The sequence below is a fragment of the Schistocerca serialis genome, chromosome 12 (genome assembly GCF_023864345.2).
Source record: "Schistocerca serialis cubense isolate TAMUIC-IGC-003099 chromosome 12, iqSchSeri2.2, whole genome shotgun sequence".
In the NCBI taxonomy this organism is placed as follows: domain Eukaryota; kingdom Metazoa; phylum Arthropoda; class Insecta; order Orthoptera; family Acrididae; genus Schistocerca; species Schistocerca serialis.
In genome coordinates, this window is record NC_064649.1 from 113,348,081 (window position 1) to 113,420,169 (window position 72,089).

Genomic DNA, 72,089 nt, shown 5'->3' on the forward strand with positions numbered 1-72,089 from the left:
GGAAGGCGTTCGATACAGTTCCGCACTGTCGCCTGATAAACAAAGTAAGAGCCTACGGAATATCAGACCAGCTGTGTGGCTGGATTGAAGAGTTTTTAGCAAACAGAACACAGCATGTTGTTATTAATGGAGAGACGTCTACAGACGTTAAAGTAACCTCTGGCGTGCCACAGGGGAGTGTTATGGGACCAATGCTTTTCACAATATATATAAATGACCTAGTAGAGAGCGTCGGAAGTCCCATGCGGCTTTTCGCGGATGATGCTGTAGTATACAGAGAACTTGCAGCATTAGAAAATTGTAGCGAAACGCAGGAAGATCTGCAGCGGATAGGCACTTGGTGCAGGGAGTGGCAACTGACCCTTAACATAGACAAATGTAATGTATTTCGAATACATAGAACGAAGAATTCTTTATTGTATGAGTATATGATAGCGGAACAAACACTGGTAGCAGTAACTTCTGTAAAATATCTGGGAGTATGCGTGCGGAACGATTTGAAGTGGAATGGTCACGTAAAATTAATTGTTGGTAAGGCGGGTACCAGGTTGAGATTCATTGGGAGAGTCCTTAGAAAATATAGTCCATCAACAAAGGAGATGGCTTACAAAACACTCGTTCGACCTATACTTCAGTATTGCTCATCAGTGTGGGATCCGTACCAGGTCGGGTTGACGGAGGAGATAGACAAGATCCAAAGAAGAGCGGCGCGTTTCGTCACAGGGTTATTTGGTAACCGTGATAGCGTTACGGAGATGTTTAATAAACTCAACTGGCAGACTATGCAAGAGAGGCGCTCTGCATCGCGGTGTAGCTTGCTCTCCAGGTTTCGAGAGGGTGCGTTTTTGGATGAGGTATCGAATATATTGCTTCCCCCTACTTATACCTCCCGAGGAGATCACGAATGTAAAATTTAGAGAGATTCGAGCGCGCACGGAGGCTTTCAGACAGTCGTTCTTCCCGCGAACCATACGCGACTGGAACAGGAAAGGGAGGTAATGACAGTGGCACGTAAAGTGCCCTCCGCCACACACCGTTGGCTGGCTTGCGGAGAATAAATGTAGATGTAGATGCTCATTCTCCCGATCTTTCTTGTATGGCGAGTGCAACTGCCTTTGCTTCCTGAGCATTCTCCGAATTGCGCTGTTAAACCACGGTGGGTCTTTTCCGCCCGTAACCCACTTTTTCGGCACATACTTCTCCAATACGTGATTTACAATGTGATTAAAATTTGCCCATAATTCTTCCACGTCCATCGTACCGGAAGTAAATGAAGTCGATTCATTTACTAAGTGGGATGCTAACAACTGCTTATCTGCTCTTTCTAGTAAGAATACTCTCCTAGCCTTCTTGACCGACTTTTTAACTTTCGTAACCATAGTCGAAATGACAACATCATGATCACTAATCCCTGTCTCAACTCTGACACCGTCGATGAGGCCTGGTCTGTTCGTGGCTACCAGATCTAAAATATTTCCGTTCGATCGACGTAATTACGATATATTACGCCCAGCGAGGCATAGAACATCTAAATAATTCAGTAAATAGCTAACTGGAGAGGCAAGAATCTTTTGTGAGCCGGAAGACGCAACACAGCGAAAGAGATACATCGTCCCCCACATCTTGAGATTTGCGATACATTAGCGATATCATCTGCTGATACGCTGCATTCCAAGTAATCGAGAGACTGAAAAGCAAGCGGGGAAACTACGCAGCAGTAGTGCCAACCTCTGCTCGTGGAGCCTGTGATTAAAAATCACTTCGTCTGACAATCCTTATACAATGCTGGCAACATCAGTGCTGCTATTTATGTGTTAGACAAATGTGCCGCACAATATCAGCACTCACTCGAACGCTAGAACAGCTGCGACGAGAAGACATTCTTAATACAAAGTATGTTGGATACGCAGCGTAGTGGCAGGCATGAGACAAGTGGAATCGCGCGATTCCTTGCACCCGCCGACATTAGATATCCTGACGAATCATTATGGCATACCAGATAGTGCAGAAGTCCACTATATAAGCCGCTGCTGTAGTGTATTGCCGTAACGTATTGCGTTGTACACGTATGGCTGTACTTGCACGTACAAGAGGACAACAAAGCTACTTCTAGTGAAAGTAAGTTGGTACTTCGTAGCACATCACACTAATAATAGATTCGGTAGGTCCTGCGTTCTGTATTTTTCTTGCTGAAATGCTGAAAACGTATGTTTGTTAAATATGTTTGGTAATGTAACTATAAGTGTAGTGCCAGCGGGAGTAGCCGAGTGGTTCTAGGCGCTACAGTCTGGAACCACGCGACCGCTACGGTCGCAGGTTCGAATCGTGCCTCTGGCATGGATGTGTGTGACGTCCTTAGGTTAGTTAGGTTTAAGTAGTTCTAAGTTCGAGGGGACTAATGACTTCAGCAGTTAAGTCCCATAGTGCTCAGAGCCATTTGAACCATGTAGGTGTAGCAGGATTTACGTTAGTCGTTTAAGATTCTTTGTCAGTTGAATGTTCGTAATTCCTACAATTATGTACTAATCTGGTGATAATTGGTTTCGAAACTTTACCTTTCACAATCACTATTAACTTATTATTCTTTCATCTACATCTACCTTTGCATATACGTGACTACTTTTTTTAAATTAAATGTTCTAAGAGGCGATTGCCGACAGCAGTTCAGCCTTTTTACGGAATACAGGACACGCATCTGTTGTATGCTCTTTATTGTCACTACAATCATCTGCTCTTACTTGCCAATTCACATTATTTTACATTTTTACACTGTTGGCCTTGATATGTTACCTGTCTTTTTGCTTCACTGTACTCTGATACATGTTGTTGCGGTCTTCAGACCTGAGACTGGTTTGATGCAGCTCTCCATGCTACTCTATCCTATGCTAGTTTCTTCATCTCCCAGTACCTACTGCAACCTACATCCTTCTGAATCTGCTTAGTGTATTCATCTCTTGGTCTCCCTCTACGATTTTTACCCTCCACGCTGCCCTCCAATGCTAAATTTGTGATCCCTTGATGCCTCGGAACATGTCATACCAACCGGTCCCTTCTTCTTGTCAAGTTGTGCCACAAACTCCTCTTCTCCCCAATTCTATTCAATACCTCCTCATTAGTTATGTGATCTACCCATCTAATTTTCAGCATTCTTCTGTAGCACCACATTTCGAAAGCTTCTATTCTCTTCTTGTCTAAACTATTTGTCCTCCATGTTTCACTTCCATACATGGCTTCACTCTATACAAATACTTTCAAAAACGACTTCCTGACACTTAAATCTATACTCGATGTTTACAAATTTCTCTTCGTCAGGAACGCTTTCCTTGCCATTGCCAGTCTACCTTTTATATCCTCTCTACTTCGACCGTCATCAGTTATTTTGCTCCCCAAATAGCAAAACTTCTTTACCATTTTAAGTGTCTCATTACCTAATCTAATTCCCTCAGCGTCACCAGACTTAATTCAACTAATTCCATTATTCTCGTTTTTATTTTGTTGATGTTCATCTTATATCCTCCTTTCAAGACACTGTCCATTCCCTTCAACTGCTCTTCCAAGTCCTTTGCTGTCTCTAACAGAATTACAATTTCATCGGCGAACCTCAAAGTTTTTATTTCTTCTCCATGGATTTTAATGCCTACTCCGAACTTTTCTTTTGTTTCCTTTACTGCTTACTCAATATACAGATTGAATAACATCGGGGAGAGGCTACAACCCTGTCTCACTCCCTTCCCAACCACTGCTTCCCTTTCATGCCCCTCGACTCTTATAACTGTCATCTGGTTTCTATACATATTGTAAATAGCCTTTCGCTCCCTGTATTTTACCCCAGCCACCTTCAGAATTTGAAAGAGAGTATTTCAGTCAACATTGTCAAAAGCTTTTCTAAGTCTACAAATGCTAAAAACGTAGGTTTGCCTTTCCTTAATCTTTCTTCTGAGGTAAGTCGTAAGGTCAGTATTGCCTCACGTGTTCCAACAAGTGTCGTGTAATATTATAAAGGGGTCTAGTGTTGCACCTGGACGCTACTGTATCTAGGAACACGAGATGTGTCGTGGTCGGTGCTACAATCTAGAGGCTGGTTTTAATATCATATGAAGGAACGCGCTGTACAAACATCTACAAGTAGTTCACCGGGTTTTCTGCTGTAGCTCGTGTTTCGTACAGCGTTAGTTAATAATACGTATTCAACTTATTTTAGTGGTGTGTAATACACTGACGGAGTAAAATCGTAACACCAATAAATATTTAATGCAGAGCAATGAAACTTCGCGAATACATTTCTCTAGATAACATATTTAAGCTGAAATGGCTCTGAGCACTATGAGACTTAGCATCTGAAGTCATCAGTCCTCTAGAACTTAGAACTACTTAAACATAACTAACCTAAGGACATCACACACATCCATGCCCGAGGCAGGATTCGAAGCTGCGACCGTAGCAGCCGCGTGGTTCCGGACTGAAGCGCCTAGAACCGCTCGGCCACCGCGGCTGGCGCTCTTTGGAGCCTTTCTGAAAGCGGAACTAATCGCCAGGTAACAGATACACACTTTTCTTTTCCTTTTTTCTGTATGTTATTCTTTTCAGAAATTTGGGTGCGTGGGATCATAGTATGATAATTTTAGTACCCGTCCGTTTTCCTATCTTCGGAACTGTGTGGCTCATATATTTCCGAAAGTCTGACGTTAGGTCTCCACACACACACATGTTATACCAACCAACTAAAAAAGTCGTTTGAATGCATCGTTACCTAACGACTTTAGGAATTCCGAAGACATCTTATCTGTGCCCTCTGTCTCATTTGGTGAGAAGCCACCGAAAGTTCTTTTACACTCTGAATCTAACACTGGACGTCCTATGTCTTCCATATGGACTCGCACGTGTTCTTCTATTACTCACTGCACAGACAAGTCTGTCAGGCGACGAAAAACACTTATTTTTAAATACAGTTAGGCGTCAAAAGCTTTTGTGGACTCTGAAATTAGACTGTAAGCACTGCTTTTGTCAGTTGCTGTTTGCTACAACCTGAACGTAATCTGCAAAACAATTGGGATTATTGAAGTCTGGTGCAATAAGCTATGTGGTTTCGTTCCATTCAAGCTTACCGGAAGCCCTTTCATCTCACAAGGAAACCTCCCCATCGCACCCCCGTCAGATTTAGTTAAAAGTTGGCAAAGTGGATAGGCCTTGAAAAACTGAACACAGATCAATCGAGAAAACAGGAAAAAGTTGTGTGGAACTATGAAAAAAATAAGCAAAATATACAAACTGAGTAGTCTATGCCCAAGATAGGCAACATTAAAGATAGTGTGAGCTCAGGAGCGCCGTGGTCCCGTGGTTAGCGTGAGCAGCTGCGGAACGAGAGGTCCTTGGTTCAAGTTTTCCCTCGAGTGAAAAGTTTACGTTCTTTATTTTTGCAAAGTTATGATCTACCCGTTCGTTCATTGACGTCTCTGTTCACTGTAATAAGTGTCTGTGTTTTGGACCGCACCGCAAAACCGTGCGATTAGTAGACGAAAGGACGTGCCTCTCCAATGGGAACCGAAAACATTTGATCGCAAGGTCATAGGTCAACCGATTCCTCCACAGGAAAACACATCTGATATATTCTATACGACACTGGTGACGGCATGTGCGTCACATGACAGGAATATGTTGTCGACCCACCTAACTTGTTAGATTCTTCTACCTCGCCCGATTTAGGTCTTTCTTGTGGATGTGATAATCACTCCCAAGAAAGTGATGAAAACATAAGAGTTTGTCACGTAAAAAAACTGCAACAAATGAATGCAACAGTTTCACAGTCGAACAGTTTTCCCTGTGCTCTGTCAAAACATATGTTTTTAACGTTCTCATATACACCGTCAAATCCTGCATATGTCCAAGCAAATCTGAACATGTCCTGGAATTCGAAGTTGGTTATGTGTGAGTGCCTGAACTTTGATAATTGACACACGATCACGTAAACAATACTGCTCTGTGTACCTGTGCAGTTTCGCAAAATAATTATCTGAAAATTAAACTTCTCACTCGAGGGAAGACTGAACCAATGACCTCTTGTTCCACAGCCGCTCACGCTAACCACGGGACCACGGCGCTCCTGGGCTAAGACTGTTCCTCGATGTTGCTTATGTTGCGCATGGACTGCTCAGTTTGTATATTTTGCTTACTTTTTCATAGTTGCACACAATTTCTTCCTGTTTTCTCGATTGATCTGTGTTCAGTTTTTCAAGGCCTATGCACTGTGTCATGACTAAATCTGAGGGGGGTGCGATGGGGAGGTTCCCTTGTCAGAGTCTCTTCGTGACCGATATTACTGCGCAGAATGTTAGTCACATATTCTCCCAACAGTACTCGAAAAATAAGTACTCTTCCGTTTTTTTTTTTTTTTTTGGAATCCTTTCTTCCTTGCATGGTGAGCAATGTATACCAATTGTTCTGGGACTGAAGGTCACTCATACTGTAGTTGCATCATTTGTGTTGAAACAATCCAGGCGCTTCACCGTAATTTTGTGAGGTTTCTTTGGCTTTTTTGATTTGTTTGTTTGTTACCACTTATTCTCAGGATTACACAACACACCAACTGATTCTGGAACTGTACAAAGCATAAACAAAAGGACAAGTACTGAAATCTGCTTTAAAATAATGATTTACAAACGAAAATCCGGGAATGTTGCTCCAGTTTCGTTCGCGCGCTGCTGTAAAGCTCAGTGGTGTTGAGAAACTACTGAACTTGCTGAAATTAAGCACAGCTCCAGGGCCCAATGGCCCACATATTGTATTGTATACTCTGTGTAGTGTTGGCAGAAGAGCCAACTCCGTGTTACGAATGGAGGCCGAAATGCACGCGTTTTAGCTCAAGCAGGCTGGCGTGAGGAGGGAAGGACTATACTGACGTGAGGTCTGGAACATGACAGGGAATTAGAATTCAGAAAGTGGACGTAATTAGTTTGATACTTAACTTTAATCCATTAATGATGAACGTCGCTCTTGACGATACATGATTCACAATATCAATAGTAACTGAGTATGGCGCCTTGCTAGGTCGTTTCAAATGACGTATATGAAGGCTATGCTAAACTGTCGTCTCGGCAAATGAGAGCGTATGTAGACAGTGAACCATCGCTAGCAAAGACGGTGTACAACTGAGGCGACTGCTAGGGAGTCTCTCTAGACTAGACCTGTCGTGTGGCGGCGCTCGGTCTGCAATCACCGATAGTTGCGTCACGCGGGTCCGACGTATACTAACGGACCGCGGCCGATTTAAAGGCTACCACCCAGCAAGTGTGGTGTCTGGCGGTGACACCACACTGTGCTCGTCATAGCAATAAACCTGATGTAAACATTATGCCATGTATTCTTCCGCGTTTGCTTGAATATCATTGGATTTCGTTTCGCAGGAAGCGGAAGCCCAGCTGTGATAAGTACAGTCAAGTACTATCATAAGGATACGTTTTATGCTGTCCTAGACGCACATAGACAACAGCTCTATCGACGTATTAAACTTGGGACATCACTGGTCAGCCAACGGTTCAACTAGCCTGCAATGATGTGAGCAGCTGCAGTTCAGACGTAAAAAGAGACGAGCAGAGGAACAATATACCGTACCTTCGAATGTCATTTCATTTTTAAAGAGAATGAAGTAATATTCGCAAAACTCCACTACAGCTGCGCGCTTCTTAGGTGACCAGACGGAAAGCATAAAATGCTCTCGTCCTCACCTAACACAGTATTCCAATCACATGCCGGCCGGAGTGGCCGATCGGTTCTAGGCGCTTCAGTTTGGAACTGAGCGACCGCTACTGTCGCAGGTTCGAATCCTGCCTCGGGCATGGATGTGTGTGATGTCTTTAGGTTAGTTAGGTTTATGTAGTTCTAAGTTCTAGGGGACTAACGACCTCCGATGTTAAGTCCCATAGAGCTCAGAGCCATTTGAACCATTTTGAACCAATTACATAACAAGAGTGATGAAAACACAGGGTAATGTCTCTGACCGGGCTATGTGTGATGATCGTAATACAGGAATTTCATCGTATGGTTGAATACTGGAGACACTGAAGGTGTTAATTGCAGTCAGTCATCTGGTAATCTCTTAACTTCTTCCTTACCAGAATCCGAGAAAAACATTTCAGTTCTGGAACTGTCATCTGCTACGTCCACCAGTTGATCAACAACAGAATCCACGCCGCATTTTCTCCTCTTCTTTTCTGACGTTCCGTTGTACATCATGCCAGAGACACGTGAAAAAGCTACGTCCGTTAGTTCCAATACGTCTGGCAGGTTAACAGTCTTGTAAATTCTCGCTACAGATCCCGTAACTTGGCTGCAGATCCGCTCTGTTTGGTTCATATTGTAATGGCACAGTCGTAAACGCAAAAATGCAGCATTTGTATGGTGTGCTCGATGCTGTCAAAATGATTGTTCTTCCTGTTTCTACGACACTTACCAGTCTGGTTCGTGCGAGACTCCATCTGTGGTATAAGACAATGGACATAGTCCAAAAAGAGTATTTACTTTTCGTTTCTGGCCTAAAGAATTAATTTGTTGTGTTTTCTTAATGTAAGCGAACTTTACCAACAATCGTTCATAAAATATCGATAATTAAGAATTTATTATTGAACTACACTACTGGCCATTAAAATTGCTACACCAAGAAAAAATACAGATGATAAACGGGTATTCATTGAACAAATATATTATACTGAAACTGACATGTGATTAATTTTCACACAATTTGAGTACATAGATCCTGAGAAATCAGTACCCAGAACAACCACCTCTGGCCGTAGTAATGGCCTTGATACGCCAGGGCATTGACTCAAACAGAGCTTGAATGGCGTGTACAAGTACAGCTGCCCATGCAGCTTCAACACGATACCACAGTTCATCAAGAGTAGTGACTGGCGTATTGTGACGAGCCAGTTGCTCCGCCACCATTGACCAGACGTTTCCAATTGGTGAGAGATGTGGAGAATCTGCTGGCCAGGGCAGCAGTCGAACATTTTCTGTATCCAGAAAGGCTGGTACAGGATCTGCAACATGCGGTCGTGCATTATCCTGCTGAAATGTAGGGTTTCGCCGGAATCGAATGAACGGTAGAGCCACGGGTCGTAACACATCTGAAATGTAACGTCCACTGTTCAAAGGGCCGTCAATGCGAACAAGAGGTGACCGAGACGTGTAACTAATGGTACCCCATACCATCACTCCGGGTGATACGCCAGTATGGCGATGACGAATACAGACTTCCAATGTGCGTTCACCGCGATGTCAGCATACACGGATGCGAGCATGATGATGCTCTAAACAGAACCTGGATTCGTCCGAAAAAATGACGTTTTGCCATTCGTACACCCAGGTTCGTCGTCGAGTACACCATCGCAGGCGCTCCTGACTGTGATACAGCGCCAAGGGTAACCGCAGCCACGGTCTCCGAGCTGATAGTCCATGCTGCTGCAAACGTCGTCGAACTGTTCATGTAGATGGTTGTTGTCTTGCAAACGTCCCCATCTGTTGACTCAGGGATCGGGACGTGGCTGCACGATCCGTTACAGCCATGCGGATAAGATGCCTGTCATCTCGACTGCTAGTGATACGAGGTCGTTGGGATCCAGCTCGGCGTTCCGTATTACGCACCTGAACCCACCGATTCCATATTCTGCTAACAGTCATTGGATCTCGACCAACGCGAGCAGCAATGTCGCGATACGGTAAACAGCAAACGCGATAGGCTACAATCCGACCTTTATCAAAGTCGGAAACGTGATGGTACGCATTTCTCCCCCTTACACGAGGCATCACAACAACGTTTCACCAGGCAACGCCGATCAACTGCTGTTTGTGTATGAGAAATCTGTTGGAAACTTTCCTCATGTCAGCACGTTGAAGGTGTCGCCACCGGCGCCATCCTTGTGTGAATGCTCTGAAAAACTAATCATTTGCATATCACAGCATCTTCTTCTTGTCGGTTAAATTTCGCGTCTGTAGCACGTCATCTTCGTGGTGTAGCAATTTTAATGGCCAGTAGTGTAAAACAGAAATTTTGCGTGCAATATGTAGTTAGAAGCAAGAAGACGTGCATTATTCATAAAAAACGATGATGACTTTTACAATTATGAGATACAGATATTTCAAATTGAACAAGAAAAATGACCATGGCGACACTTGAACGAGCGATTCATGAACTGGACTAGGTTTTAATCTGCTACGCAACCGGTTGCGCTGTACATCCAGTCAGCACTTTTATGTTATATACAGAGTGAGTCACCTAACGTTATCGCTGGATATATTTCGTAAACCACATCAAATACTGACGAACCGATTCCACAGACCGAACATGAGGAGAGGGGCTAGTATAATTGTTTAATACAAACCATACAAAAATGCACGGAAGTATGTTTTTTAACACAAACCTACGTTTTTTTAATGGAACCACGTTAGTTTTGTTAGCACATCTGAACATATAAACAAATACGTAATCAGTGCCGTTTGTTGCGTAGTAAAATGTTAATTACATCCTGAGATATTGTAACCTAAAGTTGACGCTTGAAACCTCCGAAGTTCAGTTGCGTGTTGTAACAAACACGGGCCACGGTCGGCGAGCAGCATCTTCAGGGACATGTTTACGATGACGTCCGTGTTTACGAGTGTGGCTGTAGTGCACTGTTGTGGTTTGGTCTAGCTGTCGCAGTGTCCGCATGTAGCGCTTGCTGTTATTGTTATTCTGCATTCGTCTCCGCACGCAGACCAACTGTAGTACACCGTGTTACCAGACGTCTGTGGTAGTGTAGTGTTGTAGGAACTGTGACCATGGTGTATTCGAACTCTGAAAAGGCGGAGATGATACTCATCTATGGCGAGTGTCGACGAAATGCAGCTGAAGCCTGCAGGGTGTATGCAGAACGGTACCCGGACAGAGAGCATCCAACGTGCCGCACATTGCAAAACATCTACCGCCAACTGTATGCAACAGGTATGGTCGTAGCACACAAACGGGTCCGTAACAGGCCCGTCACAGGAGAAGCGGGTGCAGTTGGTGTGTTAGCTGCTGTTGCCACGAACCCGCACATGAGTACACGGGACATTGCGAGAGCCGGTGGACTGAGTCAAAGTAGTGTCATGCGCATACTGCTTCGTCACCGCTTTCACCCGTTTCATGTGTCGCTACATCAGCAATTACATGGTGATGACTTTAATCATCGAGTGCAATTCTGTCAATGGACATTAACAGAGAATGCGTTGCAGTTCTACCTGTTTACCGATGAAGCGGGTTTCACAAACCACGGGGCAGTGAATCTACGGAACATGCATTACTGGTCCGTGGACAATTCTCGCTGGCTCAGACAGGTAGAGCGACAGCGACCGTGGACTGTAAATGTATGGTGCGGAATCATTGTCGACCACCTCATTGGTCCTCACTTCATTGCAGGGGCCCAAACAGCTGCAACATACATCGCGTTTCTACAGAATGATCTGCCAACGTTGCTCGAAAATGTCCCACTGGAAACGCGTCGACGTATGTGGTATCAGCATGATGGTGCACCTGCACATTCCGCAATTAACACTAGGCTGACCCTTAACAGGATGTTCAACGGGCGTTTCATAGGACGTGGAGGACGCATAAATTAGCCAGCCCGTTCTCCTGATCTTACACCTCTGGACTTCTTTCTGTGGGGTACGTTAAAGGAGAATGTGTACCGTGATGTGCCTACAGCCCCAGAGGATATGAAACAACGTATTGTGGCAGCCTGCGGCGACATTACACCAGATGTACTGCGGCGTGTACGACATTCACTACGCCAGAGACTGCAGTTGTGTGCAGCAAATGATGGCCACCACATTGAACATCTATTGGCCTGACATGTCGGGACACACTCTATTCCACTCCGTAATTGAAAACGGAAACCACGTGTGTACGTGTACCTCACCCCTCATGGTAATGTACATGTGCGTCAGTGAAAAAGACCAATAAAAAGTATTAGCATGTGGACGTAATATGCTGTTCCAGTCTCTTCTGTACCTAAGGTCCATCACCGTTCCCTTTGGATCCCTACGTAATTCGGTGCTCTCCGATACACACGATCGAACAGCGGAGGAGTGGTACACAAGCGTCAACTTTAGGTTACAATATCTCCGGATGTAATTAACATTTTACAATGCAAGAAACGGCACTGATTACGTATTTGTTTACATGTATATATAAAACAAAAAATGGCATATTTCAGAACGATGCTACATCTAATCAAAAAAGTACCAATGAGTGACACAGACTAACAAAATGAAATCAATATAATTAAAACAGTTGCTCATAATAATGGATATAAACCCACAATAATAGAAAAACTCCACAACAAAATGCAGACAAAAACCACAGATCCACTTCACGGCAATCACTTCAAGCCAAATCAATGTGCCACAGAATCCAAACCTAAATATGCTACTCTCCCACACATAGGCCCACTTTCATACCAAATAGCAAACTTGTTTAAAAAGAAAAATATCATCAGCTTTTCCACAAATAATAAATTACAACAAAAAGTAATCCATGATGTCAATACCTCCAAGAGTCCCTACCGTAAATCAGGAATATACAAACTCAAATGCGATACATGCCCAAAATTCCACATGACAGACAGTCAGAAGTTTTGAAATTAGATATGAAGAATACATTTATGCTTTAAGACTTGGTAACTTAAACAAATCCGCATTTGTAGCCCATATTGCTGAAGAAAACTATTCAGTGAGAAACATTGAGGACAACTTAAAAATCTTACATCTAGCAGAAAAAGAAGCCACTATGAATATATTAGAAGAAATAGAAATACACACACACAAAAACAGCACCCGAGACTATATCCTTAACGAACAAACGGAGTTAGCTAACACCCCTTTCCTGAAAAATTTCCAAAAATTATTTTCCAACCTCCAAAGCAAATAATATTAGTACGCTTATCTGCAGATCAAGTAGCAAATTTATATGTTACTATAATTCTCATGATGCTAAATGTAATTAAATACTGTTTTATTTTACCTATACAGTACTATATATTTAAAAAAGCTTTATAAGTAATCTAACAATGTCAACTCAAAAAATCAATGTCTCTGTACTACAGTTGCGTAAATGAATATATGATCCTTTCCAAACATAGGCCATCATCGTCAAATGTTACGATATATCATAGCATCTTTGATACTCATATGTTTATAAGCTCTTTGTATGTATGAAAACATGTGGTGCGTGATAGAAATCTCCTCAGCGACAAACTAAAGTGTTCAGTGAGAAAAATTTACGTGTGCAATAATAAGAATGCAGTGGGAATGTGTCCACATCTGTTGGACGAATGTTATGAAGACAAACACTCCAAATCGACATTTCACGTAAGTCACATGCAACGAAAATCTGTAACGCAACCATCTGTGTGTGGCATGTTTATAACTATGTATTATTTGTATTTTAGGACAATTAATCTGTAAAAAAAAACACACCACGTGTCATAAAGAAAGCGTGTAATCCGTCTGAGGATGAATCACAACGATTCGATAACCGGTAACGGTACCCTTTGAATAAAGGAACTGAAAGTAAATTTGTGGCTGGTTGCTGTCCTAACACCATCAACATTTGTCTTCAAACAACAGCCACGGTCTCCATCATGTCATCACTGTTCGAATCTCGATTTTTTCCATCTTCGCAAATCGCTACGCGAGAACTACAACAGAACCACGTCACCGCTACAGCTCTCTTCCAAGAGCACTGACGGGTCACGTGTTTGCAGGCAACAGTCCAATGAATATCACGTGAACAGCTCGTTGCGCTAGCACTGACCTTTCGTAGTGATTCCGACAACTTTTCAAACCACCTTGTATCTTGGATGAAGCTTTGTTGCCGGTTGTAGAAGTAATTTTGAGTGTGAGTCAGGGAACTGTGTTCAGACCTTTACTGTTCATAATGTATATTAACGAACTGCAGACAATATTAATAATAACATAAGGCTATTCGTAAGTGAGCTGGTTATCTGCAATAAAATATTTTCCAAAAGAAGTTACACAGATTGAAAATAGCCTTTAAATATTCTAAAATGTAAAATTGTGCACTCTGCAAAACAAAACAAAAAAATGTAGTACGCTAGGATTAAAACCTCAATGAGACACGTTTGGAAACGGCTAAATCATACAAATATCTGGGTTCAAAGGTTTTTGGGGATTTGAAATGGAACGATTACATAAGCTCAGTGGTTGGATGAAGCGGGTGGCGGACATCAAGGCTTTTGTGGAGTACTAGGGAAATTCAAGTAATCCACAAAGGTGGGTAACGAAGGACAAGTGTAGCACATTCGCCAATAGTTGTCAAGTGTCTGCCGTCCGTACGAAATAACACTATTAGAGGGCATTGAACATGTAGAAAGGAGGTGAGCACACGTGGTCAGAGGTTTGTTGACGGGAAAAAAATTGCAAGGATAGAAAATATCTAAGGTAGAATAACGAAAGTCACGGCTGGAAAATACTAACACGAATTCTTTACAGACGAATGAAAAAACAGACAGAAGCCGACCCCAGGGAAGACGAGTTTGGATTCCGTAGGAATGTTGGAACACGTGAGGCAGTCTTGATAGATTAAGGAAAGACAAAACTACGTTTCTAGCATTTGTAGACTTAAAGAAAGCTTTTGATTGATTGGAATACTCTCTTTCAAATTTTGAAGGTAGCAGGGGTCACTTATAGGGAGCGAAGGGGTATTTACAACCTGTACAGAAACCAGATTGATGGCAGTTATAAGAGTAGACGGGCAGGAAAAGGAAGCAGTGGTTGAACGAGAGTGAGACAGGGTTGTAACCTATCTCCGATGTTAGTGAATCTGTATATTGAGCAAGCAGGAAAGAAAACCAAAGAAAAAATTGGAGTAGGAATTAAAATTCATGGAGAAGAAATAAAAACTTTGAGGTTTGACGACGACAATGTAATTCTGTCAGACATAGGAAAGGACCTGGAAGAGCAGCTGAACGGAATTGACAGTGTCTTGAGAGGGGGATATAAGATGAACACCAACAAAGCAAAACTAGGATAATGGAATGGAGTCGGATTAAATGAGGTGATGTTGAGCGAATTAGGTGAGGAAATGAGATATTTAAAGTCGTAGATGAATTTTGCTATTTGGCGAGCAAATGATGATGATGATTTTTACATGTAAAAATATGATGGTTGAAGTAGAAAGGATAATAAAATGTAGACTGACTATGGCAAGAAAAGCGTTTTTGTAGAAGAGAAATTTTTTAACGTTCAGTATAGATTTAAGTGTCAGGAAGTCCTCTCTGAAAATATTTCTATGAGTGTAGCCATGAATGGAGGTGAAACATGGACGATAACTAGTTTAGACAAGAAGAGAATAGAAACTTTCTAAATGTGGTGCCACAGGGAATGCTTAGCCGATCTACATTTTACATTCTCCCTACTTCGACAGCCATTAGTTTTTTTCTTCCCAAATAGTAAGAGTCATTTACTACTTTTAGTGTCTCATTTCCTAACCTAATTCCCAGAGCATAACCTCATTTAATCCGACTACATTCCTTTATCCTCGTTATGCTTTTGTTGATGTTCACCTTTTATCCCCCTTTCAAGATACTGTCCATTCCGTTCAGCTGCTCTTCCAAGTCCTTTGCTACCTCTGACAGAATTACACTGTCGTCGGCAAATCTCCAAATTTTTATTACTATATGTATATAGGAAAGTTCATAATATTCGTTTGCTATTGGCTGCAGTTGATGCTATAGCTAGACTTTTCTTCATAAGTAAGAGAGATTCTTCGATGAATTTCGCACAGCAGACAAACCATAGCTCCTGGTGTATGAAAATTTATTTAATTTATGAAAAAATGAATGAGCTGTTACATTTTAAACTTCATGTTCAGAAAGAACTCAAATTTTATAGTTAAATATCTGAAACTTTACCACAGTTTTTAATAGGATTTGGAAAATGATTTTCTCTGCCTCGTGATGATTGGGTGTTGTGTGCTGTCCTTAGGTTAGTTAGGTTTAAGTAGTTCTAAGTTCTAGGGGACTGATGACCGTAGATGTTAAGTCCCATAGTGCTCAGAGCCATTTGAACCATTTGGAAAATGATGAAATTTTACATGTAAAAAAGAATTTGTTCCGTTTTTGAACTTCCACTGCTATGGGTGTTGAACTGTGGATTTACTTTCAAAATCTTTTCTTAAAGAATTTACTTCATTTACTAGAGATTCATCAAGAACATTAACACATTTAATCACACTATGTCAGTGTGGAAGTAGTTGCCAGTGGGTAACCGATAAAAACTAATTTCTTTCAACAAATGGAAATCTTATACCTAAAAACCTTTTTTTATTTAAAAAAAAATTAAAAGTTTTAATCAGAAAGCACCCTCTAAATATCAAGTTACAATTTATTCAGAGGCAGAAATAACAATTTCTTTTGTTGACAGTATGAGCTTTCGGGCTGAGAACCTTGCCGCTCCCTTTCAACACGGCCGTAGCCACGACCGCTCACAACCACCTCTGAAAGACTACACTGGTGCAAATCTGCAACACACACCAGATTTCTTTAAACTAAAATTTTACCAGCTCACACAAGCACATAAACTATGCACCCCATAGGCGGGATGGAAAAGGTACAAAACACTCACATTAAAAAAAAAAATAGTTGCCACCGAAAGTGCAACTTGCTTTTAAAAGAAAACTCTTACAGTGGAAGCGTGGCAACTTTACATACTAAAATTACCATTTAAATAAAAACCCATGAAATGCAGTCTTACATAAAATGTACAAACATGCTCTACATTACACATATACCGCCTCGCAAGATGAAAGGCAAGATAAAAACTGTGGTGTCACCGCCAGACACCACACTTGCTAGGTGGTAGCTTTAAATCGGCCGCGGTCCATTAGTACACGTCGGACCCGCATGTCGCCACTGTTAGTGATCGCAGACCGAGCGCCACCACACGGCAGGTCTCGAGAGACGGACTGGCACTCGCCCCAGTTGTACGGACGAAGTAGCTAGCGATGCACACTGACGAAGCCTCGCTCATTTGCAGAGCAGATAGTTAGAATAGCCTTCAGCAAAGTCAATGGCTACGACCTAGCAAGGCGCCATTAGTAGTTTATTGCCTGAATCTACAGAGTCTCAATTGTGTCGTCAATAGCGATGTACAACAAGGATGGATTAAAGTTAAGTATTCCAGCAGCTACGTACTTTTCTTTATAGCATTCATTACGTATCCTGTTTCAGACCTATCTCTAGCCTGCGTGAGTTAACGCGTGCCTTTCGGCTACTTCCGAGTGGCGTGGCTGTTAACCTACACCACAACAAAAACATATTTCAGAAATTCGGCCTTTGCACCTTAAGCTATAAATTCATTAACACCGAAACCGACAAACATGACAGAGGCAGTTATTAACGTATGACAGATTGACAGAGGGATTACTGAACAACCCGAACCGCAGATTGCTCTAACCCACGCCAACTCCACAAGGGAAAAACGGACCACCCAATTCATAAATAACCACCTTCCCGCGCGTGGGCAAACGGATAAGAATGGTGGGACGACCCCAAAACAAAGCGGCTGGTGACCTCACCAAGAAAACAAATAGAATTTAACAAGTAAATGAAAAAACATATCTCCAATCACTAAACTTCTAATAAACTGCGATTTCTGGCGAAGACCTGGCGCAGCACCCCCAAAACGCTCTCCCGAACCGTCCGCTGCCAGCCGCTTCAACGGACGCAGGAAGGCGCGCCGATCTCCCGTCTCACGGCGTCGCAGCTCGCCCCGGCCAGACCGACGTCGTGGGTTGACTCCTGTTGCTCTCGTGTCGGCCGCGAAGCCGCTACCCCTCGCTATACGACGCGGCCCACTGGACTCACGTGGGGACCTCACATGCGCCGACGCTCAAGGCGGACAAGTCATCTTGTGTCTCAGCGCGCGACCGACCAACCGACCGATCCAGCCGCCAATGACCATTGCTTGAGCAGACTCGAGCAGACTGGCGGCCTAACGCGCAGACTCAGATGCAGGAACAAAGCCCCGACTGGGCGACCACTAGCTGAGTTCTGTTACTGGCGGAGTGATAAAACTCTCACTTCTGGCTTTAAAGTTTGATCCAAACGACAGACATACTAGCACTCCGAACGACAGACACTAACTGCCGCACAAATGCGAACGAGAGATAGACCAGCAACTGGTGACGCGGGACTAAGCCAGCCTCACTTCGGCTGACCAACTGCCGGGCTCATAGCGCCCCTTAAATGCACATAAACAGGAAACGTTTCCCCCTTCCCCACCAGAGGGAGACACCAAAGCTGCGATTGCCAAAGCGGCGCCACCGCCAGAAACGGAGGGCGACTGCTTCACACAAAGCGCTGCAGCGCCCTCTTCAAAACAGCAATTTTTATCACGGCTCAAGTGTGAACCCCGAATCCTTCCTGGTCATGCTGACAAAGTTTTATGAATTTATTTGTAAAAGTATAGACAGTGGAAATTAAAATGTCCTGTGGTGCCTCTCCTGCTCCAAGTCGGCCCCTTTGATGTCCTAACCCCCTTAACGCTCGTTGTGTATGGTGCTGGAGTTGTCACCCTATGATATCCCGTATGTGCTCGACTGGAGGACAGATTTGGTGATCCAGCAGGCCAAGGCAACATGTCGGTATTCCGTAGAGCATGTTGGACTACGACAGCAGTTTGTGGGCGAGCGTTATCCTGGAATGCTGTTGATGAACGGCAGCACAACAGATCGAATTCTTGTGCAACGCAGCTAGCTCTTCATTCGCACGAAGTAATGGCCGCTATCGACAGGGGATCTCAACTTGATTCCGTATTTCTAGATTTCCGGAAAGCTTTTGATGCAGTTCCTCACAAGCGACTTCTAATCAAGCTGCGGGCCTATGGGGTATCGTCTCAATTGTGCGACTGGATTCGTGATTTCCTGTCAGGAAGGTCGCAGTTCGTAGTAATAGACGGCATATCATCGAGTAAAACTGAAGTGATATCAGGTGTTCCCCAGGCAAGCGTCCTGGGACCACTGCTGTTCCTGATCCATATAAATGACCTGGGTGACAATCTGAGCAGTTCTCTTAGGTTGTTCGCAGACGATGCTGTAATTTACCGTCTAGTAACGTCATCCGAAGACCATTATCAGTTGAAAAGCGATTTAGAAAAGATTACTGTATGGTGTGGCAGGTGGCAGTTGACGCTAAGTAACGAAAAGTGTGAGGTGATCCACATGACTTCCAAAAGAAATCCAGTGGAATTCGATTACTCGATAAATAGTACAATTCTCAAGGCTGTCAATTCAACTAAGTACCTGGGTGTTAAAATTACGAACAACTTCAGTTGGAAAGACCACATAGATATTATTGTGGGGAAGGTGAGCCAAAGGTTGCGTTTCATTGGCAGGACACTTAGGAGATGCAACAAGTCCACTAAAGAGACGGCTCACACTAGACTCGTTCGTCCTCTGTTAGAATATTGCTGCACAGTGTAGGATCCTTACCAGGTGGAATTGACGGAGGACATCGAAAGGGTGCAAAAAAGGGCAGCTCGTTTTGTATTATCACGTAATAGGCGAGAGAATGTGGCAGATATGATACGCGAGATGGAATGGAAGTCATTAAAGCAAAGACGGTTTTCATCGCGACGAGATCTACTTATGAACTTTCTCTTCCGAATGCGAAATTATTTTGTTGAGCCCAGCGTACATAGGTAGGAATGATCTTCAAAATAAAATAAGAGAAATCAGAGCTCGAACAGAAAGGTTTAGGTGTTCGTTTTTCCCGCGCGCTGTTCGGGAGTGGAATGGTAGAGAGATAGTATGATTGTGGTTCGATGAACCCTCTGCCAAGCACTTAAACGTGAATTGCAGAGTAATCATGTAGATGTAGAATTACAAGACTGAAGCACGAATTTGTAGTCAGGATGCATGGGGTAACAACAAGAGAGCTCCTGCTGTCAAACGAATTCGCAGCCCAGGCAGCAACTCTTGGTGTAGGTTCAGTGTGTGTAGCATGCAGACAGATTGGTTGCAGGGACTCAGCTGGCCTCCTTCTAACCAACACACAGCCATCACTGGCAACGCGGCAGAACCAGCTTTCGTCAGAAAACACATCAGACCCCCTCCTTCCTTTCCAATGAGCTCTAGCTTCACACTAGAGATGGGTAGTTAGCGAACGAACGGGTGGAAAGGAACGGTTCACCAAGATGAACGAAAGGACTGAGGAACGAATTCCAAGGAACGATCGGTTCATAGTTCACTTCAGTCACGGCGGTCTACTTATAGTTCCCGGGAACGAGTAACGATCGGTTCATAGTTCACTTCGGTTGTGGCAGTCTACTTACAGTTCCCAGGAACGAGGAACGATAGGTTCATAGTTCACTTCGGTTGCAGCAGTCTATTTTTAGTTCCCGGTAATGAGGAACGATCGGTTCATAGTTCACTTTGGTCGTGGCGGTCTACTCACAGTTACCGGGAACGAGGAATGATCGGTTCATAGTTAACTTCGGTCGAGGCGGTCTACTTATAGTTCGCAGGAACAAGGAACGATCGCTTCATAGTTCACTTCGGTCACGGCGGTCTACTTATAGTTCCCAGGAACGAGGAACGATGGGTTCATAGTTCATTTCGGTCACGGCGGCTACTTATAGTTCCCGGGAACAAGGAGCGATCGGTTCATAGTTCACTTCGGTCAGGGCGGTCTACTTATAGTTCGCAGGAACAAGGAACGATCGCTTCATAGTTCACTTCGCTCACGGCGGTCTACTTATAGTTCCCTGGAGCGAGGAACAATTGGTTCATAGTTCACTTCGGTCATGCCGGTCTACTTATAGTTCCTTGGAATGAGGAACGATAGGTTCATATTACACTTCGGTCGCGCCGATCTACTTATAGTTCCCGGCAATGAGGAACGTTCAGTTCATAGTTCACTTCGGTCGCAGCGGTCTACTTATAGTTCCTGGGAACGAGGAACAATCGGTTCATAGTTCACTTCGGTTGCGGTGGTCTGCTTATAGTTCCCGGGAACGAGGAACAATCGGTTGATAGTTCACTTCGGTCATGGCGGTCTACTTATATTTCCCAGGAACGAGGAATGATTGGTTCATAGTTCACTTCAGTCACGGCGGTCTACTTATAGTTCTCGGCAATGAGGAACATTCAGTTCATAGTTCACTTCGGTTGCAGCGGTCTACTTATAGTTCCTGGGAACGAGGAACAATCGGTTCATAGTTCACTTCGGTTGCGGTGGTCTGCTTATAGTTCCCGGGAACGAGGAACAATCGGTTGATAGTTCACTTCGGTCATGGCGGTCTACTTATATTTCCCAGGAACGAGGAATGATTGGTTCATAGTTCACTTCAGTCACGGCGGTCTACTTATAGTTCTCGGCAATGAGGAACATTCAGTTCATAGTTCACTTCGGTTGCAGCGGTCTACTTATAGTTCCTGGGAACGAGGAATGATCGGTTCATAGTTCACTTCGGTCACGGCGGTCTACTTATAGTTCCCGGGAACGAGGAACGATCGGTTCATAGTTCACTTCGGTCGCAGCAGTCTGCTTATAGTTCCTGGGAACGAGGAATGATCGATTCATAGTTCACTTCGGTCGCGGCGGTCTACTTATAGTTCCTGGGAACGAGGAACGATCGGTTCATAGTTCACTTCGGTCACAGTGGTCTGCTTATAGTTCTCGGGTAACGAGGAACGATCAGTTGATAGTTCACTTCGGTCACAGCGGTCTACTTATATTTCCCAGGAACGAGGAATGATCGGTTCATAGTTCACTAGTTCACTTCGTTTGCAGCGGTCACTTCGGCAGTTCTCGTTCCAGCCTCAGTCGCGTGCTCGTCTCAGTCTTGGTCTCCCCTGGCCGCACTCGTCGTTCTTCGCATGACCACCTGTCTGTTCCAGTGCCGACTGCTCCTAGTTAGTTCAGTATCCAGTTGTTCGTTTCGTTCACTGCACTCGCCTGTTTCACATGTGTTCCAAATTGTTCTTGCACTTGTTTCTGACTTATCTGCGTCCACGACCAGTAATCAAAAAGTATTTTATAGTTACGTAAATTACATAAAAATTACGTTGTATGTAATAGGTATGTCTTTTCAGGTAACAAAAGGCCATATCAGCAAACTTCATTATATTGATGAACAGCACAAGACATACTTATAACAAGGCAAGTTTTTTTGTTATTCGTATATTTTTTGGTTTCATCGATTTGATTTAGCAGCTAACTTTCAATAATATGCTTAATTTTTAGTGTAAGAAAATTCATATAAAACGATTTTCGTGTATCTTTCACATACAAAACATTACATTTTGTAAGGCTCTAATTATTTTTAAGTTTGGTTGTTTCCAATTTGCATTACCTGCTAGTTTGGTTTCTTTGAAAAAGAAAAGTGGTTTGTGGGTTATTTTGGCTCAGTAGGAAAAGCGGTGCCTCTCCATTTGAAAAGACATAGATTGCCATAAAATCGTATTTACTTATTATCTCAAAAACGTTTTTTTCAGAAGGAGCTTTCACAGCAAAAACTTTACTACTGCGAACTTTATTATTATTATTATTATTGCTGTATTAACTTTAATAATGCAACATAAAAACCTAATTTTTACTGAGATTGTGACGCGAGTATGAGAAAATCACATTTTATTTTATGCTCCCATAAAGTCTCTACTTCGCCTACGAACTCAGAGACAACGTGAAGTATATATAGGATGTAAACGATTATTGTTTACAACGTAGTATAGCTATGTAGTGGAAGTCGAAACGAAGATTTTTTTTCAGGACACTTGTGGTCTATTAAGTTGGGAAACAACTACCAACAGGTTTGCAAGGCTACATGAGCTAGAGCCTATGCGCTTCGCGTGAGATTTTCATGTTCTCTTCTCCAGCTCTCTACACATCGTCATCGATTGTTTCGCAATTGTTGCTTGCATTAGCTTGTTATTTCTTCACTGCCTAATTATTACATGTTTGTCGTATCTGCTCGTAACGGGCAACACATCGTCCGTAATTGGCGAGCAGTCTGTAATCGGGGCCGGTTTTTCGTGCGCCACCCTATATTATTTCGCTGTGATTAGCCACCCAAGGCTACAGTTGGCTAAATGAGAGGTTCTGCAGACTCACAGAAATTACATCTAAAAGTGTGTAAGAATTCTGTAATGAATAAAAACTCTGTACTCCAGGGGGGAGGCAAGTGCCCCCTCTTGGTGCCCTCCATCCTTCAGTCACCTACACTACTAGTTTTCAGTTTTTCACAAGAACCATATACCAAGCACAAATGAACGGTCAACGAGTAAAAATGAACGGTTTCCAAAAAAGAACGATCAGCAGTGAACTAGTTCCCAGTGTGAACGAGTTTGCCCATCTCTACTTCACAACACTGAAGTCGCAAATGGTAGTGGTTTTGGGTTAGTGGAATGCAAGGTGCAGGGCATCTGGCTCGGAGCCCTCATAGGAGTAAGCTGCAGATGCAGTATGCTGGTCTTCCTCTCGCTAGACTCTCGTGGCCGTTCAGGACCTGGTCAGCCTGTACTTTCCGGTGACCACCGCTGCCAGTAATCATGTACAGTTACGAGTGTCATTCAATGATTAAAGAGACAAACTGGTCTGGGGGAAAGAACAGGTAGTAGGGCAAGTTTGGTACTTTTATGGCCGGCCGCTGTGGCCGTGCGGTTCTAGGCGCTTCAGTCTGAAACCGCGTGACCGCTACGGTCGCAGGTTCGAATCCTGCCTCGGGCATGGGTGTGTGTGTGATGTTCTTAGGTTAGTTAGGTTTAATTAGTTCTAAGTTGTAGGGGACTGATGACCACAGATATTAAGTCCCATATTGCTCACAGCCATTTTTTTGGTTCTTTTATGCCTTTAAGTTGGTATCACTGGGATGAGCCCTGATCAGCTGATGTATCAACATTGTCTTGTTTACAAACTCAAAAATGCATTTCAAGATGGCGAGTCCGCTGGAAACGCCCACATTAGTTGAACAACGTTCTGTTATCCGTTTTTTACTTGCTGAAGGCGAAAAACGAGTAAATATATACTATAGAACGAAACTTCCTGGCAGATTAGAACTGTGTGCCAGACCGAGACTCGAACTCAGGAGTTCGAGTCTCGGTCCGGCACACAGTTTTATCCTGCCAGGAAGTTTCATGTCAGCGCACACCCCGCTGCAGAGTGAAAATCTCATTCTGGAAATGTACTAGAGAATGTCTAAAGTTTATAGTGAAGGTTGTATGAATCGTCAAAAATTTTTACAAATGGGTAGAGCAGTTCAAAAATGGTCGCGACTAAGTGACTGATGAACGCCGTTCTGCCGACCAGTTGCAGTTTCAACTCTCTCACTTGAAAGTCGAACTGATGACATTATTCGTGCCGACCGCCGTGTGACTGTGGAAATGGTAGTTGATAACGTTCAAGTTAGTACTGGTACAGTTCGTAACATTATCTGTAACAGGCCGAATTACCGCTAAACACGTGCGAGGCGGGTCCCAAAGGAGTTGACGCGGCTACACAAGGAAACAAGGTTGAGAGTGTGCACAGAGCTAAAGAAACATTATGAAAGAGAAGGTGAGCACTTCCTCAACAAAATTTTAACTTGTGAGGAAACTTGGATTCATTATTACGAGCCAGAGTCAGAAAGACAAAGCATAGATTGGAAGCACACCAACCCATCTGTCCAGAAGAAATACAAAACCCAAGCATCAGCAGGAAAGTCAAGCGATGCTGAAGGTCCAGATTTTTGTGATTATCTCGAAGAGCAGTGTACAATGAACAGACAATACTACTCGGATTTGCTTTTAAACAAGGTGAAGAGAGACATCGTGGTTCTCGGAGAACAGGTGTGATTCTCCAGCAAGACAATGCTCGTCCTCATATTGCTCAACTAACCCGAGAAACCATCGACAAAGTGGACTGCCTCATCCCCCTTACAGTTCTGATTTAGCACCCAGTGAGTTCCATTCTTTTGGTGCACTGAAGGAGGCATTACCAGGGAAGAGGTTACAGGACAACGATGACGTTAAAAAGTTTGTGAGAATGTGCTTCAAACGTCAAGATAAAGAGCTCTTTGCATCCAGAATAAAAAAGGTTGTAGCCTTTTGGAAAAACGGTATAAATGTAAGGTGATTATGTTGAAGAGTAGAAAAAGTATTGTTTTTTAAAAATAAGCGCCTTGATAAGTGTTACAAACCGGACAAAATAGGAAGGACCAGGCCCCTTTGCTTTTTTCTTTTATCACTCGTTTATCACATCAGACAAATACACATTTTAAGACAAAATTTAACTACATGAAATATAGCTCCCAGTAAAGGTTAACATTAACAGTGACAAAACTTAGTTCTCTTAAGGGTTTCTGCTGGCAACAAATTTTAAGGAGGCAATGTAATGTTTATATCAATTCAGCTCAAACACGTAGCTAGTGATTGAATCACGACACAGACACTCTAACAATTTTGGCAACAAATAAATAGCGTGAATTTGTACTCACAGTAACCAACTAATCAACAGCCTTGCCATTGAATAAGTAGTAGGCCATTTGGAAAGAATTAGCAACACCCAGCAAATAGGGGAGTTAATACCAACAGTCTTTAAATGTCTTGCTCCCCATTAAATAAACAAACTTACACTAATTAAATGAATAACAAATCAAACACACTACGCTCCACACAAACTCTTCAGTGGGAGCCAAGCCAAAATGAAGATTCCATTAACTGACTAGCACTGAAGTCACACTAAGCTCATCTCCGTGTCCCTAGACACACATGGAGCAGACTTATACAAGACAAGATTTTGAAGGGAGCACAGCAGTAAAACCGGTAGTGGAGCTAACTCGTGCCACTGAAAATTAAGGTACCAGACCGGGGCACCAGGTGGTATACAATGAGGTTGCCTCAGTGCTATATTGCGCTCCAAAATATTAATTCAAATGGCCAATTCAAAATTAAGTACACATAAACCAGAATTAATTAACGAGGAGTGACACCAGGTTGCTCGAAGGGATGACAACACTTAATTGAAAAGACGAATGCCGGAGGCGGCAGTAACATCAAACACTTTCTCCGAGTTTTAACCAGGAGTCACTTCCCGCTATACAAGCAAACATTTAACCAAGCACAAGGAAGGAACCCCAAAGAGAAAATTCAAATAAAAACCCCAAAAGATTATAAAGGACAGGGAACTCCAACTATTTATATTTAAAAGAATTAGCTCTCCCCAAAGGCAGTGTAAACGCTAAGGCCACACTTAAGAGGCCACCAAAATTGGTTACAAAAGGTCTTACACATTTGCTCCTTTTCTTTAAAAGAAACACAAGGCTGCTTAACTTCTGCTGGATGTCCGGTATGGCTCGTGTAGGATACACCAGGCAGCAACCCAAGCTGGGCGGTCTCAAGGCACGGCGAGCAAAATCAGGAGAGCAGACAGGCAGGCAGCCAACACATATCCTCCATGCTGAACCGGCAGACCGCGTGCAACCAACTCCACATATACGTGGTTGCTTCCCACCTCGTACCTCGCGGCGTCTCAGCAGGTGGCTACAGCAAACGTCAACCTGCCACTCGCCCCGCGAATGCGGAAAACAACAAGGCAAGCAAAGACAAGAAACATCGAAGGATCGATAATGGACATCCAAGAGACTGGCGCGCCAGTAAGAAGCACCACTGCTCACGCCTTTTTCTCTAGACCAATGATTCTCTTTAATTATAGAATGACCGTCCTACTACATTCCTGCCAAGTCTTTCCGCAGTGTCGCAGAGGGATATCTAGCTTTCTCATAGCACTATTTCACGACATCATTCAAACGCAGTGATGTGCTGATGATGGCGCCTTTGTCGCCTTAAACACATCCGTTCACCACCTCCAATCTCAACGGTAACTAATACTCACGAGCGTTACAACGTGTATTGAAAGCTAACCTTATTTGCACCCTCATAGAGACGGATGTATAGTCACTCTTATGCGTCTGGCGCGAAATTAGAACAGACATCGTCTTTCAGATGTAGAAACACGCCTACCAACTTTTATTTATGTCGCGCACCTCCTTGCTGGTCTCGCGACTTCTTTTCCTGTCAGTGTTTATCTTGAAAGACTACTTAGCAGATTTCAAGAACCAAAGTGAATCAAGAATTGTACTACAAACCTCCACTTGGGCCCCCTTAGGTATCGTGAGGACAATATTAGACTAATTACAGCATCCACGGAGACATTTAAATAAAAATTTTCCCGCTCTCAGTGTTGTTGTTGTTGTTGTGGTCTTCAGTCCAGAGACTGGTTTGATGTAACTCTCCATGCTGCCCTATCCAGAGCAAGCTTCATCATCTCCAAGTACCTTCGGCAACCTATATCCTTCTGAATCTGTTTAGTGTATTCACCTCTTGGTCTCCCTCTACGACTTTTACCCTCCACGCTGCCCTCCAATGCTAAATTTGTGATCCCTTGATGCCTCAGAACATGTCCTACCAACCGGTTCCTTCTTCTTGTCAAGTTGTGCCACAAACTCCTCTTCTCCCCAGTTTTATTCAATACCTCCTCATTAGTTATGTGATCTACCCATCTAATTTTCAGCGTTCTTCTGTAGCACCACATTTCGAAAGCCTCTATTCTCTTCTCGTCCAAACTATTATCGTCCCACTCAATCTGCGCTCGATGTTAACAAATTTCTTTTCTTCAGAGACGCTTTCCTTGCCATTGCCAGTCTACATTTTATATCGTCTCTACTTCGACCATCATGTTATTTTGCTCCCCAAATAGCAAAACTCATCTACGACTTTAAATGTCTCATTTCATAACCTAAATCCCTCAGAATGACCTCATTTAATTCGACTGCAATCCATTAACCTCGTTTTGCTTTTGTTTATGTTCATCTTATATCCTCGTTTCAAGACACTGTCCATTCCGTTCAACTATTGTTCCAGGTCCTTTGCTGCCTCTGACAGAATTACAGTGTCATTGGCAAACCACAAAGTTTTTACTTTTTCTCCATCTATTTTAATTCCGCCTCCAATTTTTCTTTTGTATCCTTTACTACTTGCTCAATATACAGATTCAATAACATTGGGGATGGGCTACAACCCTTTCTCACTCCCTTCCAAACCACTGCTTCCCTTTCATGCTCTTCGGCTCTTATAACTGCCATTGGTTTCTGTACAAATTGTAAATAGCCTTTCGTTCCCTGTATTTGACTCCTGCCACCTTCAGAATTTGAAAGAAGGTATTCCAGTCAATATTTGTCGAAAGCTTTCTCTAAGTCTACAAAAGCTAGAAATGTAAGTTCGCCTTTCCTTAACCTGCCTTCCAGATAAGTCGTTGGGTCAGTATTGCCTCACGTGTTCCAGAATTGCTACGGTAGCCTAACTGATCTTCCCCGAGGTCGGCGTCTATCAGTTTTTCCATTCATCTGTAAGGAATTCGTGTTAGTATTTTGCAGTTGTGACTTATTAAACTGCTAGTTCGGTAATTTTCACACGCGCCAACACGTCCTTCTGTGGGATTGGAATTATTATATTCTTCTTGATGTCTGAGGGTATTTCACCTGTCTCATACATCTAGCTCATCAGATGGTAGAGTTTTGTCATAACTGTCTCTCACAACGCTATCGGTAGTTGTAATAGAATGTTGTCTACTCCATATGTGAGTGAGACAGGAACTAGATGAAGCAACTAACGCACTGGCAAGTACCCTCTGCCATGCATTTCACAAAGGTTTGCAGAGTATTGATGTAGATGTAGATAAAGGTGATCCTATTTGATGTGTTACAGACCGTTACAGGGCAGATTAACGGGGATTTAGAGCCTCATTGCAGTTAATTAATTAATTAATATTTTCAGACGTGAAACAGGTGTTCAGCGACAGATAAAAAACCGAAAAGTGTCTTAATCGAGTGGGCACCGGGTAGACTCTATATTGCAAAAAAAATAAATTATTAAACGTTGACTGCATTTTAAAGTCGGCTGAGCTCAGTGCCGAAGGACTAAACTATCTAGGCTAGGTTAATTATTAAAAACTGGGTTTAATGGTGGCAAGAGAGGGTGGTGGCTTGCGGGTGAGGAATGGCAGAAAGCGAAAGCTGGCTCCTAGCGCCAGGCTACCCTGGTTAGGCCACTGACGGTGTAGAAACAGTCCATCGAACTGTAATTAATACAAGCCTATGTGGCCAGATTTCAGTCAGGAGGCTAAATCCGGTCACAGCTGTAAAATGACTTAATGGTCAGTTTTAATCCCCTTACTTTCACTGGCACGTTTCCGTCGATACCATGATATTCTGTCGCGCCGACGTATTCTTGCGAGAGGTTCTTCAACTGTATTAAAATTTATCTTCCTTTTAACGTCTCTGTTCCGCAACTGACTGGCTATTCACCTGATTAGTTTCGATCAAAGTTGACTATCGTCATTTCCAAACAAAAAAAAGGTATCTACCGTACAATAAATAGACTAGTATTAGAGACATGCATTTATCAATGCTGTTTGTATTGAACTATGCATCAGAATGCTGTGGTTTGCAATTGTGGACTGTGGTATATAATGGGTAACTGGTTGAGGCAGGCAAGAAAGGGGGTACAAAGAGACGGAGGGAAAATTAGGGTGGGAGCAGGTTCAGAGACACCATTATACTCATTCTCCCCACCTTACTTCCTCTACACCTATGCCCCTCCCCCCACTCTTTCCACTCTCCTATGGCCCCTCTACCCATCGCTTCATCAGTTATGCATTTAACCCACAGTACGCAGTTGCAAATCACACTACCATTGTGTGCATTTCCATGCAGACAATACCTGCTGTACACAGCTACGTGGGTACACACAGATGACCCTCCTGTTTAGCGCCCTCACACGCAGTCATTTACATGGATACATGCTTACCTCTAATCTAATACTTCTCTATTAATTGTAAAGCGATGCGAAACAGATACTTCTATTTCAATTCGTTTTATTTCTACATATGAAGACGATCAACTATGATTGAAACTAGTTGATTCGTCGGTTGGTTTGCGGGGTAAAGCAACTAAACTGCTTGGTATCAGCCCCTTTTCCTGAGGTCACACGGCTCTCGGATGAAAACCAGACCCCACATGGATCATAAGACTTAAAATCGGCGAAAGGAACAAAATGCGTAAAACGAACTGTGTAAGCACACGGAAGGAAAAAATGAAAGGAGCAAGCCAAAACTGAAAACATTAACTGAAAGGAAAAGAAGCGGCAAAAGGTGTTAAAGTAATATATCGGATGGCCTGGGCTGGTTGTTTGCAAGAATAAAAAAGGTTGAGCCAGCCACACTGCAGCACACTAAAAACTACAGCCTAAAAGCACAAGGAAATAGAAACACAGATGGTAAAAAGAAGAAAGTGAAGTTGGACAGACAGCACCAGAGGAAGAGTTAAAATGGAGGTCACATGCTGACAGATTGAGTGATAAAAGGCACCTGTCGAATAAAACATAAAACTAGATCAGCCGTTGAGGCATTGTCATCTTGCACAGTATGAAGGTTACAACACCATCTTAGGGTGACGAAATTGGGTCAGTCCAAAAAGGTGTGGGCTACTGTCAATCGAGAGCTGCAGTGACATAGGGGTGGACGGAAAGTCAGTCAAGTACGGCCAATGGAGAGAGCACAAAGGTCAACAGAGTCCCTACGAGTGGTCCACATAGACGACCTCCACACATTCCTTGTCTCTTTTATAGCACATAATTTATTTTGCCTACTTAGCGTTTGCCACTCGATATTCCAGATCCCAAAAATTTACGGCATGAGGCCGATCAGTCTCTAGTGTTCATATCTCCAGAGTCAGTTTATCAAGTTCATTTTCTGGGCTTCTGATATGTCTTGCGGTCCAGATGAAATCCACTGAAGGTCCAAAGTTTTCGAAAGCATACACAGTCTCCTGGATAATCATTACCAAAGGATAGGAGGGAAGCACTGGCTCATAGCTTGTAGGCTGCTTAAGGAGTCACTATAAATGAGAAAGGACTCGCCTGTACAGGAGCGGAATCCTCAAGAGTGCGAGAGATAGCTACCAACTCTGGAGTGAAATCTCTGCAGTCATCCAGCAAGGAGCACTGTTCAGCATCTCCAGCATGAGCATAAGTGAACCCAATGTGAAACATCACTGCAGACGATTTCTGCGCCCTGGAACACACTGTTGTTGTTGTGGTCTTCAGTCCTGAGACTGGTTTGATGCAGCCCCCTATGCTACTCTACCCTGTGCAAGCTTCTTCATCTCCCAGTACCTACTGCAACCTACACCCTTCTGAATTTACTTACTGTATTCATCTCTTGGTCTCCCTCCACGATTTTTACCCCACCCGCTGCCCTCCAATGCTAAATTTGTGATTCCTTGATGCCTCAGAACAAGTCCTTCCAACCAATCCCTTCTTCTAGTCAAACTTTCCCATAAACTCCTCTTCACCCCAATTCCATTCATTACCTCCTCATTAGTTATGTGATCGGCCCATCTAATCTTCAGTATTCTTCTGTAGCAATACATTTCGAAAGCTTCTATTCTCTTCTTGTCCAAACTGTTTATCGTCCACGTTTCACTTCCACATAGCTCCACTCCATACAAATACTTTCAGAAACGACTTCCTGATACTTAAATCTATACTCGATGTTAACAAATTTCTCTTCTTCAGAAACGCTTTCCTTGCCGTTGCCAGTCTACATTTTATATCCTCTCTACTTCGACCATCATCAGTTATTTTGCTTCCCAAATAGCAAACCTCCTTTACTACTTTAAGTGTCTCATTTCCTAATGTAATTCCCTCAGCATCACCTGACTTAATTCCATTATCCTCATTTTCCTCTTCTTGATGTTCATCTTATATTCTCCTTTCAAGACACTGTCCATTCCGTTCAACTGCTCTTCCAAGTCCTTTGCTGTCTCTGACAGAATTACAATATCATCGGAATACCTCAAAGGTTTTATTTCTTGTCCATGGATTTTAATATCTACTCCGAATTTTTCTTTTGTTTCCTTTACTTCTTGCTCAGTATACAGATTGAATAACATCAGGGATAGGCTACAACCCTGTCTCACTCCCTTCCCAACCACTGCTTCCCTTTCATGTCCCTCAACTAATAACTGCCATCTGGTTTCTGTACAAACTGTAAATAGCATTGCGCTCCCTGTATTTTACCCCTGCCACCTTCAGAATTTGAAAGAGAGTATTCCAGTCAACATTTTCAAAAGCTTTCTCTATCTACAAATGCTAGAGACGTAGGTTTGCCTTTCCTTAATCTATTTACTAAGATAAGTCGTAGGGTAAGTATTGCCTCACGTGTTCCAATATTTCTACAGAATCCAAACTGATCTTCCCCAAGGTCGTGTTCTACCAGTTCTTCCATTCGTCTGTAAGGAATTCGCGTTAGAATTTTGCAGCTTTAACTTATTAAATTGATAGTTCGTTAATTTTCACATCTGTAAACACCTGCTATCTTTGGGATTTGAATTATTATATTCCTCGAAGTCTGAGGGTATTTCGCCTGTCTCATACATCTTGCTCACCAGATGGTAGAGTTTTGTCAGGGCTGGCTCTCCCAAGGCTATCAGTAGTTCTAATGGAATGTTGTCTACTCCTGGGTCCTTGCTTCGACTAGGTCTTTCAGTGCTCTGTCAAACTCTTCACGCAGTATCGTATCTCCCATTTCATCTTCATGTACATCCTCTTCCTTTTCCATAATATTGTCCTCAAGTATATCGCCATTGTATATATTTCTTCCACCTTTCTGCTTTCCCTTCTTTGCTTAGAACTGGGTTTCAGTCTGAGCTCTTGATATTCGTGCAAGTGGTTCTCTTTCCTCCAAAGGTCTTTTTAATAGGCAGTAAAAAGGTCTCTTTAATAGGCAGTATCCATCTACCCCTAGTGAGATACGCATCTACATCCTTACATTAGTCTTCTAGCCATCCCTGCTTAGCCATTTTTCACTTCCTGCCGATCTAATTTTTGAGACGTTTGTATTCGTTTTTACCTGCTTCATTTACTTCATTTTTATATTTTCTCTTTTCGTCAGTTAAATTCAATATTTCTTCTGTTACCCAAGGATTTCTACTAGCCCTTGTGTTTTTACCTACTTGATCCTCTGCTGCCTTCACCCCGTCATCCCTCAAAGCTACCCATTATTCTTCTACTGTATTTCTTTCCGCCATTCCTGTCAATTGTTCCCTTATGCTCTACCTGAAACTATGTACAACCCCTGGTTTAGTCAGGTTGTCCAGGTCCCATCTCCTTAAATTCCCACCTTTTTGCAGTTTCTTTACTTTTAATCTACAGTTCATAACCAATAGATTGTGGTCAGAGTCCATATATGCCCCTGGAAATGTCTTACAATTGAAAACCTGGCTCTTGAATCCCTGTCTTACCATTATATAATCTATCTGATACCTTCTAGTATCTCCAGGCTTCTTCCATGTATACAACCTTCTTTCATGATTCTTGAACCAAATGTTAGCAATCATTATGTTATGCTCTGTGCAAAATTCTACCTGGTTGCTTCCTCTTTCATTTCTTATCCCCAATCCATATTCACCTACTACGTTTCCTTCTCTCCCTTTTCCTGCTATCGAGTGTCAGTTAGACCATCAGCGAGAGCACACTGCTAGGTTCCTGCTATTACTAAGACGAGTACACCATTCGCTTGTTACATGCTTTTACGAGCTTCAGATAGGAGGAGTGCAGTAATGGACAGGAACTGTGATTGTTGTGTACAGATGCGAGCTGAGCTGGCGACCCTTCGCTCACAGCTCCAGGCTGCTTTGGCTTCTGTCCACAGCTTGAGGCTGCTGCCAAGGGGCGTCACTGTGGGGGATCGGACGCGGGGATGCGAGGGATGCCGAGCACATCCCACGTGTCCTCCGATCGGTCAACTGTTGTGGCCGCCCCGGGTACAGCCTGCACTAAGGTTGACCCCTCACCTGTGGTCGAGTGGGAGATCATTCCAAAGTCTGGCAGGCAGCGAAAAACTTTCTGAGGGGCTGATCGTAGGGCCTCCCCAGTTAGTTTGACAAACAGGTTTCGGGCGTTATCTGTGGCTGACGATGTCTCTGAGCCAGATGCAGTCGTCCACCCCATTCGAGTGAAAGCTTCTCAGCCTGCAAGGTCTGAGCATTCACAGAGGGTGAGATTGCTGGTAGTTGGGAGCTCCAACGTTAGGCGCGTAATGGGGCCCCTTAGGAACATGGCTGCCAAGAAGGGGAAGGAAGCCAGTGTGCACTCCGTGTGCATTCCAGGGGGAGTCATTCCGGATGTGGAAAGGATGCTTCCGGATGCCATGAAGAGTACAGGGTGCAGCCAACTGCAGGTGGTGGCTCATGTCGGTACCAATGACCTGTGTCGCTTTGGATCGGAGTAGATTCTGTCTGGTTTCGGGCAGCTAGCGTAAATGGTAAAGACTGCCAGTCCTGCTTCCGAGATTAAGGCGGAGCTCACCATCTGCAGCATCGTCGATAGAACAGACTGTGGTCCTTCGGTGTAGAGTGGAATGGAGGGTCTGAATCAGAGGCTCAGGCGGTTCTGTGACCGTGTAGACTGCAGATTCCTTGACTTTCGCCATCGAGTGGTGGGTTTCTGGGTTCCGCTTAATCGGTCAGGAGTCCTCTACACACAGGAGGCGGCTACACGGGTAGCTGGGGCTGTGTGGAAGGAACTGGGCAGTTTTTTAGGTTAGAGGGTATCAGGGAACCACAAAAGTGGCGTCCGTCAGAAAGTGGGCAGGTAAAACACATAAGGTAGTAGTAGAAACGATTGGTATTGTAGTTGTAAATGGTCGTAGCTGTGTTGGGAAAGAACCAGAGCTCCAAGCCCTGATAGAAAGCACTGAAGCTCAAATAGTTGTAGGTACAGACAACTGGCTAAAGCCGGAAATAAATTCAGCCGAAATTTTTTCAAACGATCTAACAGTGTTCAAAAAGGATAGATTAAATACAGTTGGAGGTAGAGTGTATATTGCTGTCAGAGGTAGTTTGCCTTGCAGCGAAACTGAAGTAGATGTGAAATAGTATGGATAGAGGTTGTAGCTGACAATCAGACTAAACTATTAATTGGATCGTTTTACGGACCCCCGACTCAGAGGATATAGTTGCTGAACAGTTCAAAGAAAACTTTAGTCTCATTTCAAATAGGTGCCCCGCACATACAATTATAGTCAGTGGTGACTTCAATCCACCCTCGATATGCTGGAAAAACTATACATTTAAAGCCGGCGGCAGGCATAAAACATCATCCGAAATTGTACTGAATACTTTCTCAGAAAATTATTTTGAGCAATTAGTTCATGAGCCAATTCGAAGCGTAAATGGTTGCGAAAGCATACTTGATCTTTTAGCAACAAATAATCCTGGACAAATAGTGAGTGTTGTGACGAATACAGGGATTAGCGACCACCAGGCAGTTGCTGCTAGGCTGAATACCGTAACACCTACAACGATCAAAAAGAAACACAAAGTATATCTATTTAAGAAAGCTGATAAAAATGCTCTTACCGCCTTTTTAAGAGACAGTCTTCACTCCTTCCTATCTGATCATGTAAGTGTAGAAAAGTTGTGAAATGTTTTCAAAGAGATAGTATCAACAGCAATTGAGAGATATACACAACATAAATTAATAAGTGATGGTACTGATCCCCCATGGTACACAAAACGGGTCAGACCGTTGTTGCAGGAGCAACGAAAAAAGCATGCCAAATTTAATAGAACGCAAAATCCCCAAGATTGACAAAGTTTTACAGAAGTTCGAAATATGGCGCGTACTTCAATGCGAGATACATTGAATAATTTCCACAACGAAATTCTGTCTCGAAATTTGGCAGAAAACCTAAAGGGATTCCGGTCATACATAAAGCACACCAGTGTCAAGACACAATCAACACCTTCACTATGCGATAACAACGGTGAAGTCACTGATGACAGTGCCACTAAAGCAGAGTTATTAAACACGGTCTTACGAAACTCCTTCACCAAAGAAGACGAAGTAAATGTTCCTGAATTCCAATCAAGCTGCCAAGATGAGAAACATAGAAGCAGATATCTTCGGATTAACGAGGCAGCTTAAATCATTTAATAAAGGCAAGGCCTCCGGCCCAGATTGAATACCAGTCAGGTTCCTCTCAGAGTATGCTGATAAAATACTCCATTTTAGCAATTATATACAACCACTCGCTCCAAGGAAGAATTGCTAACGTTACACCAATACCCAAAAAGGGAAGTAGGAGTAATCCGCTGAATTACAGGCTTATATCATTAACGTCGATTTGCAGTAGGGTTTTAGAACATATACAGTATTCGAACATTATGAAGTACCTCGAACAAAACGATTTGTTGATATATAGTCAGCACGGATTCAAAAAATATCGTTCTTGTGAAACACAACTAGCTCTTTATACTCATGAAGTAATAAGTGCTATCGACAGGGGATGTCAAAAGGTTCCATATTTTTAGATTTCCAGAAGGCTTTCCACACCGTTGCTCACAAGCATATTCTAACCAAACTGCGTGCCTGTGGAGTATCGCCTCAGTTGTGAGACTGGATTCGTGATTTCCTGTCAGAAAGGTCACAGTTCGTAGTAATAGACGGAAAGTCATCGAATAAAATAGATGTAATATCCGGCGTTCCCCAAGGAAGTGTTATAGGCCCTCTATTGTTCCTGATGTGTATTAATGACATAGGAGACAATCTGAGTAGCCGTGTTAGATTGTTTGCAGATTATGCTGTCATTTACCGTCTTGTAAAGTCATCAGTTGATCAAAATGACTTGGAAAATGATTTAGATAAGGTATCTGTATGGTGCGAAAAGTGGCACTTGACCCTGAATAAAGAAAAGTGCGAAGTTATTCACATGCGTACTGAAAGAAATCAGCTAAATTTCGATTACGCGATAAGTCACACAAATCTGAGGGCTGTAAATTCAACTAAATACTTAGGGATTACAATTACAAATAACCTAAAATGGAACGATCCCATATATAATATTGTGGGTAGAGCAAACCAAAGACAGCGATTCATTGGCAGAACACTTAGAAGGAGCAACAGGTCTACCAAAGAGACTGCTTACACCACGCTTGTCCGCCCTATTCTGGAGTATTGCTGTGCGGTGTGGGATCCACATCAGGTGGGTTTGACGGATGACATCGAAAAGTACAAAGAAGGGAAGCTCGTTTTGTATTATCGTGAAATAGGGGGGATAGTGTCACAGACATGATACGTGAATTGGAGTGACAATCATTAAAACAAAAGCGTTTCTCGTTGCGACGGGATCCTCTCATGAAACTTCAATCACCAGTTTTCTCCTCTGATTGCGAAAACATTCTGTTGGCACCCCCACCTACACAGGGAGAAATAATCATCACGATAAAATAAGAGAAATCAGAGCTCGCACGGAAAAATGTAAGTGCTCGTTTTTCCCGCGTGCCCTTCGAGAGTGGAACGGTAGAGAGACAGCATGAAGATGGTTCATTGAACCCCCTGCCAGGCACTTTATTGTGATTAGCAGAGTAATCACGGAGATGTAGATGTAGATGAATTCCAGTCCCCCATGACTATTAAATTTTCGTCTCCCTTCACTATCTGAATAATTTCTTTTATCTCACCATACATTTCATCAATTTGTTCGTCATCTGCAGAGCTAGTTGGCACATAAACTTGTACTAGTGTAGTAGGCGTGGGCTTCGTGTCTGTCTTGGCCACAATAATGCATTCACTATGCAGTTTGTAGTAGCTTACCCGCACTTCTATTCTTTTTTATTCAATATTAAACCTACTCCTGCATTACCCCTATTTGGTTTTGTATTTATAACCCTTTATTCACCTGACCAAAAGTCTTGTTCTTCCTGCCACCGAACTTCACTAATTTCCACTATATCTAACTTTAACATATCCATTTCCCTTTTTAAATTTTCTAACCTACCTGCCCGATTAAGGGATCTGACATTCCTCGCTGCAATCTGTAAAACGCCAGTGTTCTTTCTACTGATAACGACGTCCTCTTGAGTAGTCCCCGCCTGGAGATCTGAATGGGGGATTATTTTACCTCTGGAATATTTTACCAAAGGGGACGCCATCATCATTTAACCATACAGTAAAGCTGCATGCCCTTGGGAAAGATTACGGCTGTAGTTTCCGCTTGCTTTCAGCCGTTCGCAGTACCAGCACAGCAAGGCCGTTTTGGTTAGTTTTACAAGGCCAGATCAGTCAATCATCCAGACTGTTGCCCCATCAGCTACTGAAAAGGCTGCTGCCCCTCTTCAGGAACCACACGTTTCTCTGGTCACTCGACAGATACCCCTCCGTTGTGGTTGCACCTACGGTATGGCTATCTGTATCGCTGAGGCACGCAAGTGTCCCCACGAACGGCGAAGTCCATGGTTCATGGGAGGCAAACTCACTAAGAATAGAAAATAATTGGCTGTGGAGGGCCTCAGGAGTATCTGAGTCTTGTAGGCCTTGTGATAGGTCCAGACAAAGCTGTGCATTGGACCATGAACATGTTCGTGAGTGGACCCAGAGCAAAGGTGGTAGAGGGAAACGGGACAGGAGATGGATCATCATGTTAAGGCGAGCTACAAAATAGTCTGATGTAATCGGCAAACCGTTTTGTCGTCTGGTCCGCAATGAATGAACCCCAGCTTCCACAAGTAGCCTGATCACGGACTTGTACAGAAAGTTCCCATCGCAAATCAAACGCCACAGTGGTGTATAGTGTCCAGCAGCCGGATTGTTGAAGTCGATGCTGTTCCATACACGGGGCACCCACAGTCAAGACCACACTGTATGAGCACTTTGTACACCTACAACAGTGTAGGGCGATATGCGCCCCAGTTGGTGTGACTCAGGAATCGAAGAATGTTAAGGTGCTGCCAGCGCTTTCGCTTAAGCTGACGAATATGGGGAACCCAAGTAAAGTGAGCATCGAAAACCCGTCCTAAAAAGCGATAATTCTCCGCCACATTAAGTAGTTGGTCATTGAGGTACAGTTCTGGATGTGAGTGGACAATACAATGATGACAAAACTACATGACGGTACATGTGGCTGAAAACTGAAAGCTGTGGGTGAGGGCCCGTGACTGTGCCTTTTGTATGGCTCCCTGTTGTCGAGCTTCAGCCACACCAATAGCAGACGGGCAAAAGAAAACAACAAAAGTCTCCAGCATATAAGAAGTGTGATGATGAGGACCCCACTGCTGCTGTGAAACCATTAATGGCAATGAAAAGGAGTGGGACGCCAGAGCCCTGCAGGACCCATATGGGGGGAATTGTGTGAAGTACGGACTCAAACCCTGAAGGTGTGGAGCGACAAAATTTTGTGTATAAAAATTGGGAGCGGGCCCCAGAGGATCCGTTTGCGCAATGTAGTGAGGATGTGGTGTGTCCAAGTGGTGTCATAGGTTTTCATCAAGTAAAACAAGATGGCAGTAATGAGATGATTGCGGGAAAAAGTCGTTTAGATGTCAGACCCCAGGTAGACCAAGGGGTGGCGCGACTTTGGCAATAGCCGCCCTGGGATGGAGCCAGAAGGCCCAAAGACTCAAGGAGCCAACACAGCTGCCGGCTCACTGCACCTTCGAGCAGCTTAGTGAGACAAATAGGACCACAATTATCCATTTCTAGCGGGTTCGTGCCAGGTATTAGCACTGGAACGTTGATACTTTCTCACCATAGCTCCAGATGCGGTTGAATACAGCAAACGTGATGCTGGTAATCCGCTGATAGATGTTTAAGCATTTGGGGATGGATGTGGTCTGATCCAAGGCATGTGATGGGATAGTCTGCAAGGGCACTGAGAAATTCCCACTCACAGAATGGAGCATTATATGGCTCAGGATGGCATGTAATAAAAGACAGGTGTTGCTGTTGCACCCACTTTCTTAGGGTACAAAAGACGAGGTGATAATTCTCAGATGCAGAGGTTCAAGAATAGTGCCCACCAAAACGCTCTGCGATTGTTTTTCGGTCGATGTAGACAGTTCCATTTGTTGAAATCCCGGTATCATCTGATAGGCGCCATAAAGGCGCCTGATCTTAGGGCAAACCTGAGAAGGAGAGGTATGTGTTCCAGTGATGGAGGCATATCATTTCCAAAATTTATGTTGTCTGATTAGGTAACAGATCTGGGCATGCAGCTGTTTAAAAGCAAAGAGATGCTCTATGGATGGGTGGCACCTGTGATGTTGAAGGCCCTGTCTATGGTCTCTAATGGCCATTGTGATATTTGACGACCACCAGGGCACCATCTTCCTCTGGGTGCAACTTCAAGAACAACGGACTGCCATTTCAGCTGCAGAGACAATGGTTGTAGTAATGTTCTGGATAACCTCATCGATGTTGCCGTGCTACAGAGGTCCAGTGGCAGTAGCAGGGGTGAAAGCATCCCAAGTAAGCCTTGGTAAGGGCTCATCTGGGCAAGCACTCAGGCGACTGACGCCAGGGAGGGACAAGAGAGTGGGAAGTGGTTACTACCACACAAGTCTCCACTAGGACTTCAAATGAAGAGATCAATGGCCGAGAATGTACCATGTGCCACACTGAAATGAGAATGGGTACCTGTCTTTACAAGGTAAAGGTCTAGTTCAGTTAGTAGATACTCAATATCTTTACCATGGCCAGTGAGCTTGGTTCCATCCCACAAAGGGTTACGGGCATTAAAATCACCCATGTATAGAGTAGGTAGGGGTAGTTAGGAAGTAGCACAGCCAATACATGGTGCGGTACGTCTCCTTCTGGAGGAAGGTAGACGTTGCAGATGGCAATTTCCTGCATTGTCCTCACCCTAACAGCCAAAGATGTTTGAGGGACACAAGTTCACTATATACAGAGGTAAGGGCATATATACACACTCCACCTGACATGTCTGTAATACCCCCAATAGCCATGAAGGGCGGGGGTCCGCATTGCTGGAAGCATAGTTTCCTGAAGGGCAACACCAAAAGCAGGTGTAACCATTAAAAGTTGTCATAACTCAGCCGGGTGGAGGAGAAAATGCCGCCGGCCGGTGTGGCCGTGCGGTTAAAGGCGCTTCAGTCTGAAACCGCGTGGCCGCTACGGTCGCAGGTTCGAATCCTGCCTCGGGCATGGATGTGTGTGATGTCCTTAGGTTAGTTAGGTTCAATTAGTTCTAAGTTCTAGGCGACTGATGACCTCAGAAGTTAAGTCGCATAGTGCTCAGAGCCATTTGAACCATTTTTTGAGAAAATGCCACAGTTCCACTTTCTGAAGTCAGGAAAGGCACGAAGTATCCCAGAAGCAGTTTATGTCTCAGGATCACCTGCTGTCACTGGCTTTCTATCCATTTCCATTGCAGCTGAGGCGACGGTGAGATATAGATCTTTGGGGGGCGCTAAAATCCTCACCTCATCCTCAGATGCTGAACTGTTAGGGGGTGGTGTTGTGGGGTCCACTGGAGTGTCTTATTGTTTAGCAGACTCCTTCTTCATCTGTTTGCCCTCTCACTTTTCTTTAGGGGCTTGCTGAGAGGGCTTCTTTGAAGTAACTTCAGATGCAGAGGAAGACCATGAAGGTCTTTAACTAGCATCTTATGGCTCCTTTAGGCACTGGTTGGAGTCAACTTTCGCATGTGAGGAGATCTTGGAAGGTAGAGTCCCAAGGATCCCATGTGAGTGGAACCAGATGGAGCTGTTGCTCCCAAAGTAGATGCTTCTGAAGCAACAGAAGATGAAGTGAACAACAGATGTAGCTGATGCTCCCCATTATGTGTCCTCACCCAAAAACAACTGGATTATAGGTGGAGCTGCAGAGCCATGACAATAAGAAGTGCAGAAGGCCGAGGTGCACAATGGATAGATGATCTAGGACAGATGTAAGGCATCCCTCCACAAATAGAAAGCGTGAAGGTCAAACCTAAAAGGGGACCATAATACTGAAGGCTGAAAAGGAGGAGACTCCTTTTATTCGCCTGTATGAGTATTCTAACTCTGAAACCACTGGGGGTACTGAAACTGGTAAAGTCATAAAAATAAATTGTGATACTGTGACAACAAACTAAACGATAAATTTAGGACTTATCGTATTCAGTCTCTGTACACCTTTTTTGCGTGTATTGTGCAATCCTGTCATTGATCGTCACGTGATAAGGTTTTGTGTTTCTTTCTACAGGGAGACTGAGGGAATATGAAGAATGGGCTGTAAAGCACTCATGATTTACGCCACAGCGAAAAATCTGTATAAAGAAGTGTGTCTGGCGGAGATTGCAGAACGACACAGAAGGAAGACTGGTGCGGATCCGGTGATTGCAGTGGACGGACCTAAGTGTGTGCAGTACCTGTACAAGAACTGTGATTTCTCCTGTGGTGGGCAGTACAAGAAGTTCCGGGAGGCGTGTAGAAACTTTGTGCAGGGATTCAGAACCTGCGGAGTGCGACTCGTGTTCTTCTTCCATGGACTCAGACCAGCTGCAAAGAATGAGAAGTGGGTGCAAGTATCTAAGGATGTGGTGGAGAAAATTAACCAGATGTGGGAAAAATTGCATGTTGGAGATGATAAGCCAATGGAGCACATCCGGCTGCCAGAAGGGCTCATACCGTGTGCCCGAGTGTTCTTTAGGGATGAACCATCGACGGAAGTCCGTCTCTGTATGGAAGATTACAACAGGGAGACCGCCGAGTACGCAGCGAGCTGCGAAAATTGCCTCGGAGTGATGTCAAATAATGGGAATTTTCTGATATGGAAGGACGTACCGTGCACGTTCATATTCCATGGAAAGATAAGGTTAAGCGATGGGCTGAGGATGTTATGCATTTCCTCATCAGACGTCACCTCAGATCTGGGCATTAAGCCACAAGACCTGCCGGCACTAGCGACTTTCTTAGGAAACGGTGCCATCGACCAAGATACATTGCAGCGTCTGCACAAACGGCTATGTTCTGGTTACGTCGACAGAGGAAAGCTCGGCTATGTTGTAGCACAGCTGGTGAAGAATAAAACAATCGAGGAAATATGTCGGGTAGCATTTGGCAAAAGTTGGCGCGACTTCCACGACAGTGTGAAGATGGGAATTGGTCAGTACGAGTACAAGACGATAGCACCTTATAGGCCTGCTGATAAGGGATGCAGATGGTCGGGGGTGCTGCAGAACATCGAAGCAAGACACAGATCGGGTGAGATACCTGCCATTGTACTGTCAGTGGCTCTGCGTCAGACTTTCAGAATAAGTGCAGTTCTAGAAGATTTGTCACACGCCGGTGGCACATCAACGGGAGAAGCGCTCCAGCCTATGAGGCGCAGGATGTACACTGTGCTGCTATGGGAAAGTGGAGACGGCCCATTTCATGTGGAGGAGCAGGTGACGAACAGTACAGAGGCATACCAGCTGCAGGTGGAGGTCGAAAAGCGGCTACCACCCAACTTGGTACACCCAGGCCTGCTTCAGCTGTGGTCTGGAGATCTGGAAACGCGCTGGCGTCTCTTCAGCTGGGTAGTGGGGGGCCCAGATCCAGAGGGGTCCGCCCTGAGGTCACTGGAGCCCCAGTGCCTAGTAGTCCCAGCCATCGCACTACACTTCCTCCGGCATGAGCCCCGTCTTCTGAGCCGCCACGAGGCTGAGATCTTTGCCGTGGTCGCCATCACTGTGTGCAGGTTCACACCCCAGCAGCTGGACAAGAAAAACATCCCAGCACCAGACCCACACGCCATCTTCCTAGCTACGCTCTTCGTCCGCACCACCCTGCACGTGTTAGACGTGGCCGCTGTCTGTGGATTATCCTTCCCGCGGGAGGCTGACTGCCACTTGGACGCCTACTTTGATGGGAAGTTCTTCCAGGAGCTCTACCTCAGGGCTAAAGCCCAATCGTTCCAAAGAGTTGGGACCCACGCTCCCTGGGACCCATCATACCTCAAGCCAATCCACAAGCTGCTGGATGTAATAGAACGAAACCACTAATGTACATTGAGTGGACAATCATTGTGAAGTATACTACTGGGCAGTTGCGACCACATAAAGTTTCCCATTATGTATTGATCCTAGTCTTATTGGGCCTTCAGACAGGTCGTACATCACCCTGTCACTTTGTTTCGCCAGCTCATCTAGCCTCCATCTTCAGGTGACAACGCTGTTTGCAAACATTGACAGTCCATCATTACAGCTAGCTTTCAACACTGGTGTGCTGCACTTTCACTACAAGTAATGGAGCAGCAGCGACAATGTCTCCTGCAGTTGCTTTGGTTCTCCATGGGATATAGACGGATTAATGTGAATGAGGAGAGAATTACAGATGTGTCATACTTAAAAATTTTCTGACGAAGAGTTTATATGATAGTTAACTTTAATCTCTACCCTGCCACCGTGAAGCCTAACTCAACAAAGGAAGTATGTACAGGGCATTGGAAAAAAGTGCCAATTCCAGGACGATTTAGTAAAGAGGCTTTTCACCTGGCGATGGTGGCAGACGAACTCAGCTAAGAAGGCGTCGGTGTATTCGAAAGAAGCGCTCCGAGCCAGCTGCAGGAAGATTTAGTAAACAGATTTATTTCCTGAAGATGGCGGCAGATGCACCACTGAGGCATCGTGTCATGATGAGTGCGTTATCTGGCTGCAGGCCTGAGAAAAACGTAATACCTAATCAACTTTTGAACTCCAGGTTAGTTAAAATTCACTGTTGTAGCGATGAAAGAGTGTAAGCACGAGATACTTATACCCTTCTGTCTGAAGGTTAGTTATTATTGTGAACGTTAGCCCCAAATATAACTAACCTGCTTAAGATACGGTTATATCGTTCTGCTCTAATGATATTGTCCCTCTTGCCAGTAAAGAGATTCATCTACCTCATTGTTTCTCCTATTCTCAGACTTATACCTTGTGAGTTGCCTGTTCTTGTGTTAAATTCTGTTTCCATCCAAATATTTAACTTGAAAACCTCGCTGAAACAAAAAGATGCCTTTTTGTATAGAAAATTTAAATCCATGAATTTTTATAATAATATTATCTAACTCTTCCTACAAAGACATATGACACAAGACAGAGAAAGTGAAGCTTAACAGACTAATAATTGGTGTAAAATAGACACTAGTCTGAATTCTATGAACGTATTAATTAATGATACACGCATTTCGTAACATTAATAATGCATAGTTAATTCAGCTTATAGCCATATCACGTGCTACTAGAATGTCTGCCCACTCAGCACAGCCATCCTGTTTACAAATGTGAATACTCAAAGGCGCAAACGAGTATCTCATACATAAAGCGACGCTAACTTACCTCCCGTTTCGTAAAAATCATACACAGAAAAGTAGGTGCATTACATTGCTCACAGCTGTTTTTCAAGCACATGTATTGTCATGGTAACGATAACGCAGGAGAACTACCATTTCTGCTGAAGGTAGAATGACAATTATGTGAAATGGCCCAGTGGCACTTGCAAAGTACAGATATATGTCTAAATTGTGGGTGTGAAGGGATCATGAACGAATTCGAGAGTGTTTGAGTAATAAAATATCCAATTTGATTAAACATGAGTTTCAAGCCACCAAAATGTGCACAATATCTGTCTGCAATATACGCGGTACGAAGACTTCACACCTTCACACTGAATGTATGCATCGATTAACAACACGATGCAGATGAATCATGCTTGTTAAAGTGAACATTCAGCATGGTCCGGTACGACATATCATCAAACTGGTACAATGAGCAAAGACTCCAGACATACATTCTAATCAAACATATTAATGAGCAATTAAGCTGCCATGTCAAATACCAAGGTAGGATCATGACATGATTGATGATGTTTTACTGTATTTCATCAAAAGATGCAAACACTGAATTAACATTTTTCATGTATTTACTGTTTACATCAAGTTCTGGGTATATATTTATTTACTAGATGACTGTGAATTTCTGTATTCGATATCAGTGATGCATCAAGTGGAACTGCTGGAAGTGTTAAGTTTGAAATTAGTTTGCGCAAGCAAATAAATGAGAATTACATGAAGTAAATAAAACTCATGGTTCGTGTAATGGGACCTATCCCGTCATCATACTTTATTTTATTTATATTTTCTTTTTTCTACAGGTGTCTCGCCTCTCATACACCACAACACCACTACACTCTATTCCAGTGAAATCGTCTTACGGTTTATTAAAATCACTTATAGCTAGCTGATGTAAGTGCCAAACGCAGCTTGCTATTCAAAATGAAAGTTTGGTTTGGCATTTGGTCGAGAGACAGATTCTCATTCTAAAAGTATTTGTCAGCAAACTTTTCTACGCCCACAGTGAAAGCAACAGCCTTGGGCTGTCATTAAACTTTGACAAAACACAGTATATACAGTTCCACACAGTAAATGGAATGACACCATTAATAAATATAGACTTCGATCAGAAATCGGTAGCTAAAGTAGAATATTCAAAATTTCTAGGTGTATGCATTGATGAGGGGTTGAACTGGAAAAAACACACTGAAGATCTGCTGGAACGTTTGAGTTCAGCTACTTATGCTATTAGCGTCATTGCAAATTTTGGCGATATACACCTCAGTAAATTAGCTTACCACGCCTTTCGGTTCTAATAAAACCCCATGTCATTCCAAGCATGTGTGCAAATTTTTACCTCTCTATCTGCATTATTCCGTGGTTTATTAAGTTTTCAAGTTTATACTGACTTTTTGGTCACCCAGTATACAGGGTGTCCCAGCTATCTTGTCCGCCCAAAATATCTCTGGAACAATAACAGCTATTGGAAAACGACTTTCACCGGTATCAATGTAGGGCTGGGGCCCATGAATGTACATATTTGGAAACATTCTAAAACGAAAGCATATGTGTTTTTTAACACAAACTTATGTTTTTTTAAATGGACCTCCTATATTTTTTCTTCAGCAATCCATAGCATGACAAAGCACATACACAATGGCGTTGATTGCATCGCAATATTCCCATTACATCCCGAGATATTGAGACGCGAAGTTGACGCTTGAAACACCCGATATGCGCTGCTAGCGCACGTCCTGAGGCTCAGGCGTGAACCCCATGCTGCCCGTAATCGCGATGTGATTGACATGCGTAATCACACCTCCATACTTATCAAGACGTCCGAAACGAATAATACGGTCTGCTGCCATCCTGCATTAACGTCGTACATTCCAGCAGGTATGGGGTTCACGCCTGAACCTCAGGACGTGCGCTAGTAGCGCATGTCGGGTGTTTCAAGCGTCAACTTCGCGTCTCAATATATCGGGATGTAATGGGAATATTGCGATGCAATCAACGCCATTGTGTATGTGCTTTGTCATGCTATGGACTGCTGAAGAAAAAATATAGGAGGTCCATTTAAAAAAAAGTTTGTGTTAAAAAACACATATGCTTTTGTTTTAGAATGTTTCCAAATATGTACATTCATGGGCCCCAGCCCTACATTGATACCGGTGAAAGTCGTTTTCCAATAGCTGTTATTGTTCCAGAGATATTTTGGGTGGACAAGATAGCTGGGACACCCTGTATATTCACTTATGAAATTTGTTATTTACAATCTGAACGAATTCAAAAGTAATAGCAGTGTACATGGCTACAACAGTACGAGAAAGGATGATCTTCACTACTCAACGTTAAATCTAACTTTGGCTCAGAAGGGGGTAAATTATGATGCCACAAACGTCTTTGGTCACTTACCTAATAGCATCAAAAGTCTGACAGATAGCCTTATAGCATTTAAAAGGAAATTAAAAGAATTTCTGAATGGCAACTCCTTCTACTCATCAGATGAATTTTTGGATATAGTAAGTGGGTAATTTCCCCACCCACCACACAAAAAAATATTAAGTGTCATGTAATATTTTGTGTAGTGTAATAACTTGAATAGACACCTTTTATTAACCTGACACGTTCCATATCATTACGAAGTGTCGTATTCATGACCTATGGAACAAGTACTAATCTAATCTAATCTACTGTATACGTGCCACACTTGTGACTCAGTTCAAATGGTTCAAATGGCTCTGAGCACTATGGGACTCAACTGCTGAGGTCATTAGTCCCCTAGAACTTAGAACCAGTTAAACCGAACTAACCTAAGGACATCACAAACATCCATGCCCGAGGCAGGATTCGAACCTGCGACCGTAGCGGTCTTGCGGTTCCAGACTGCAGCGCCTTTAACCGCACGGCCACTTCGGCCGGCCGTGACTCAGTTTTTCGCCTCATTGGAGTATGTGTGTACACATAACCTCTATGAGAGTTGATAATTACAGCAGCACCATGAATTCATACGATTTCGACATGTCACATTGCGTGGCGAACAATATCAAGTAGCTAACGTAGGTTCCAGCAAATACACTCCTGGAAATGGAAAAAACAGCACATTGACACCGGTGTGTCAGACCCACCATACTTGCTCCGGACACTGCGAGAGGGCTGTACAAGCAATGATCACACGCACGGCACAGCGGACACACCAGGAACCGCGGTGTTGGCCGTCGAATGGCGCTAGCTGCGCAGCATTTTTGCACCGCCGCCGTCAGTGTCAGCCAGTTTGTCGTGGCATACGGAGCTCCATCGCAGTCTTTAACACTGGTAGCATGCCGCGACAGCGTGGACGTGAACCGTATGTGCAGTTGACGGACTTTGAGCGAGGGCGTATAGTGGGCATGCGGGAGGCCGGGTGGACGTACCGCCGAATTGCTCAACACGTGGGGCGTGAGGTCTCCACAGTACATCGATGTTGTCGCCAGTGGTCGGCGGAAGGTGCACGTGCCCGTCGACCTGGGACCGGACCGCAGCGACGCACGGATGCACGCCAAGACCGTAGGATCCTACGCAGTGCCGTAGGGGACCGCACCGCCACTTCCCAGCAAATTAGGGACACTGTTGCTCCTGGGGTATCGGCGAGGACCATTTGCGACCGTCTCCATGAAGCTGGGCTACGGTCCCGCACACCGTTAGGCCGTCTTCCGCTCACGCCCCAACATCGTGCAGCCCGCCTCCAGTGGTGTCGCGACAGGCGTGAATGGAGGGACGAATGGAGACGTGTCGTCTTCAGCGATGAGAGTCGCTTCTGCCTTGGTGTCAATGATGGTCGTATGCGTGTTTGGCGCCGTGCAGGTGAGCGTCACAATCAGGACTGCATACGACCGAGGCACACAGGGCCAACACCCGGCATCATGGTGTGGGGAGCGATCTCCTACACTGGCCGTACACCACTAGTGATCGTCGAGGGGACACTGAATAGTGCACGGTACATCCAAACCGTCATCGAGCCCATCGTTCTACCATTCCTAGACCGGCAAGGGAACTTGCTGTTCCAACAGGACAATGCACGTCCGCATGTATCCCGTGCCACCCAACGTGCTCTAGAAGGTGTAAGTCAACTACCCTGGCCAGCAAGGTCTCCGGATCTGTCCCCCATTGAGCATGTTTGGGACTGGATGAAGCGTCGTCTCACGCGGTCTGCACGTCCAGCACGAACGCTGGTCCAACTGAGGCGCCAGGTGGAAATGGCATGGCAAGCCGTTCCACAGGACTACATCCAGCATCTCTACGATCGTCTCCATGGGAGAATAGCAGCCTGCATTGCTGCGAAAGGTGGATATACACTGTACTAGTGCCGACATTGTGCATGCTCTGTTGCCTGTGTCTATGTGCCTGTGGTTCTGTCAGTGTGATCATGTGATGTATCTGACCCCAGGAATGTGTCAATAAAGTTTCCCCTTCCTGGGACAATGAATTCACGGTGTTCTTATTTCAATTTCCAGGAGTGTATTACGTGACCTATAACGGAAAAATATTGTGTCACAGTGGCACATTTATCTTGTTTTTATGTGAAGATAAAATGTTAATATGACTCCATAAAGACGGTGTTGTATGAGATTTACGTGTAATATCGTTTCGACTGTGCGTTGTGCAGACGTGGGGCTCAGTATTTTAATGACTGCCTTATTTGCTATGCAAATACGAGTTTAACACCGTACAGGGTGTTTCCTTAATAGCGAGGAAAAATGTAACAGGACGTAGGAATGCTCCACTGAACAATCTAAGGTACGGAACTTGGGGTCGGAGGGGCCAGTGTAAAGCGACAACTGGCGGTACTCACGATCGAACTCACAACGACAACGGATCGTACTGTACCAATATCGCTATGCCACAGATGTATGGCGTCCTGCCGCCCAAAATTGCTTGAGCGAACCAATCGACCACTACAGCATGAATTTGGTACAGTTTTAATTTTATAGTCGATGTTATGACTGTGGATCGCTATTAGTTTGCAGAAGATAGCAGTCGGCCGGCCGGAGTGGCCGATCGGTTCTAGGCGCTACAGTCTGGAACCGCGCGACCGCTACGGTCGCAGGTTCGAATCCTGCCTCGGGCATAGATATGTGTGATGTGCTTAAGTTAGTTAGGTTTGAGTAGTTCTAAGTTCTAGGGGACTGATGACCTCAGAAGTTAAGTCCCATAGTGCTCAGAGCCATTTGAACCATTTTGATTGCAGTCTAGCTCGTTCCGTAGTTGCACTCTTAAAAGACAAATTGAAGACAGATCAACCCTCGGATAATTAATACTGCAGACATTGACGAGACGACAGACTCGAATGTCGAATCGCGGGATCGAAACGATACATATCGAACATACGATCGTAAATCAATCATGCGACTCCGGTGGCGGATGTTGTGGAAAATTATTTGAGATCATCATTTTTATCTGTAATCCGTCGTTCCCTTACTTGCTCTAAATTACACGCCTCCGAGAATTGTTTGTGAGTTGCTAGGGAAACCGAGACGGTTTATGTCATTAGTGAGAGGGATGTCTTATATTCTTGACGTTTCTTCGGCGAATTCTCTCACATGGATAAACCTAATTCCATGTTTATCAAGCGTAGCAAATTGTTCGACTTTTTGTCGCAAATATGGAGCACTGCCACACAAGGAAAGAAAGGACTGTGGTGGTGCGAAGTGTGTGTAACTTCCTAAGAACAGTTTCGATGTTGAAATACCGTAAAAATTTCATTGCGTTGAGTGCGAAAAACGAACGAGTATCACGAAGAATACATGGTTCGACTTTGCCAAATTATCCATCCAGACCACCATAATGGACAACACCGACTGCGAGCATGGTAAGTCGTCTCCTTTGCAATTACAAGTATTTTTGCCATTGCTGCGGTGACCATCGTAAACATACTCACAACACCCGCCACTCGAGTCGTATGATCGATTTACGATCGCACGTTCGATATGTATCGTTTGGACCCCACGACTTCGACAGGCAATCATTCTTGGAAATTACCAGCACCTTTACTCTACACAACGTCTTAATCGTACAATGACACTATTACACCACGAACAGACACGCTAAAACATTCCAATGACACTGACAATATCGAGCAGCAACTACGAGACAGGCAGATTTCAATAACAACTCCCGTTGTTGTACTATTGGACAAAACAAAACACCAGATCACTTTAAATACAATACCTGTCTATATTATGTCAAGCTAAATGTTACGTCTAGCTTGCAATTGTTCTCACACACCACAAAATTCTCACAACGCAGCACAATGTCTCTGGAAAAGTCTCGTAATCTTTTAATTACTTGCAATATTTACATCCAATGTATCTTCGTATTAGGACCAATTGACTTTAACTTGCTTTCACTGATATCTACAAGGATTAAGTTAATTGATGCTACCCTTAAAACTCTTATGTTTAGTCCAGCGTTGCTATGTAAATAATGCGACGTATTCCACAGATTTACCAATCTTTGATATTAGTGTAGTCGCTGACTTTTCCTTGAGAACTTTCTACAACTTCAATTGTAATTGAAGTTACTTAGGACACTCTTTCCATAAAAGAAATCGTTTTAACTGTTTAGCATATCTACCCTCTGTATATTTGGCGTTAATTAACTCAATTAATGAACTTTTTGGTCAGGCAAAACTCACAAACACCACCGTAAAATTGTGTCATGCAAAGCGTTATCAATATCTCTGAAACTAAACCTTGGCTTTTTCATAAAATATAGCTACACACAACAGCTACTAATTGAACACGCATAAAGGTTTCCTTTAACCGAAGACAACTCGTATTTATTGGGTCTAAGTACCTCAATACAATTTAATTCACGTAAGTGAGCGAGTGCCAGAAAAGACTAACACACCCCGCAAAACAGGAAATTCAACAACAAAAAAATAAATAAATAAACAAAAATCCTAGGCGCCACCGCCTCTTTAACACTAACCTTAAGTAACAATTTAACACAATTCTGAGCCTCTTAAGGCCCTAAATTGAAATGGGTAACTCGTCACTTTGACTAAGAAAGTCTTAGTTTAGCTGTTTGTTGCTTGCAAATGGTCCCTTTCTTTCTCGTCGCTTGTCAACTGGTGCGATCTATCATATTACAATGAAACAGTTTGAATCTATAGGAGCCAGTTCTAGGTCCGCTGTATGATCGTGGTAATAAAACAATAATAGCAAACATGTATTCGAGACTTTCCCTTCTCCACACACACCAACCACTACCAAACCACTCCAACAAAACAGCTAACAACCCAATTGCCTCAGGGCGAGCCGCGACCAGTAATCGTGCACCACGGTTCCAACGATTCCCAAAAACTCATCAACTGCAAATCTCCTTCTCTCTAACCCGGCTCACGCTGTGTCTATCACAGCAAACTATTCCTTACTACCGAACTGTCCACAGGACGACAATAAATCGATCGCCCTAGCACATACATTCGCCAAAACCAGAGTCTCATCCGCGACTATTTATAAAATCACACAGAGCGTACGTACATTCCGTAGATCAGCTTTGGGAGGAAACTACCGTCACAACCTCGTATATGAATAGGGGCCTAAAAGACAAAGTAGTGAACTGCACCAAAATAAGATACTGGTTCCACCAGCAAAACTTCATTCCCTCTCCCCAGCCTTAAATACTGACTGCGGTGCCTCAATACACCACGCAGTGGCTTGGTATCCAATCCAACCTAGACGTACCCCGATATGCAGGGTGTTACAAACGGGTACGGCCAAACTTTCAGGAAACAATCCTGACACACAAATAAAGAAAAGATGTTATGTGGGCATGTGTCCAGAAGCGCTTAATTTCCATGTTAGACCTCATTTTGTGGTCGTGCGGTAGCGTTCTCGCTTCCCACGCCTGGGTTCCCGGGTTCGATTCCCGGCGGGGTCAGGGATTTTCTCTGCCTCGTGATGGCTGGGTGTTGTGTGCTGTCCTTAGGTTAGTTAGGTTTAAGTAGTTCTAAGTTCTAGGGGACTGATGACCATAGATGTTAAGTCCCATAGTGCTCAGAGCCATTTGAACCATTTGAACCTCATTTTAGTTTCGTCAGTATGTACTGTGCTTCCCCGATTCACCGCCAGTTGGCCCAGTTGGCGGAAGGTAATGTTGACCTCGGTGCTTGTATTGACATGTGACTCATTGCTCTACAGTACTAGCATCAAGCACATCAGTACGTAGCATCAACAGGCTAGTGTTTATCACGATTGCCGTTTTGCAGTCAGTGCAATGTTACACACGCATCGCGGACCTTCACCGGGAATACCGACTTGAGACTCTCACAGAGGTAATCCACAAACTCACCACAAGACTATACAGAAACTCCAGACATTCGCAGAACCCGTTTATTCTGAATCTGGGGAACTACGACCACAACCATAGATGGAAAAATAAAAGACCAAAAGACATACGCAAACATAACGGCACAGGCGACCCCCTGTTAATCAGACGCCATTACTGGATATCCAGCTGAAATACACTACCGAATAACTGGCACTACACAGGGAATCCGTAACGTACACTGCATGCAAACAAGCTCCACACATCCCCCACACAGTGAGATGATCTATGGCCGATCTCCCACTACTGTATAACGATCTTGATTGTTCCAGGAATGTAGCAGCTGCAGCAACTGGGACACACCGCCATCGCTTGTACACTGGACTCGCATTCGGGAGGACGACGGTTCAATCCCGCGTCCAGCCATCCTGATTTAGGTTTTCCGTGATTTCCCTAAATCGCTCCAGGCAAATGCCGGGATGGTTCCTTTCAAAGGGCACGGCCGACTTCCTTCCCCGTCCTTCCCTAATCCGATGAGACTGATGACCTCGCTGTCTGGTCTCCTTCCCCAAAACAACCAACCAACCAACCATCGCTTGTCACGGTAATGATGCATGATACCTATACTAACAAATCCAACCTTGCATGAGCTATCGCAGCTAGTAAGCCACTACTGCTCTTACTACCCATCCCACTGTCGCAGAGGTTTTTTTCCCACGGCACGAGCCTTGGCACTTTTTTCCCTCTGCTCATCAAATCGCTACCCTCACTCGCGTTTCGTCCACTATCTATCACCTGATGGACCGTGTTAATGTGTAGTCTTACCCAGCATCCTGTGATCCACTTACTAGATAACTAACATGTTGACGGAGGTGACAGTAGAACTTCTGGTCTGGTCACCACGTTGGTGCGGGCGTGGAGGGGCCCCATCTCAGTGCAATGTTTACAAATGCGGAGATGGCAGATGCCCATTTGATGTACGGATTAGCACGGGGCAATAGACGTGGCGCGGTACGTTTGTATCGAGACAGATTTCCAGAACAAAGGTGTCCCGACAGGAAGACGTTCGAAACAATTGATCGGCGTCTTAAGGAGCGCGGAACATTCCAGCCTATGACTCGCGACTGGGGAAGACCTAGAACGACGGGGACACCTGCAATGGACGAGGCAATTCTTCGTGCAGTTGACGATAACCCTAATGTCAGCGTCAGAGAAGTTGCTGCTGTACAAGGTAACGTTGACCACGTCACTGTATGGAGAGTGCTACGGGAGAACCAGTTGTTTCCGTACCATGTACAGCGTGTGCAGGCACTATCAGCAGCTGATTGGCCTCCACGGGTACACTTCTGCGAATGGTTCATCCAACAATGTGTCAATCCTCATTTCGGTGCAAACGTTCTCTTTGCGGATGAGGCTTCATTACAACGTGATCAAATCGTAAATTTTCACGATCAATACGTGTGGGCTGACGAGAATCCGCACGCAATTGTGCAGTCACGTCATCAACAGATTTTCTGTGAACGTTTGGGCAGGCATTGTTGATGATGTCTTGATTGGGCCCCATGTTCTTCCACCTACGCTCAGTGGAGCACGTTATCATGATTTCATACGGGATACTCTACCTGTGCTGCTAGAAGATGTGCCCTTACAAGTACGACACAACATGTGGTTCTTGTACGATGGAGCTCCTGCACATTTCAGTCGAAGTGTTCGTACGCATCTCAACAACAGATTCGGTGACAGATGGATTGGTAGAGGCAGACCAATTCCATGGCCTGCATGATCTCCTGACCTCAACCCTCTTGACTTTCATTTATGGGGGCATTTGAAAGCTCTTGTCTACGCAACCCAGGTACCAAATGTGCAGTAGAGACTCTTCGTGCTCGTATTGTGGAAGGCTGTGATACAATACGCCATTCTCCAGGGCTGGATCAGCGCATCAGGAATTCCATGCGACGGAGGGTAGATGCATGCACCCTCGCTAACGGAGGACATTTTGAACATTTCCTGTAACAAAGTGTTTGAAGTCACGCTGGTACGTTCTGTTGCTGTGTGTTTCCATTCCATGATTAATGTGATTTGAAGAGAAGTAATAAAATGAGCTTTAACATGGAAAGTAAGCGTTTCCGGACACATGTCCACATAACATTATTTCTTCTTTTGTGTGTGAGGAATGTTTCCTGAAAGTTTGGCCGAACCTTTTCCTAACACCCTGTATACCAACTTAGTCGGCAAGAGGTATACTCGAGAGCTAACTACCTTCGTACGCCATACAAAAGGAACCATTTACACGAACAAACACGCAGCGCCACGCCAACTTTTGACAGTTAATAAATTATTCGTTGATGCTGTCTGTTCTGTACGACAGCGACCGGCAGCATATCCGGACTCAGCGATGGCGAGTTTTTGCATCGCTGAAGTCGCGCGAGCTCACCACCTGTTTTTTCCGTCTCCGCTCTCGGATCATCTATAACATGTTTCGTCGCCCTTAATACATCGTGCACGTATATTTATAGTAGCCACCAGTTGTTATTAGCCATTTATCGGGTCGGGTGCTCATGAATTGTAAAGGCGTACGTAACCTGGGCGTTTTGACGCAGCACACCAGCCTAAGAAGATGTGGAAGTAAACTTGCCGACCGCTTTGTCTAGCATTACCGTTTTCCGTCTTATTTACAACTAATACGAGTACAAGTTTACACGTTCTCTGGTGTTTATTTACATGTGCATTCATTATTTCCTGCAAGAAAACAGGAAGGACGAGCCTGATTACTAGCAAGTCATGTTACAGGTTTTGTTTACTTGTTCATAAGGTGGCTCTGTTGTATCTTATTTACATTACTCCACGACAGAACGTGCTATGAATCAACAACAGACCCATTCATTACTCACAAGGGAACCCCCCCCCATTGCACCCCCTTCAGATTTACTTATAAGTTGGCACAGTGCATAAGGCCTTGAAAAACTGAACACAGATCAATCGCGAAAATAGGAAGAAGTTGTGTGGAACTATGAAAAAATAAGCAAAATATACAAACTGAGTAAGAAGAAAGGACGGACCTGGTGACATGAGGAGAACTCGCATACCAGATTTTGAAGAAGAGGTGCTGGAATGTGTTCCAGTGGACCCCATAACAAGTACTCGTCGTATTGCACGTGAAGTGGGTGCTGCAAAAACAAGTAAGTGGCGACTACTCCACGAACAGCAATTACACTCATATCACCAAGAACGAGTCCATGTAATGCTTGTGACTGACTTTGCACCAAGGGTCTCGTTGTATTAGCGGTTGCTCCAGCAATGGATTAATCGGCCAGATTTCCTCGAAATCGTGCTGTTTACTGACAAGACCTTATATGATCCTGATGGTATTTCGAACAAGAATAGCCATGTGTGGATTGAGTAAAACCCTCACTTGTAGTAGAGTCACGGCATCAAGAATTTTCTAACCTACCTGCCCGATTAAGGGATCCGGAATATTTTACCCAAGTGGACTCCATCATCATTTAACCATACAGTAAAGCTTCATGCCCTCGGGAAAAATTACGGCTATAGTTTCTCCTTGCTTTCAGTCGCAGTACCAACACAGCAAAGCCGTTTTGGTTGATGTTACAAGGCTAAATATGTCAATCTTTCAGACAATTACCCCTGTAAATACTGAAAAGGTTGCTGCCCCTCTTCAGGAACCACACGTTTGTCTGGCCTCTCAACAGATACCCCTCCGTTGTGGTTGCACCTACGGTACGGCTGTCTGTATCGCTGAGGCACGCAGGGCTCCCCACCAACGGCAAGGTCCTTGGCTCTGGGGGGGGGGGGGGGGGGGGGAATAATTTGCAAATATAAAAGGATTAGTTTCATGGGGAGACAGACTTCGGACAGCATTTTTGACTATTCCGGGTTGTTTACAGAACCATTAACTGAAGACAAAAAAATGGCTCTGAGCACTATGGGACTCAACTGCTGAGATCATTAGTCCCCTAGAACTTAGAACTAGTTAAACCTAACTAACCTAAGGACATCACAAACATCCATGCCCGAGGCAGGATTCGAACCTGCGACCGTAGCGGTCTTGCGGTTCCAGACTGCAGCGCCTTTAACCGCACGGCCACTTCGGCCGGCCAACTGAAGACATGGTTAACTTAAAATCAAGGGATGACACATTCCAGAATGAGATTTTCACTCTGCAGCGGAGTGATGACACATTGGCTACACGTAATTTCAGCCATGAGGTATGAGGTTTGTGGTCTCCTGATAATGAAGAGCAATTACAAAATGATTTAAAGGAGGTAAGTGGGGTTAATAACAGTGTGATCGGTGAACAGAATATTGAAGCTAACGGAGTGCTTATTAATATAATACGACCTATTCTTGAGTACTGCTCGAGCGTTTGGGATCCCTATCAGGTCGGATTGAGGGAGGACATAGAAGCAATTCACAGGCGGGCTGCTAGATTTGTTACCGGTAGGTTTGATCATCGCGCGAGTGTTACGGAAATGCTTCAGGAATTCGGGTGGAAGTCTCTAGAGGAAAGGAGGCGTTCTTTTCGTGAATCGCTACTGAGAAAATTTAGAGAACCAGCATTTGAGGCTGACTGCAGTACAATTTTACTGCCGCCAAATTGTATTTCGCCGAAAGACCACAAAGATGAGATAAGAGAGACTAGGGCTCGTACAGAGGGATACAGGCAATCATTTTTCCCTCATTCTGTTTGGTAGTGGAACGGGGAGAGAAGATGCTAGTTGTGGTACGAGGTACCCTCCGCCACGCACCGTATGGTGGATTGCGGAGTTTGTATGTAGATGTAGATGTAATAATTATGAAGAGGTTAGGGAATTTGCTTTTGAAGGAGACGCCAGCGAGAAGCCTGAGTTTGTCTCCAAGATCATTATTAGTACTTCAAACATTGCAGCACCGTCAGCAATCGTGATAATCTAATATATAAGAAACTATCAGCCTCGATTGCGGTAATGAAACCAACCTTTACCTAGGCTTCAGCCCAAATAATCCTATTCAGGCTGTTTTCGTTTTATTTCTAGGCCATGCCCTCTTAGACAAATTATACGAGGGGCGTTCAGAAAGTAAGCTCCGATCGGTCGCGAAATGGAAACGACTATGAAAATCCGATAAAGCTTTGCACAGATGTGTTGGGTAGTGTCTCTAGTATAACCCCAGTTAGCATCACGTCGCTCTTCTCATTTCTGAGCTCGCAGTGAGTGCGTAAAGATGTCTAGAAAATAGTGTCTGCCGCCAAGTACGAGGGCCTGGTGAGAAATTTCGCCTGAAGCTATGCAGCTAACATTACATAACTGTCGTGCTGTTTCTTCTTCAAGACAATTCTCAGCCGCATTCTGCAGGGGCAGTGAAGATGCTCCTGCATCGTTTTCAAATGGAAATGTGAGATTACCCACAATACAGTCCGCAATTGTCTCCCCCTGAGTTTCATCTCTGGTCACATGAACCGCTGTCTTTGAAGACAACATTTTGACACAGACAACGAGTTGTAGGCCAGCGTGGAGAATTGGCGGAAAGCACTGGCGGCTGCCTTCTATGATGAGGCTATTGAAAAGTTGGTACAACGCTATGACAAAAGTCTAAGTCAGAACGGCGACTACGTAGAGAAGTAGCTGAAAGGTGTAGCTAATTGTTACAAGTAAAACATTTCTGATGTTCACTGTGGTTTCAATTTGGCAATCAATCGGAGCTTACTTTCTGAACAGGCCTCGTAGATCCAGGTATATCTTCTGAAGAAGGCTCAATTATTTGGGCTGAAACCTAGGTAAAGGTTGGTTTCATAACCGCGATCGAGGCTGATAGTTTCTTATATATTGGGATTATTAGTGACGAGGAACTTCGTAGCTGAGGAGCACAAGTGGCCTGGCGTCAGGCACAAAACCTGCGCAACTTATCGCTCCACGATAGGCTGGCCGATTTTCGTCGTCGTTTGCCTATTTTTACAAAAAACAAGGAGTCAATAAACTGTTCTGATCGTAGTAGAAGGGAGGTGATTAATGTTTTGGAGAAAGATGATGAAAATGAGAGTGTGATGAATTATGTGAATCTCATTATTACCATTATTACTACTAAATTAGTACGGGTCACGGCAGATATTCTCGTAGATAGTGGTTCAGAAGTGTCAGCTGTGTCCAGAGAATTCTATGAAGCAATCCCAAAGAAAGAAAATTTTTCAGTTTTACCAGTTATGGGTGTAAAATTGTAGGTGCAATAGGGAAACTTTCCAGAGCCATTAAACATGAATTATGGTTACCCATGGTGCTGAATGGAAAAATATTAGAACATAATTTCCTAATTAATGAAAATTTAAGCGTGAAAATTTTGGTAGGGATAGGTTTTCCACATGAATTTAAATGCTCAGTGAGCTTCAAGGCAAGAGAATGAAGCAGTGTGTGCAAGGACGAGATTTTGTAGTGCCATTTAAAAACAAATTCATATGTGAGAGGGATAACTCAGGAACTTTTTTTATTGATCGGTTGCAGGATACTAATGGACCAAAAGAAAGAAGCATTTGGAATGTACTGAAGGAACTTGAATGAAAGGATACTTTTTAAACAATAGAGGATAAGATAGCTAGGGTTAAAGTCTTCTACTAACTTCACAATGGTGTACTATTTAGGAGGAAGAAAACAGACATGGAACATTGGAAACTGTGCTTCCATGAACAGCATGTAAATAAATTAATAGAGTTGGTACGTCAGAGCTATGGGCATTATGGAGTGAGCAAGTGTATTGAAAATCTGCAAAATGGTTCAAATGGCTCTGAGCACTATGGGACTTAACATCTGTGGTCATCAGTCCCCTAGAACTTCGGACTACTTAAACCTAAGGACGTCACACACATCCATGCCCGAGGCAGGATTCGAAAAACTGCAGGAGACTGTTATATTTGGTAACATGTGGAGGCAGGTGAAGAACTTAGTTGGTGCATGTGATCAATGTCAGAAGGTCCGTGCTGTTGCAGGCCCCACATAGACGGCCTAAGGCACTAAGGCAAAGTATTCTCCCCCCCCCCCCCCCCCCCCAGAGAACCTTTAGATCTCTTGGCCGTTGATTTGTTTGGGCCGTTAACAATGTTGGATGGTGGTGTAATGAATATATTTGTAGCACTGGATGTGTTTAATAAATTTGTAAATTTCTTTTCCATTAAGAAGGCGACTGGTAGAACTTTGGTAAGGAAGCTACAACTTTTCCTTGGCAAATATGGTTAGCCTGCAACTGTTTTGCCCGATAATGGGTCACAATTTATAAGCAAGGTGTTCAACGGTCTCTTACAGTCATAAGGAGTTGAACATGATAGGATGACACCGTATTTTCCGCATGATAACCCTAGCAGACGGGTAATGAAGGAATTTAACCGGTTCTGTTGTACTTTCTGTCACCAGAAGAACACAAAAAATGGTTCAAATGGCTCTGAGCACTATGGGACTTATCATCTGAGGTCATCAGTCCCCTAGAACTTGTTGTTTGTTGTTGTGGTCTTCAGTCCTGAGACTGGTTTGATGCAGCTCTCCACGCTACTCTATCCTGTGCAAACCTCTTCATTTCCCAGTACTTACTGCAACCTACATCCTTCTGAATCTGCTTAGTGTATTTATCTATTGGTCTCCCTCTACGATTTTTACCCTCCACGCTGCCCTCCAATGCTAAATTTGTGATCCCTTGATGCCTCAGAATATGCCCTACCAACCGATCCCTTCTTCTTGTCAAGTTGTACCACAAATTTCTCCTCCCCTATTCTATTCAATACCTCCTCATTAGTTACGTGATCTACCCATCTAATGTTCAGCATTCTTCTGTAGCACCGCATTTCGAAACTTTCTCTTCTATTCTTGTCCAAACTATTTATCGTCCATGTTTCACTTCCATACATGGCTACACTCCATACAAATACTTTCAGACACGACTTCCTGACACTTAAATCTATACTCGATGTTAACAAATTCCTCTTCTTCAGAAACGCTTTCCTTGCCATTGCCAGTCTACATTTTATTTCCTCTCTACTTCGACCATCATCAGTTATTTTTCGCCAAATAGCAAAACTCCTTTACTACTTTAAGAGTCTCATTTCCTAATCTAATACCCTTAGCATCACCAGACTTAATTCGACTACATTCCATTATCCTCATTTTACTTTTGTTTATGTTCATCTTATATCCTCCTTTCAAGACACTATCCATTCCGTTCAACTGTTCTTCCAAGTACTTTGCTGTATCTGACAAATTACAATGTCATCGGCGAACCTCAAAATTTTTATTTCTTCTCCATGCATTTTAATACCTACTACGAAATTTCTTTTGTTTCCTTTACTGCTTGCTCAATATACAAATTGAATAACATTGGGGATAGGCTACAACCCTGTCTCACTTCCTTCCCAACCACTGCTTCTCTTTCATGTCCCTCGACTCTTATAACTGCCATCCGGTTTCTCTACAAATTGTAAATAGCATTTCGCTCCCTGTATTTTACCCCTGCCACCTTTAGAATTTGAAAGAGAGTATTCCAGTCAACATTGTCAAAAGGTTTCTCTAAGTGTACAAATGCTAGAAAAGTAGATTTGCCTCTCCCAAGGCCGTCAGTAGTTCTAATAAAATGTTGTCTACTCCCGGGGCCTTGTTTCGACTCAGGTCTTTCAGTGCTCTGTCTAACTCTTCATGCAGTATCTTATCTCCCATTTCATCTTCATCTACATCCTCTTTCATTTCCATAATATTGTCCTCAAGTACATCGCCCTTGTATAGACCCTCTATATACTCCTTCCACCTTTCTGCTTTCCCTTCTTTACTTAAAACTGGGTTTCCATCTGAGCCCTTGGTTTTCATGCAAGTGGTTCTCCTTTCTCCAAAGATCTCTTTAATTTTCCTGTAGGCAGTATTTATCTTACCCCTAGTGAGATAAGCCTCTACATCCTTACATTTGTCCTCTAGCCATCCCTGCTTATCAATTTTGCACTTCCTGTCGATCCCATTTTTGAGACGTTTGTATTCCTTTTTGCCTGCTTCTTTTAGTGCATTTTTATATTTTCTTCTTTCATCAATTAAATTCAGTATTTCTTCTGTTACCCAAGGATTTCTACCAGCCCTCGTTTTTTTACCTACTTGATCGTCTGCTGCCTTCACTACTTCGTCCCTCAGAGCTACCCGTTCTTCTTCTACTGTCTTTCTTTCTCCCATTCCTATCAGCTGTTCTCTTATGCTCTCCCTGAAACTCTCTACAACCTCTGGTTTAGTCAGTTTATCAAGGTCCCATCTCCTTAAATTCCCACCTTTTTCCAGTTTCTTCAGTTTTAATCTACAGTTCATAACCAATAGATTGTGGTCCGAGTCCACATCTGCCCCTGGAAATGTCTTACAATTTAAAACCTGGTTCCTAAATCTCTGTCTTACCATTACATAATCTATCTGATACCTTTTAGTATCTCCAGGGTTCTTCCATGTATACAACCTCCTTTCATAATTCTTGAACCAAGTGTTAGCTATGATTAATTTATCAGACGGCTTCCTCTTTCATTTCTTACCCTCCATCCACATTCACCTACTATGTTTCCTTCTCTCCCTTTTCCTACTGTTGAATTCCAGTCACCCATGACTATTAAATTTTCGTCTCCCTTCACTACCTAAATAATTTCTTTTATCTCATCATATATTTCATCAATTTTTCATCATCTGCAGAGCTAGTTGGCATATAAACTTGCACTACTGTAGTAGGCATAGGCTTCCTGTCTATCTTGGCCACAACAATGCGTTCGCTGTGCTGTTTGTAGTAGCTTACCCGCACTCCAATTTTTTATTCATTATTAAACCTACTCCTGCATTACCCCTATTTCATTTTGTATTTATAACCCTGTATTCACCTGACCAAAAGTCTTGTTCCTCCTGCCACTGAACTTCACTAATTCCTACTACATCTAACTGTAACCTATCCACTGCCCTTTTTAAATTTTCTAACCTACCTGCTCGATTAAGGGATCTGACATTCCACGCTCCGATCCGTAGAACGCCAGTTTTCTTTCTCCTGATAACGACGACCTCCTGGGTAGTCCCCGCCCGGAGATACAAATATGGGACTATTTTACCTCTGGAATATTTTACCCAAGTGGACGCCATCATCACTTAATCACACAGTAAAGCTGTATGCCCTCGGGAATAGTTACGGCTGCAGTTTCCCCTTGCTTTCAGCTGTTCGCAGTATCAGCACAGCAAGGCTGTTTTGGTTAGTGTTACAAGGACAGATCAGTCAATCATCCAGACTGTTGCCCCTGCAACTGCCGAAAAGGCTGCTGCCCCTCTTCAGGAACCACACGTCTGTCTGGCCTCTCAAGTGATACCCCTCCGTTGTGGTTGCACCTACGGTACGGCCATCTGTATTGCTGAGGCACGCAAGCCTCCCCACCAATGGCAAGGTTCATCGTTCATCGAGGGGAACTTAGAACTACTTAAACCTAACTAACCTAATTACATCACACACATCCATGCCCGAGGCAGGATTCGAACCTGCGACCGTAGCGGTCGCGCGGTTCCAGAGTGAATCGCCTAGAACCTCTTGGCACACCGGTCGGCCCAGAAGAACACAGCCTGGGCAACTTGCATACCTGAGTTTGAGAAGATAATCAACATCAAATTGCACGAGTCAAACAGGACTTGCTCCTTCTGAGTTGTTGTTAGGAGATAAGTCAACTGTATCATATCAGGGGAAGTGAGTTTCCCTGTGACACATGTGTTGACGAGAGATGAGGCAGAAGAATTGCCGAGAGGTAAAATGAAAAGAAGGTTCAACAGAGAGAGACTAAACATGATGCGAAAGGCTACTATATTTAAAGGAGGCGATTTGGTTTTGATAAAAACCAAAGAAAGATCAAAGAGGGTCACAAGCAAAATTAAGAAGTTTCTCCTGGTCCATTTGTGGTCAAATCAGTTCCACATGACAATGCTTATAGGTTAAGGTATCCAAAATCCAGGAAACAATTTGGTACCAGAAACACTGTGAAGTTGAAGATGTATATCCTGAGAAGTGAGAACTAAACACGTAGGAAATCGGTCCTTCTGATACACGATCTGACAGTTGTGCGTCCCCCACTCTTCTCCATATGCCCATGATCCATAGAAATTCTTGCAGTTTGAGAGACGGTAACGATAACCAAGTAAAATTAAGGTGTACATAGAGGATAAGGTTGTTTTTTTTGTAATAATGTATGAACAGAGAGAATGAGAGTAATCAGTGTTGGCAAAGGTAAGTGATAGTAATATCTGACAAATGAGTAAAGAGATTCTCTGATGTGTGTGAACGTTTCATGATTATTCTTTGAGATGAGGGTAAACTGCATGAATAAATATTAAGTTGTGATAAAAGCTAAGGTAAGTGACCAAGCATGATCAGGAGGTAAGGCTAAAAGATAAAATAGGTGGCTATTAGCAACAGATGAAATGAAATAAAGGTACAACACAAATGAAGTAAAATCCGGATATACAAAGGTAATAAAGGTTTGTTCAGGGATCTATTATAATAAAGTAGCGGCAGAGGAATTAAATGGTAGACGAAATATGAAGTGATAAGAGACTCGGACAGGCAATGACTGCCAGAGATAGTTAGGAATTTTGCAGCAAGAAACGTAATGCGAGCGCCTTGCTATTAATTGTTAGGGAAAATTAGGGAACTCTGACAAAGCACAAGTAGGATTCAGCTCGCAAGCACAGTTTTTCATTAGGTATCCACTGAACAAATTACTGTAACCCAGTGTTATTTACATGACATTTTATAAGTACACGAAAGACACACATAGTAGAGCCAATGTGAGAGAAATAATGTAAGCCTTTATCAACACGTTTAGTTGAGTGTGACGTGGATATCTTGATTATAGTAAAGTAAAGGATTTTAAGTTTAGAAGATTACACACGGAACTGTATGATTAATATCTTGGAACATGCCTAATTGAGAATGAAATAATAGCATTCATGACAAAGGTATTCCTGACAAACGTCAGAGGATAATTAAAAATATGGTTATATGAAACAGAATGGAGGTTTATTTGTGAAAGTTATGAGGTAGGTGAGAAGTGTTAATTGGAATTTGGTAGAGCTGAAATAGGATTTAGTAGGTATTTGTGAAAGTTACTGAGATTAGGAAAATATTTGTGTAAGGTATGATGTCGGTAAGGTTGTCAAAGGACTGCAGAGATGGACAAATTCCTCCCTTAGTAGTAAGTAAGGACGAAAAAGGATTGTGGCAATGTAAAAATTCCACCCTTGGTAGGAAACAGTTATTTGTTAAGGAATCATGCTTTAGCTATAAGATACTGAGATATACATTTTTAAAAATTGTCTGCTTACTGTCAAATAAATCGAAAACTTAGCAAACTTGGGAACTGTGTGCAAACTAAAGAAGGTCCAAAGAAATACCCGAGTGCAACAAAACTAAGAGCGAATACCCAGTTGTGACATAACTGAGAAGTATAGACAATTCAAACAAGAAAGGCTCTGAAATGAAAAAAGTCTGTCATTTAAAGCTCAGCAGAAACATTGGTTGGAAATAGATGTAAGGTTTGAAAAGTACTACTATGTAGAATTAAGGTACAGGACGCAAGATTTACAATTTTCTTCGTGATTATAATTTGTGGTAAAATACGTTTTAAATGATTTTCTTATTCAAAAATAATGGTAATTAATGATGATTTATTGAAAACTATTTGCTTTTTGGAAAAGTGGTCAAAATGGTTTATGAGTTGTAAAATTTTTTCCAGGTGATATATATGTGGATTACCTTTCTTAAAAGTGACCAGACTTTCGCAAGGGTTGTGTGTTTTCTTAAAATGTTTTTGATCTTATATTTTTGTGAGAGTGCCACGAACCTGTTATGGTGTCAGATCATATCTGCAACTGTGAACCCTGATCTTGGTCAGCCACTTGATCATTGATCAGATAGTCAAACAAATAGGAGTAGTCTTCTATTGAAAGAATCCACCGGTTTGGACAGTCACGACGAGACTATCCAGGCGAAGGCACCATTCTGATGCGGTGGGGTGTCACACAGAGGACAAAGGCAAGTCGGAGCGCCTAGTGATGCACTGAATGAACATACAAACATGCAACATACTCCACATAAGAAGGTGCTGAAATTTAACAAACCAGGAAGATTTTCGTATTTTGCAACAGTAAAAATTAATTCTTTAACGAAAGTTGGTAAATAGAAAGAAAGTTGGTAAACTGAAACATTTAACAGATGTCTTAGATCAACAGAACATAGTTATCACAGCCCTTCAAGAGTTACGCAATACTGACCAGGACACGATCGAACCAGGAGGATACCGGCTTTATAAGGGACCACCAGGAGAAAGGGTAATAGAAAATCTTCACCAATTCGATGTGGGTTTCTCGGTACACAATAGAATATTGGATTCCATTGAGGAGTTTTCATCCAATTCCTCACGAATGGCATTGTTAACAATTAAAGTGGAAAACAAAAGATACACACTGATAAATATTCATGCTCCAAATAATGCTAAAAATAGAACTGACAAGGATGGAACGGAAAAATTCTGGGATGAACTTGATCAACTAGTAAGGACCATACCGGAAACTAACATTAAAATTCTGCTTGGACACTGTAATGCGAAGATAGGACGAGAGAAGAAATTTCGAGGTGTGGTGGGGCGATTGCCAGTGCATAAACGTACAAACAAGAACGAGGAACGGTTAATTGAATTTTGTACTACAAATTGATTGGTTTTGAAAACAACCAAGTTTAAGAGAAGACCACACAAGTTAATGACATAGAAATGTCCTAACATCGAGCTAGGAGAGTTCCAGATAGATCATGTGGCCATGGATAGGAAATTCCATAAGGAAATCTATAATGTTAAAGTGCTGTGTGGCGTCGATGTTGATTCAGACCACTACATTTCAAAAATTAAAATCAAACTGACACCTAAAAGAAAAAACAAACCTCAAAAGTTAGATACAAAGAGAACATATGACCCTAGTAATATTATTAATAATCAGATATATTACGAGAGATCAATAATACCTTTAAGTGACAATCTCGAAGCCACTGTAAATCGATTAAAAGCCTTGGCTGAAGATGTAGCTCCTGTATGGAAACACAAGAAACATCCTTGGTGGAATGACGAATGCGATGTAGCGATTCAACGTAGACATAAGGCCAGGTTAAATGACCAACAAAAAAGAACTGAAAGCTCCAGGCAGGAATTAATAAATGCTAGACGATCAACCGACCAAGAAATTAGATGGGTCAAAAGACAGTTTCATAAGGACTCGCTAAAATCTATCGAGGATGCATTCAATCTCCACTAGAGAAGAGATTACTATCAGATATTCAGTGTCAGTCGAAATACACTCCACCTACGCTTATGATGAAGGATACAAACGGAAAGGTAGCACATAACAACTATGACAATTCAATGATATTGGCTAAATATTTCAAACAGTTAGTAAATAGTGCGAAACTAGAACATCATTTGGAATTTGACCCATATCCAAGAACCAAAACGCATTTAGAAAAAGTTATACCACCACAGCCAGATGAAGTACAAGCAGCGATTAACTCACTTCGGAATTATAAAGCAGCAGATGAGAACCAAATAGTGGCAGAACTTTGGAAATACGCAAATGTGCAAATTATTCCGAACTTGCACAAACATCTTACTGACATTTGGAATACTGAGAAGTTACCAGAAGAATGGAATGTTGCAATAATCCATCCACTACACCAAAAAGGGGATGTATTGGATCCAAATAATTATAGGGGTATATGCCTGCTGGATATTACTTATAAAAATTTTTCCAAGGTTCTGTATTTCAGAATTCATGAACAGCTTGATGGTGAACTAGGTGAATATCAAGGAGGCTTTCGTCCAGCACGAAGCTGTCCTGATCAAATTATTAGTCTCAAATGTATATTGAAACATTAAAGGGTCAGGGACAAGAAACTAGTGATCACTTCTGTCGATTTTAAAAAAGCATATGATAGTATCCATCGTAAATCTCCACTGTCAATTCTTAAAGAATTGTGTGTTACGAAGTCTTATTGGAACTGTGATGAAGATTAGAACAACGATAGAACCGGGTATCGCAGTCAAGATGCAGTCTCATCGTCATGAATAAATGATTTCTTGCATGGATCGGCGTTGTTGTGAATTTCCGATAGGTCTTCAAGGTTTTACTCTACCCACGAGTGCAGTTAAACGAATCTAAATTCATTGTAATGTGGTAACGTTCAGGCGAGCGAGTGTTTTTTAAAGATGCATTGTTAGTAGTCTTTCTTGGCAGTGCAAAATTAGTTGCTTAACTCTGAGTGAAACCGGTATCTAAATTGTATGTACATAAAGAGAAGACAGATTGTTCTAGAAGGAGGTAACGTATATTTCATTGTTCTGAAGGATAGAGTCTGGTTCACTGCGAGGATAATTTATGAACATAAATGACTGATGTCATCATAAGATGCGCATGGGAAGACGTTAGCCTGTTTCTCTGTCAATTGTGTGCTCTCGGATTAACTACAGATGCCAAACATTACTGTGATATCAATCCCTTGCAGTTGTAACATGTGCTTTATTGGAGGGCACTGCGCCTCTGAATTACATTCCCTTTATCATTACAATATTACTTGGTTGCTTCCGAAGATTTCTTACAGGGAGAATTCTCGAGAGCGGGAGAGCAGGACTATATCTGAGAGCCAAACACATTCGAGAAATACAGGGTGGTCCATTGATCGTGACTGGGCCAAATATCTCACGAAATAAGCATCAAATGAAAAAACTACAAAGAACGAAACTCGTTTAGCTTGAAGGGGGAAACCAGATGGCGCTACGGTTGGGCCGGTAGATGGCGCTGCCATAGGTGATACGGATAACTACTGCGTTTTTTAAAATAGGAACACCCATTTTTATTACATATTCGTGTAGTACGTAAAGAAATATGAATGTTTTAGTTGGGGCACTTTTTTCGCTTTGTGATACGTGGCGCTGTAATAGTCACAAACATATGGCTCACAATTTTAGACGACCAGTTGGTAACAGGTAGGTTTTATAAATTAAAATATAGGACGTAGGTACGTTTGAACATTTATTTCGGTTGTTCCAATGTGATACATTTACCTTTGTGAACTTACCATTCCTGAGAACGCATGCTGTTACAGCGTGATTACCACATTAATCAGAAGATCACAAATTTAGCATTTGAGGGCAGCTTGGAGGGTAAAAACCGTAGAGGGAGACCAAGAGATGAATACACTAAGCAGATTCAGAAGGATGTAGGTTGCAGTAAGTACTGGGAGATGAAGAAGCTTGCACAGGATAGAGTAGCATGGAGAACTGCATCAAACCAGTCTCAGGACTAAAGACCATAACAACAGCAACAACAATAACAACCACATTAATGCAATAAATGCTCAAAATGATGTCCGTCAACCTCAATGCATTTGGCAATACGTGTAACGACATTCCTCTCAACAGCGAGTAGTTAGCCTTCCGTAATGTTCGCACATGCATTGACAATGCGCTAAAGCATGTTGTCAGGCGTTGTCGGTGGATCACGATAGCAAATATCCTTCAGCTTTCCCCACAGAAAGAAATACGGGGACGTCAGATCCGATGAACACGCGGGCCATTGTATGGTGCTTCGACGACCAATCCACCCGTCATGAAATATGCTTTTCAATACCGCTTCAACCGTACGCGAGCTATGTGCCGGACATCCATCGTGTTGGAAGTACATCGCCATTCTGTCATGCAGTGAAACATCTTGTAGTAACATCTGTAGAACATTACGTAGCAAATCAGCATACATTGCACCATTGAGATTGCCTTCGATAAAATGGGGGCCAATTATCCTTCCTCCCATAATCCCGCACCAAACCCGCTGATGTTCCACTTGTCGCAGCCATCGTGGACTTTCTGTCGCCCAATAGTCATATTATGCCGGTTTACGTCACCGCTGTTGCTGAATGACGCTTTGTCGCTAAATAGAACGCGTGCAAAAAATCTGCCATCGTCCCGTAATTTCTCTTGTGCCCAGTGACATAACAGTACACGACGTTCAGAGTCGTCGCCATGCAACTTGTGGTGCATAGAAATATGGTACGGGTGCAATCGATGTAGATGTAGAATTCTCAACACCGAAGTTTTTGAGATTCCCGATTCTCACGCAATTTGTCTGCTACTGATGTGCGGATTAGCCGCGACAGCAGCTTAAACACCTACTTGGGCATCATCACTTGTTGCAGGTCGTGGTTGACATTTCACATCTGGCTGAACACTTCCTGTTTCCTTAAATAACGTAACTATCCGGCGAACGGTCCGAAAACTTGGATGATGTCGTCCTGGATACCGGGCAGCAAACATAGCACACGCCCGTTGGGCATTTTGATCACAATAGCCATACATCAACACAATATCGACTTTTTCCGCAATTGGTAAACGGTCCATTTTAACACGGGTAATGTATCAGGAAGCAATTACCGTCCGCACTGGTGGAATGTTTCGTGATACGTTTGTGACTATTACAGTGTCATTTATCATGAAGCGAAAAAAATGGTCCAACTAAAACATTCATATTTATTTATGTACTACACGAATATATAATAAAAAATGGGGGTTCCTATTTTTAAAAAACGCAGTTGATATCCGTTTGACCTATGGCGCGCCATCTAGCGGGCCAACCATAGCGCCATCTGGTTTCCCCCTTCAAGCTAGACGAGTTTCGTTCTTTGTAGTTTTTTCGTTTGCCGCTTATTTCGTGAGATATTTGGCCCAGACACGATCAATGGACCACCCTGTGTTAAGTTCGTGGTCTGTGGTGCTTAGACACGTAACAAACGTTAGGTAGACGTTGGCCCGCTGTTCGCCCAATTTAACACAATCTGTGCGACTCCAAGGCTGTCAAGTGACTAACCAAACATTAATAATAATATGCATCACATCCCAGCATTCGGTTTAGTCATAATTGTAGTCAGGTGGAATCAATTTCTGAGTAATAAACTGCTCCGTCCACCGTTGTAGCTTCCAAGTGTTGAACAATGATGCTGTTGATGACAGCCGGAATGCCTGCTTTCAGCACAGTAATGGTTTTGGGGTTATTGCTCTACACCTTGCCTTTGATACAGCCCCACAAAATAGAGTCGCATGTGTTCAGATCCGGAAAATATGGCGGCTAATCGAGGACCGTGCCAGTGGCCTCTGGGCACCCCAAAGCCGGAATGCGGTCCCCAAAGTGCTCCTCTAGGACATCACACACTCTCCTGCTTCGTTGGGGTCGGGCTCCGTCTTGCATGAACCACATCGTGTTGAAATCAGGGCCACTTTAGATAATGTTGATGAAATCATCTTCCAAACGCTTCACGTAAAGTTCGGTAGTCACCGTGCCTTCTACATCTACATGATTACTCTGGAATTCACATAAAAGTGCTTGGCAGGGGGTTCATCGAACCACAATCATGCTATCTCTCTACCATTCCACTCCCGAACAGCGCGCGGGAAAATCGAACACCTAAACCTTTTTGTTCGAGCTCTGATTTCTCTTATTTTATTTTGATGATCATTCCTACCTATGTAGGTTGGGCTCAA

General features: G+C 43.3%; 1 protein-coding gene across 1 annotated transcript; it reads left to right on the top strand.

Moving 5' to 3' along the window:
• Nucleotides 1–2,066: 2,066 nt before the first annotated feature.
• LOC126427979 (uncharacterized) lies at nucleotides 2,067–43,886 on the top strand. The gene is made up of 2 exons (XM_050089864.1): nucleotides 2,067–2,118; nucleotides 42,104–43,886. The coding sequence occupies exon 2, from the start codon at nucleotides 42,126–42,128 to the stop codon at nucleotides 43,884–43,886; it is 1,761 nt and encodes a 586-aa protein (XP_049945821.1). The 5' UTR covers nucleotides 2,067–2,118; nucleotides 42,104–42,125.
• Nucleotides 43,887–72,089: the final 28,203 nt, after the last annotated feature.

Bases quoted from the DNA above. Each gene is read 5' to 3' on its own strand.
- LOC126427979 (XM_050089864.1), top strand. From the start codon at position 42,126: ATGGGCTGTAAAGCACTCATGATTTACGCCACAGCGAAAAATCTGTAT.